The 57,209-nt window shown below is 43.4% G+C and overlaps 1 protein-coding gene and 1 long non-coding RNA gene across 2 annotated transcripts; both read right to left on the bottom strand.

Annotated features, from left to right (window-relative positions):
• Positions 1-1,812: 1,812 nt before the first annotated feature.
• Positions 1,813-50,228, bottom strand: LOC124017546 (integrin alpha-2-like). Its single transcript, XM_046332762.1, has 29 exons — positions 50,026-50,228; positions 40,319-40,442; positions 26,262-26,371; positions 25,819-25,910; positions 24,150-24,264; positions 23,869-23,996; positions 23,283-23,431; positions 22,737-22,887; positions 22,352-22,517; positions 22,065-22,138; positions 21,819-21,957; positions 21,409-21,554; positions 20,739-20,882; positions 18,146-18,349; positions 17,887-18,017; positions 17,167-17,330; positions 16,792-16,940; positions 14,573-14,683; positions 12,345-12,430; positions 10,075-10,216; positions 9,880-9,972; positions 9,692-9,768; positions 9,393-9,579; positions 9,178-9,288; positions 8,901-9,011; positions 4,700-4,813; positions 4,492-4,581; positions 4,172-4,288; positions 1,813-3,334 (listed from the first exon to the last, which is right to left on the bottom strand). The coding sequence occupies exons 1-29, from the start codon at positions 50,072-50,074 to the stop codon at positions 3,239-3,241; spliced, it is 3,570 nt and encodes a 1,189-aa protein (XP_046188718.1). The 5' UTR covers positions 50,075-50,228; the 3' UTR covers positions 1,813-3,238.
• A 5,104-nt stretch (positions 50,229-55,332) lies between these two features.
• LOC124017545 lies at positions 55,333-57,203 on the bottom strand. Its single transcript, XR_006835505.1, has 2 exons — positions 56,779-57,203; positions 55,333-56,668 (listed from the first exon to the last, which is right to left on the bottom strand). It is a non-coding gene; the product is annotated as an uncharacterized LOC124017545 (long non-coding RNA).
• Between the last annotated feature and the right edge of the window lie 6 nt (positions 57,204-57,209).

Genomic DNA, 57,209 nt, shown 5'->3' with positions numbered 1-57,209 from the left:
ACAAGCACCATGATCTACCAATTGAGTTACAAACACCATGATCTACCAACTGAGTTACAAACACCATGATCTACCAACTGAGTTACAAACACCATGATCTACCAACTGAGTTACAAACACCACGATCTACCAACTGAGTTACAAACACCACAATCTACCAACTGAGTTACAAACACCATGATCTACCAACTGAGTTACAAACACCATGATCTACCAACTGAGTTACAAACACCATGCTCTACCAACTGAGTTACAAACACCATGATCTACCAACTGAGTTACAAACACCACAATCTACCAACTGAGTTACAAACACCATGATCTACCAATTGAGTTACAAGCACCATGATCTACCAACTGAGTTACAAGCACCATGATCTACCAACTGAGTTACAAACACCATGCTCTACCAACTGAGTTACAAACACCATGCTCTACCAACTGAGTTACAAACACCATAATCTACCAACTGAGTTACAGATTACCAGTTAGTGTCATCACGGAAATGCTATATGTGTCACGCCTTGGTCATTGTATTTTGTGTTTTCTTTAATTATTTGTTCAGGCCAGGGTGTGACATGGGGTTATTGTATTTTCATATTGGGGTTTGTAGTATTTGGGATCGCGGCTGAGTAGGGGTGTTGTATAGGCTTGGCTGCCTGAGGCGGTTCTCAATCAGAGTCAGGTGATTCTCGTTGTCTCTGATTGGGAACCGTATTTAGGTAGCCGGGGTTTCACTGTGTATTTCGTGGGTGATTGTTCCTGTCTCTGTGTAGTGTTCACCAGATAGGCTGTAATAGGTTTCACGTTCCGTTTGTTGTTTTTGTATTTGTATAAGTTATGTTCATGTATCGCGATCCTTCATTAAAGATCATGAGTAACAACCGCGCTGCATTTCGGTCCGACTCTCTTTCGACAAACGAAGAACGCCGTTACAATATGTGTTAATACAATGTTGTTACAGTACTATAGTAATAATGACATTTTTACTACACAGGTATAATAGCAACTAAATGTAAAGTGTTTACAAAATGTATGTATGGTGTACTTTGCACAATGCTCTGCATAATGATCACAAGGCATAGGGTACCTATTAAGTAAGCGTTGCGTGAAACTAATCATTGTCAAGTGATAGTCACACGGCTCCAGAGCCTGTCTGAAGCCTATCTGACACAGTTTGAATTGGTGCATTATGCTGAATTCATATCCAAGTAAGAAGGTGGTATTTACCACATTGGACTTGGAATAATCTAATTGGTAATTACTAGTGGGTAACTTCTATCATCCTGATCACAGACTTCTCCTACATGCTGACCTCTGACAGGACCTACTAAAGAAATTACCTCTATAACATAATTTTTGGCAGTTTAATGTAACAACAAAACATTCAGTCATAAAAAGCTATCTATTAATATGTTTTTTAAAACATTATAATTTGTTTAATATAATGATAGCTGTATTTTAAGGTTGATGCAGCTTGTTGGCCATTAGCCAATGTGTTCAATGCACATGAATGCATTTTACGGCTATTTACGAATTCTCAACTGGTAATTACCACCTTCCACTTGGTTATGAACGCAGCATTAGTTCCACGGGAAGCTAATACTGGAGGATTTTTTTCTGTCTTTGGTAGAAGGTGTATGAAGCTGACGAGTCCTGTTGGAAAGAGAACAATGAGTGCCAGTGGACAGGACAGAGTTGAACTCTGAGCTCATCTAGGAGCTTTTCTATGGCAAATATTAGATCACACACAGTACCCGTGAATCTAAAGCTGTCCCCAACAATATATAAATGAAGTCATTCACACCTTTATGTACGTAAAGTTTTAATGAAATAAGATTCCCCATCAGCATATTTACAACACAAAATCAAAAGTTTCAATGAACACAATAATGTTGAAAATGAATGCTCGAAAATCGTAATGAAGGAAGTGGTATGTACCCTTTGAAAATACACCTGGAAAAATATCAGTGCAAAAATATATCCCATAAACATTATCTCAGAGAGTTTAGTCTCTGCTACTGTCTGTATCCTACAATTAATTAGATGCTGTTGTTTCTCTCAGTCATGATACAATGACTGTACGAAATAAACGGATTAACCGGGAAGTGCTTCTAATGCATTTTCACCATAGCTATGTAGGGAATAAGTTAAACACTTGTTTAAGTGTTATGTTTTATCTATTGATAATAAAGAATTTGAATGATACATATTTAATATAGAAAACACACAATAAATATACTTATTTTCTACACATTCAATACCTCTGCTTTGATTAATATCACTACATTTTTACAAACAGTACAATGAATCAAATGTTACATTAATCTGATCTGAATACAGTGTACATTCTAAAGACAGCGTCTTCACAGTGTCTCCCAAGGCAGTTGTATGGCTGGGGTAATTATACAGCGTTGTCTCTGTAAAACAGTGACTGAGATACTCAAAGCCAGGAAGTACCTTAGAGAAAGTAGAAGAGATGGGTTGTTGATGTTCTGTTATTATTTTGATATTCAAGTAAATGTCTCTTTCACAAATAAGGATGCCTCGGCATCAACATAATGCCAAACCCCTCCCACTGCAATGTAAAGCACCGAGAACGCCATATGCTAGCTATGCTATGATATGATAGCGTCCATAAGCTCTCATGTGTAAACTATTGTCTATATCCATTTGAAAGGCTGTTTACAGTATACTACTGTGCTTTTCAACAATTGATATCAATAATATCAATTGATATGACAAATTACTATACACAAGCTTCTTACTCAACAACAGGCCTCAACAATTCCGTGAACATATATAAAAAGGAAAACCAGTACTGAAGAATGAATTCGGCCAGAAAAAAATGCACTGTAGATAAATAACGTCCCTATGGAGGATCCAAGATGGCCGACATAACGGGGTCTTCGCTTGGAAGTGTTTGGTGGTGAGAGAATCATGTTACCTCCACTAATAAAATCTGTTGTCTCTTTGGTCCCAATCAAAACACACTCTCTAATACGCTCAAACAATGTGTTTCTGTTCACTCCAAGCAATCGTTCACTCCACAACCAAAACCATGTTAAAGCCACCACCCAAACAGCCCCTTCCACTAACAAGCCATTTGCTCAATATGTAAGTACAAATCATGTTTGTTCAGTTTGTGTGTGGTTGTGGTTGTGGTCTTTGGTCATTGTGTTCTCAGTCCGTTGGCACATTGTGGTTTCTAAGATGGGTTCTTTCCTGCGCCTGGTTCTCACGCTGCTGCGTTCTCCTGCAGGCCCTCGGTCTCCGCCTGGTCTTCATCAGTGTTTTTCATCAGCTGCTGGTACTTTCTCCTGAAGAAACCAAACTGGAAGGAGAGACAGATAGAGACAGAGCGAGAGTGAGACAGAGGGAGAGAAAGGTACACAAACAGAAGACGTGAAGGAAGAATAAGAGATGACGTAGGAGTATTTCATGTTTCACGTTTTTAATGACACATGCACAAGTGCCGTGAAATGCCTTTCCTGCAAGCTTCAAACCCAACAATGCTGTAATCAATATCAATGTAATACTAAAAATAACAAGGTAGAACACAAACACACGCTAAGCAATAAGAACACTACACAGTAAGAAGCTACGGTGCCCTCCATAATAATTGACAGTGAAGCATTTTTTTAAAAACATTTTGGCTCTATACTCCAAAAGTTTGGATTTGAAATCAAACAATGACCATGAGGTTAAAGTGCAGACAAATCCAAACCTTTGGTCAAAATGTTTAAAAATGCTTCACTGTCCCAATAATTACGGAGAGCGCTGTATATCAATCACCACCTTCCGGAGACACCTGAAACCCCACCTCTTTAAGGAATACCTAGGATAGGATAAAGTAATCCTTCTACCCCCCCCCCCTTAAAAGATTTAGATGCACTATTGTAAAGTGGCTGTTCCACTGGATGTCATAAGGTGAACGCACCAATTTGTAAGTCGCTCTGGATAAGAGCGTCTGCTAAATGACTTAAATGTAAATGTAATGTAAATGTATATACAGGGTCAGTTCTAATACCATATTTACAATGTGGAGGGATACTGGCGTGATAGAGGTAAGGATAGCTGGTCTAGTTAGGATAGCTCAGAGCTTCTGTATTTTTCAGTAGTTCAGTATAAGAGAGTTTTACATCATAAAGTGCAAAAGACTGGCACATACCTTCCACAGCAGGCCAATGACGAGAGCCAATAGAAGCAGGCCTCCAATCACACTTCCCACAATAACGCCTACAGGGATCTCCCCTTTCATCCCTGGTTTACTGATGGTGACGCCAACCTGAAGACAGGTCAGGAGACAGATGACAGTGTTCAGGAGAAGACGGGATGTTTCAAACCAGCAGTCAGGCAATACAACGAGTGTAGCTGTTAATATGCTGGTCATCTAAACACATTGAACTTGTACAAATGAACAAACTCTGCCTGGACATCAGAGATACAACATTAGTGTATTGAGAAGTATTTTATGTATTAGTCCAGTACCGTCAGGTGCTTGTGAGAGATGACCAGCAATTCAGGTTGGGAAGTCTCTATCTCTGTGCTCACAGTCAGCACAGTGGACTGGAATGAGGACTGCTCAAAGACAACACAAGAGGAGGACTAATGAGGTGATGTCTGGACACCATTAAATAGGAGGAGAAGCAAGCACGTAAACAATGTGGAACAGACAAATTTGTCTGTCTATACTTACAGCAGCAAAGGTGCCGTTCCATATCCGCGTGGTCACGTTCACAAATAAATCACTCATCATCCCCATGTCTTTCAGGACACATTTCATAGGCTGGCACTTGGCTGTCTTACAGTTCTGGAAGAATCCGAAAACAATAGATGGGTCATTCCTACCATGCGGTGCCTTTTCTGTCCCGAGGAAATACCACTTCTTATTTAGTGTAAAATGTGGAGTACAAAAGGCTTTAAATATAAGGTCAGGTGTCCTTTACCTTAAAAGAACAACAAAAATATGGATCTTGAAAGGGAATTTTCTGCATTTTGAATGTAGGATGTAGGTGTTTTTGCCATGTTATTCATCAACTTCCACAAGAAACATAAGCCTTAAAGTAATAGCATAATTAAAATCTTTCTTAAGTATTTTATAGCCCTATTTAAATTCTCTCTCATCAATGCTTTTTCCCCTCATGGTTATTGTATTTATTATTATTTTATTTAAGATTTTCTGAGTGTCCCTGATATCACTTTCCACCCTGTTAGCTTGTTTTAATTCTCCATCTAAGAAAACAACCCCTTCCTACAATGACACCACATTCAGGAAGTGTCATCATTTCTTTGGAGGGAAAACAAGAGTGCAAAGCTAAATAAATGTAAACATTCAGCTATATCTATTCTTCCAAGTTTCATGTTGTTAGTCTGTATGTCCCACTCATACATTTCCACCCTGCTAGGCTTAATTATGGAGAAAAATCAACAAAATTTCAAAATGTTAAAATATGTTTGATAGAGAAGTTAAAATCCTGTTCAAGTGTTCAACATTATGCTAGCTGGAACTTGCTTGCTCACAGAGCTATGGCTAAGTTGAACTAAGATGGCATTGACAGACATGACAGCACTGCTTCTAGCTCCTAAGCAACTTTGCAGTATTTGTTTTTTTGTGTGTCATTTCTTGGCCATCACTAGCTGGCTACCACCTGGTAACTCAACCCTGCACCTTAGAGGCTGCTGCCTTATGTACAGTGGGGAGAACAAGTATTTGAAACACTGCCCGATTTTGCAGGTTTTACTACTTACAAAGCATGTAGAGGTCTGTAATTTTTATCATAGGTACACTTCAACTGTGAGAGACGGAATCTAAAACAAAAATCCAGAAAATCACATTGTATGATTTTTAAGTAATTAATTTACATTTTATTGCATGACATAAGTACTTGATCACCTACCAACCAGTAAGAATTCCGGCTCTCACAGACCTATTAGTTTTTCTTTAAGAAGTCCTCCAGTTCTCCACTCATTACCTGTATTAACTGCCCCTGTTTGAACTCGTTACCTGTATAAAAGACACCTGTCCACACACTCAATCAAACAGACTCTAACCTCTCCACAATGGCCAAGACCAGGGAGCTGTGTAAGGACATCAGGTATAAAATTGTAGACCTGCACAAGGCTGGGATGGGCTACAAGACAAAAGGCAAGCAGCTTGGTGAGAAGGCAACAACTGTTGGCGCAATTATTAGAAAATGGAAAAAGTTCAAGATGACAGTCAATCACACTCGGTCTGGGGCTCCATGCAAGATCTCACCTAGTTGGGCATCAATGATCATGAGGAAGGTGAGGGATCAGTCCAGAACTACACGGCAGGACTTGGTCAATGACCTGAAGAGAGCAGGGACCACAGTCTCAAAGAAAACCATTAGTAACACACTACGCCATCATGGATTAAAATCCTGCAGCGCACGCAAGGTCCCCCTGCTCAAGCCAGCGCAAGTCCAGGCCCGTCTGAAGTTTGCAAATGACCATCTGGATGATCCAGAGGAGGAATGGGAGAAGGTCATGTGGTCTGACGTCACCCCGCTCCTCCGCTCTCTCCACTGGCTTCCAGTTGAAGCTCGCATCCGCTACAAGACCATGGTGCTTGCCTACGGAGCTGTGAGGGGAACGGCACCTCAGTACCTCCAGGCTCTGATCAGGCCCTACACCCAAATAAGGGCACTGCGTTCATCCACCTCTGGCCTGCTCGTCTCCCTACCACTGAGGAAGTACAGTTCCCGCTCAGCCCAGTCAAAACTGTTCGCTGCTCTGGCTCCCCAATGGTGGAACAAACTCCCTCACGACGCCAGGACAGCGGAGTCAATCACCACCTTCCGGAGACACCTGAAACCCCACCTCTTTAAGGAATACTTAGGATAGGATAAAGTAATCCTTCTCACCCCCCCCCCCTTAAAATATTTAGATGCACTATTGTAAAGTGGCTGTTCCACTGGATGTCATAAGGTGAATGCACCGCACCAATTTGTAAGTCGCTCTGGATAAGAGCGTCTGCTAAATGACTTAAATGTAAATGTAAATGTCTGATGAGACAAAAATTGAGCTTTTTGGTCTAAACTCCACTTGCCGTGTTTGGAGGAAGAAGAAGGATGAGTACAACCCCAAGAACACCATCCCAACCGTGAAGCATGGAGGTGGAAACATCATTCTTTGGGGATGCTTTTCTGCAAAGAGGACAGGACGACTGCACCGTATTGAGGGGAGGATGAATGGGGCCATGTATCGTGAGATCTTGGCCAACAACCTCCTTCCCTCAGTAAGAGCATTGAAGATGGGTCGTGGCTGGCTCTTCCAGCATGACAACGACCTGAAACACACAGCCAGGGCAACTAAGGAGTGGCTCCGTAAGAAGCATCTCAGGGTCCTGGAGTGGCCTAGCCAGTCTCCAGACCTGAACCCAATAGAACATCTTTGGAGGGAGCTGAAAGTCTGTATTGCCCAGTGACAGCCCCAAAACCTGAAGGATCTGGAGAAGGTCTGTATGGAGGAGTGGGCCAAAATCCCTGCTGCAGTGTGTGCAAACCTGGTCAAGAACTACAGGAAATGTATGATCTCTGTATTTCCAAACAAAGGTTTCTGTACCAAATATTAGGTTCTGCTTTTGATGTATCAAATACTTATGTCATGCAATAACATGCGAATTAATTACTTAAAAGTCATACAATGTGATTTCTGGATTTTTCTTTTAGATTCCGTCTCTCACAGTTGAAGTGTACCTATGATTTTAAAAATTACAGACCTCTACATGCTTTGTAAGTAGGAAAACCTGCAAAATCAGGCAGTGTAGCCTAGTGGTTAGAGCGTTGGACTAATAACCGGAAGGTTGCAAGTTCAAACCCCCGAGCTGACAAGGTACTAATCTGTCGTTCTGCCCCTGAACAGGCAGTTAACCCACTGTTCCTAGGCCGTCATTGAAAATAAGAATTTGTTCTTATCTGACTTGCCTGGTTAAATAAAGGTAAAAAAAAAAAATACTTGTTCTCCCCACTGTACATGGAATCACTGGTCACTTTAATAATGGAACACTAGTCACTGTAATAATGTTATATACTGCTTTACTCATCTCGTTTCAGTATTCTACTGTATTTTAGTCAATGCCACTGACATTGCTCGTCCTAAAATGTATATATTTCTTAATTCCATTCTATTACTTTTAGATATGTTGATATTGTTGTGAATTTGTAGATATTACTGCAATGTTGGAGCTAGGAACACAAGCATTTCGCTACACCCAAAATAACATCTGCTAAATGTGTTCTATGTGACCAATGACATTTGATTTTGATTTGATTTGAATTTGGGCTCCAAATGTCCACCCTGTTAGGATTATTCACATGAAAGGTTATAAAAAGAACCTGAAACAAACAAAGTGCCTGAGCTTGACCAATATGTTTTTAATATGTCCTTTTCTCTGATTAGAATGCTCTTTTTCTTTTAAATATATATCATTTTTTCCTCAAAAGTTATGAGTTCCAAAAGGCACCGTAGGAATGACCCAGGTATGCATTCAGAGATCATTAGATGTAAAACTGTGAACCATTGTAGGAATGACCCAGGTATGCATTCAGAGGAGATCATTAGATGTAAAACTGTGAACCATCGTAGGAATGACCCAGGTATGCATTCAGAGGAGATCATTAGATGTAAAACTGTGAACCATCGTAGGAATGACCCAGGTATGCATTCAGAGGAGATCATTAGATGTAAAACTGTGAACCATCGTAGGAATGACCCAGGTATGCATTCAGAGGAGATCATTAGATGTAAAACTGTGAACCATCGTAGGAATGACCCAGGTATGCATTCAGAGGAGATCATTAGATGTAAAACTTTGAACCTATCTTTGTCTCTCTCTGTCACAAACAATACACACAGGAATGCATACACAAACGCACCAGCTCCTCTGTGCTCATGAGGTTCTCCTTGGAGAAGGATGGTGTGTAAGGCTTCTCACTGATCTTCAGAGGATTGACGAGGCTGGCTACTTCACAGCTAACATCTCCAGCCTGCAGAACAACAAGAGGGCAACAGTCAATCTCTTTAAAATATAACTAAGTCCATCAGAAAGGTAATTCTTGCCAGATTCTCCCCCGTCAAACCTGGGATTTGAACCAGCAACTCTGGGCCATGCCTAGTTATTTAGAAACAGGTTGACTGGTTATTTTTACTCACAGGTGCAGTGTTGACTCCTGTCACATACAGTAATGGGTTGCCTCCTGCTGTATCGCTGGGCAGTGAGACTGTGAGGTAGGCAATATTCACTGGGAAATTCCCTGTCGAAACCTGAACAGAAGAGAAAACACCTGTCTTACCATTTCTACCACAAGGGGAAGTATTTTACCACAGACTGACTGACACATAATGATTGTTTGTGCATTATTTCTCACCTTCAGAGAGAATTTTAACTCAGGACCGATGTCATTGAAAGTATTCACTGTGGTCTTCACCTCATTGTCCATGTCAACCACGTAGAAATTGAGATTTGCTTCCCTGGAGAGAGCGATCTCTGAATCATAGTGGACAGGGATGGAGATAGAGGCGTGGTTGTCTGAGGGGTTCACCTCTGTGCTGTCACTGTAATAAGCACATGTAATCAATCAATCAATCAGTCATGTAACAGAAGATCCATAGGACTAAGAGAGATTACTATGTGATCAACAAACAAGCAAGTTCTGTGTACTCCTACCTTAGAGCTTCAAAACTCACATCGGCTTCGGTCTGCAGTTGATTCAGATTGAAGTCAAAGTTGATTACGAATGTCACCTGCAGGGAACAGATGTGTATTGTTTAGGAAACGACAACCCTGGCTGACAAGGAAAGAGAGAGAGACCTACACACACACCCATAGTATTTTGTTTTGTCGTCAGGTCTTACCTCCTGGGTCTTCCTTAAAGCTGGGTATCCCACCTGGCACGAGAGGCTACGAGTCTCTCGGGTGGAGCTACACTTCACCTCTGTTTCATCACTCTGAAATGAATCCCACAATTTTAGGGAATGTTTACTGATAAATATGCAAATAGTCATCCTATAGTGGGTGTCATGCTAAACATCAAAGAGGCTGATCCATACTGGAGGACTGATGGAGGCGTAGAAGAGGTTTTTGGAGTATGTGGCCATGACTCGGGTGTTGTACGCATTCTCCTTCTTGTTGGTCACAGACACAGTGAAGGACAGCCTCTTGTTCTTAAAGCTGACCAACATCTTAGATGAGCTGCAAAACACAACACTCATTTTACTCAAAACAATACAGAGGGGATAAGAATGAATGTTAAAATATACCTGCAGTATGTGAGTGAGATTGTTTCAGTGCTTTGTAATGAAGACACTATATTATGATGGGGTGAGACTGTTTCAGTGCTTTGTAATGAAGACACTATATTATGATGGGGTGGGATTGTTTCAGTGCTTTGTAATGAAGACACTATATTATGATGGGGTGAGACTGTTTCAGTGCTTTGTAATGAAGACACTATATTATGATGGGGTGGGATTGTTTCAGTGCTTTGTAATGAAGACACTATATTATGATGGGGTGAGACTGTTTCAGTGCTTTGTAATGAAGACACTATATTATGATGGGGTGGGATTGTTTCAGTGCTTTGTAATGAAGACACTATATTATGATGGGGTGGGATTGTTTCAGTGCTTTGTAATGAAGACACTATATTATGATGGGGTGAGACTGTTTCAGTGCTTTGTAATGAAGACACTATATTATGATGGGGTGGGACTGTTTCAGTGTTTTGTAATTAAGACACTATATTATGATGGGGAATCTTTTAACAGTGTCACCATTAACTGGAGCAGTGAAAATAAAATATATCATGCTACCCCTCTGACTGGCCGAGGTGCTGTCTGTCTGTCGGTCTGGTCTGGTCTGGTCTGGTCTGGTCTGGTCTGGTCTGGTCTGGTCTGTCTGTCTGTCTGTCTGTCTGTCTGTCTGTCTGTCTGTCTGTCTGTCTGTCTGTCTGTCTGTCTGTCTGTCTGTCTGTCTGTCTGTCTGTCTGTCTGTCTGTCTGTCTGTCTGTCTGTCTGTAATGTCTGTCATGTCTGGTCTGTAATGTCTGTCTGGTCTGTAATGTTTGTCTGTCTGTCTGGCCTGTAATGTCTGTCTGTCTGGTCTGTAATGCCTGTCAGTCTGTAATGTCTGTCTGGTCTGTAATGTATGTCTGTAATGTCTGTGCTGTCTGTATGTCTGGTCTGTAATGTCCGTCTGGTCTGTAATGTCTGTCTGTCTGTAATGTCTGTCTGTAATGTATATCTGTCTGGTCTGTAATGTCTGTCTGTCTGGTCTGTAATGTCTGTCTGGTCTGTAATGTTTGTCTGTCTGTCTGGCCTGTAATGTCTGTCTGTCTGGTCTGTAATGCCTGTCAGTCTGTAATGTCTGTCTGGTCTGTAATGTATGTCTGTAATGTCTGTGCTGTCTGTATGTCTGGTCTGTAATGTCCGTCTGGTCTGTAATGTCTGTCTGTCTGTAATGTCTGTCTGTAATGTATATCTGTCTGGTCTGTAATGTCTGTCTGTCTGGTCTGTAATGTCTGTCTGTATGTCTGTAATGTCTGTCTGTCTGTCTGTCTGTCTGTCTGTCTGTCTGTCTGTCTGTCTGTCTGTCTGTCTGTCTGTCTGTCTGTCTGTCTGTCTGTCTGTCTGTCTGTCTGTCTGTCTGTCTGTCTGTCTGTCTGTCTGTCTGTCTGTCTGTCTGTCTGTCTGTCCTGTGTGTCTGTACTGTGTGTCTGTACTGTGTGTCTGTACTGTGTCTGTACTGTGTGTCTGTACTGTTTGTCTGTACTGTGTGTCTGTTAATGATTCGCTTGGATTCAAACAAATCGCACTGCACTTAACTGTTAAAGGTAATTATGTTAGAGCCGACATCCATAGTGTTTACTGTCAATGCTATCATGTCAGGGAAATTGATTTTAAAAGTCAAGTTCAGTGCAATGTTGCTACATTGTGGTGTGTTTGAATCATGGCCTCTGTCTTTCAACTTATGAAACTATCTGAATTCATTTTCTTTAACCAGCAAGGCTTGATAGAGGAAGTTTATTCTCACTAAAGCAGAACAGCAGAACAGAAAATGAATTATTTGTCCGGTCCCACAGAAAAACATTTTGGAATACTGTGTTTGCTATTCATGAGATCTTATAGGTTAAAGGGAGTGTTCATTTCTGATTGTTGATTTCACTTTTGTTTGTTGTGTTTCACATGCTTTGGCAATGTAAACATATGTTTCCGCCAATAAAGGCCATTTGAATTGAATTGATTTAGGTTTAAGGTAGCCTGCACCACTGACGCCGTGTTCAGTATGGATTTACTATGCTGGATTGAGTGTCAGATCTCACCTGGGAATCATTTCTCCTTTCTTGACGTTCAAGAGCAGGTCACTCTCACACAGATCATCAGAGCCACAGTCTTTGGAGAATGGGATCTGTGTTAAGAGTGTTAAGAGAGACATGACACTCTGTTTAAGGGTTGAATTGGGAATTCAGATGTGGAGGTGCCCTATCCCAGTTCTACATCCCAGTTCAACCCTAACCCTAGCCCTAATCATAGCCCTAGCCTCAACCTCAACCCCAACTCTAAACCCAGCCTCAACCATAGCCCTAATCCTAGCCCTAACCCTAGCCCTAGCCTCAACCTCAACCCCAACCCTAACCTCAACCACAAACCTAGCCCTAAACCTAGCCTCAACCACAACTACAACCCTAACCCTAGCCTCAACCACAACCCTAGCCCTAACCATAGCCTCAACCACAACCCTAGCCCTAGCCCTAACCCTATCCTTAACCACAACCCTAACCCTAGCCTCAACCACAACCCTAGCCCTAACCATAGCCTCAACCACAACCCTAGCCCTAGCCCTAACCCTATCCTTAACCACAACCCTAACCCTAGCCTCAACCACAACCCTATCCCTAACCATAGCCTCAACCACAACCCTAGCCCTAACCATAGCCTCAACCACAACCCTAGCCCTAACCATAGCCTCAACCACAACTACAACCCTAACCCTAGCCTCAACCACAACCCTAGCCCTAACCATAGCCTCAACCACAACCCTAGCCCTAACCACAGCCTCAACCACAACCCTAGCCCTAACCATAGCCTCAACCACAACCCTAGCCCTAACCATAGCCTCAACCACAACCCTAGCCCTAACCATAGCCTCAACCACAACTACAACCCTAACCCTAGCCTCAACCACAACCCTAGCCCTAACCATAGCCTCAACCACAACCCTATCCCTAACCATAGCCTCAACCACAACCCTAGCCCTAACCATAGCCTCAACCACAACCCTAGCCCTAACCATAGCCTCAACCACAACTACAACCCTAACCCTAGCCTCAACCACAACCCTAGCCCTAACCATAGCCTCAACCACAACCCTAGCCCTAGCCCTAACCCTATCCTTAACCACAACCCTAACCCTAGCCTCAACCACAACCCTAGCCCTAAACCTAGCCTCAACCACAACCCTAGCCCTAACCCTAGCACTAGCCTCAACCCCAACCCTAACCCCAGCCTCAACCACAACCCTAACCCTAGCCTCAACTACAACCCTAGCCCTAAACCTAGTCTCAACCACAACCACAACCCTAACCCTAGCTTCAACCACAACCCTAGCCCTAACCCTAGCCCAACCACAAACCTAACCCTAGCCTCAACCACAACCCTAGCCCTGAACCTGGCCTCAACCACAACCCTGGACTCAACCACGACCCTAGCCCTAACCCTAGACTCAACCAAAATCACAACCCTAACCCTAGCCTTAACCACAACCCTAACCCTCAACCACAACCCTAACCCTAACACTATCACTAGCCCTAACTCTAGCCCTAACGCTAACCCTAACCCTGGCCCCAACCCTAGCCCTAACCCTAACCCTAACCCTAACGCTAACCCTAGCCCTAACCCTAGACTCAACCACGACCCTAGCCCTAAACCTAGCCTCAACCAAAATCACAACCCTAACCCTAGCCTTAACCACAACCCTAACCCTCAACCACAACCCTAACCCTAACACTATCACTAGCCCTAACTCTAGCCCTAGCCCTAACGCTAACCCTAACCCTGGCCCCAACCCTAGCCCTAACCCTAACCCTAACCCTAACGCTAACCCTAGCCCTAACCCTAGACTCAACCACGACCCTAGCCCTAAACCTAGCCTCAACCAAAATCACAACCCTAACCCTAGCCTTAACCACAACCCTAACCCTCAACCACAACCCTAACCCTAACACTATCACTAGCCCTAACTCTAGCCCTAGCCCTAACGCTAACCCTAACCCTGGCCCCAACCCTAGCCCTAACCCTAGCCCTAACCCTAGCCCTGCACTAACACATAAAGCACAGATACTACCATCAATAGACATTTAAAAAAAACTTCAAGCAACTGCCAATAGCATGCAAAGCTGTCATCAAGGCACAGGGTGGCTACTTTGAAGAATCTCAAATATAAAATGTTTTGATTTGTTTAACACTTTTTTGTTTACTACATTATTCCATATGTGTTATTTCTTCACTATTATTCTACAACATATTATTGAAACATATTATTGAAACTCACAAAGAACTCCCATGAAGTAGGACGGAGGACATCTAGAACAGGACTGGAGTCTGGGTCATGCAGAGCGATGTCCACACGCAGACCGATTGAGCTCACAAAGTCAGGGGCCTCCTGGCAGACAATAAGACAGAATTGATTTGATTTGTTTCATTCATTTGACTGGGAACATGTGCAACACAACAAACATTGTACAACATTTTAGCTACATACTGGACATTGCTAATTCTCTACAGGATCAGAACTTAGTAACATCTTTGGAATTGTATAAGGAAAACCACATGAGAATACAGCAATGTAGTGTACTTTATATCCTTTTTAATGTTTATACATACATGTAAATATTAGTATTGGCAATTTTTCTCAAATAATAATATATTTATTTTTAAAGAGATTGATATATTAATGACATGTACCAATTGATTATTGAAGAATATAACTTATAAATTCCTCATGAGCTTAGTTCAACTGTCGTACCCCATCAGTACCTTAACTTCTTGGTGATTGGGGGGCAGTATTGAGTAGCTTGGATGAATAAGGTGCCCAGAGTAAACTGTCTGCAACTCAGCCATAAAAGCTAGAATATGCATATAATTAGTATATTTGGATAGAAAACACTCTGAAGTTTCTAAAACTGTTTGAATGATGTCTGTGAGTATAATGAGTAGAATAGAACTAGTCAGGCGAAAACCTGTGAAAAATATTGTCGTTTTTCAACTAATTCCCTATTGAAGATACAGTGGGATATTGGTCATGTTGCACTTCCTAAGGCTTCCACTAGATGTCAACAGTCTTTAGAACCTTGCTTGATGCTTCCACTGTGAAGTAGGGCCGAATGAGAGGGGAGGTCTGGCAGAGAGCCACGAGCTCGTGACGCGCGGTCATGTGAGAGTTACCTCACGTTCCATTGCTTTTCTATAGACAAAGGAATTCTCCGGTTGGAACATTATTGGAACATTATTGAAGATTTATGTTAAAAACATCCTAAAGATTGATACTATACTTAGTTTGACATGTTTCTACGACCTGTAATATAACTTTTTGGACTTTTCGTTCGACCTTTCGGCTGGACATGCACGCGCGTTTGGATTTGTTTACCAAACACACTAACAAATGAAGGTATTTGGACATAAATGATGAACTTTATCGAACAAATCAAACATTTATTGTGGAATTGGGATTCCTGGGAGTGCATTCTGATGAAGATCATCAAAGGTAAGTGAATATTTATAATGCTATTTCTGACTAATGTTGACTACACAACATAACGGATATCTCTTTGGCTGTTTTGGTCTCTGAGCGCCGTACTCAGATTATTGCATGGTGTGCTTTTTCCGTAAATTCTTTTTGAAATCTGACACAGCGGTTACATTAAGGAGAAGTTTATCAAAAGTTCCATATATAATAGTTGTATCTTTTATCAATGTTTATTATGAGTATTTCTGTGAATTGATGTGGCTCTCTGCAAAATCATTGCATGTTTTGGAACTACTGAACATAACACGCCAATGTAAAATTAGATTTTTGGATATAAATATGCACTTTATCGAACAAAACATACATGTATTGTGTAACAAGTCATCTGATGAAGATCATCAAAGGTTAGTGATTCATTTTATCTATATTTCTGCTTTTTGTGACTCCTCTCTTTGGTTGGAAAAATGGCTGTGTTTTTCTGTGACTTGGTGGTGACCTAACATAATCGTTTGTGGTGCTTTTGCTGTAAAGCCTTTTTGAAATCAGACACTGTGGCTGGATTAACGAGAATGTTATCTTTAAAATTGTATAAAATACTTGTATGCTTGAGGAATTTTAATTATGAGATTTTTGTTGTTTTGAATTTGGCGCCCTGCACTTTCACTGGCTGTAGGCGGGGTGGGACGCTACCATCCCAAATATCCCAGAGAGGTTAAACATAAGCTTGTTTTACTCCAATGTTTGTAAACAATGTAAATGCGAACAACAACTGTATAGCCTCAAACCATGGTTAAAACTATATTTTTTATATCATGGATTGGTCAGTCCTTGCATCCATAGCTCTGTCTATGAATTTGAGAGTGGTTATGCTTTGTTATTGTTTCAACTGCAGATTGCCCCTTTAAGTGTTGAAAGGATGCTTCCTCCATTCAAAATTAACACAGTCATTCAATAAGACCTGATGAAGGAGGAAAACCAGACACACTTCATTCAGCAAACCATCATTTCATATTATCTATCTTTACCTGAACAAAAACCTCATAGGTGTCACAGAGCTCCCTGGTGGAAACCCGGATATCTTTCTGCAGGACTCTCTCCGAGTTACTGAACTGACCTCTGGAGGTGACACGAGATGACTGGAGATCAGCATCCAGGGTCAGGTTGTACCTGAGAGCTGAGGTGAGACGTAACAGAGGCAACAAGACACAATTAGAGGGCGCTAAGACCATTGCTATAATACTGAACGTGGCCACTGATATGACAGTGACTGTGGAGAGGGGAAGGGAGAGGGAGAGGGCAAGAGAAGGAGAGAGCAAGAGAGAGAGAGAGGGGGAGAGAGAGGAAGTAGAAGAGAAGGAGAATGAGAGAGAGATAGATTGACACAGGAAAGCAGGGCTTACCCACAGGTCCTACAGGTATCTTGGGCCTGAAGGTTGCACTGAAACAGACAGTGGTATTGAAGCAGGACACCAGCCTCCCACTGACCCTGCACGTCTTACTCAGGATGTTGACCTTGTCAGGGTTAAAGGTCGCCCTCGCTGTCACCACAGCCAGACCTCGAGACCTGGGAGAGGAACAGTCTACTGAGATTTCTTGTCTAAATTCTAATCATTAAGTCACAATGTAGGAGTCAACTTTAGATTGGTTGATTGATTCATTCCTTTATTGGTTAATTAATTGGTTAATTGGTTGACTGACTGGTTGATTCATTCTTTAAATAATGATATAATGGACATCAGCAGCTATGTATAAGTGGTTAGCAGCAGTGTCAGACCCAGTGGGGAATGGACATTATTGTATTTCAGCTAGCTGTTCTGCTCTTCATATGAAGTGGGATGAGATAACAACACTCAATTAGTTTACACAGTTAATAGCAAGCTGTCCATCTCCCTCAGTCAACTAAAACTTGAGGAGACAAGTATTGGATGTTTCTCTCACAAACTACTGTAATTCCATTGGTTTGGTTTAGAGTTACTTTCACCCAAAATAAGTTGGCCAGCTGCTAAGAACAGCTGGCAACTTGAGTGGGACGTGTTGGAATTGTGGGAAACAAAATGATATAGTTGGGGGGGTGGAACAGGGTTAATACAAAGAAAAGAGAAGAAACTAGCAAATCTCACCAGAGCTGGACCACCTTCCCATAAGCCCCCACTGATACATCTGGGATGGTGTCATCGTTTAGGTCAGAGTTGGTGTCTAGGGACCGTCCAAAATACTTCAATGCAGGGTCCAGCTTGGAGCCCAGGATTCTCTGAAATGAACAGGATAAAAGATGATCTCACATCCAATGCTCACGTTGACTGATTTCTAACAGCCTGAGCACCATCTGCATCATCAGCAGGTCTGTATTCAGAGGACAGTGTTGAGTCCTGTCGCTACCTGAGAACACTGTGTCCTCAGTTTCTTCTTGTCCCCGTTGAAGACATAAATGACACCCCTGTTGTTGTCTTCCAGCGGGGCTCCCACCACTACATCACTGTAACCATCCATGTTGAGGTCAGGCACCGCTGAGATGGACATCCCAAAACGAGCGTTGTCCGCCGGGGACGGACCCCTCAGGATCCCCTGGTCACTTAGGATGCCCTAGAAACACCAATGCAAAATAATTAATATTGAATATATTGTAAGTGTGCTTAGGATGATCTCTTTCAGAATGTCCTGAACCACTGTGCTCAGAAGTTGTGGTGTGGAGACCAAACTGAAAGCATTAGATGAAATATACAGCATTGGGTCTGCCCTCAGAAAAGAGATGAAACGCTTTAGGAAGATGTGCTGGGCATTGTCATGAGAAAGCTTTGGGAGTAGGTTACAGTACCGTAGAGTAGAGTACAGTACATATAGTAGACTGTAGTAGGTTACAGCACCGTAGAGTAGAGTACAGTACATATAGTAGACTGTAGTAGGTTACGGTATAGTAGAGTACAGTACAGTACATATAGTAGACTGTAGTAGGTTACGGTATAGTAGAGTAGAGTACAGTACATATAGTAGACTGCAGTAGGTTACAGTACCGTAGAGTAGAGTACAGTACATATAGTAGACTGCAGTAGGTTACAGTACCGTAGAGTAGAGTACAGTACCGTAGAGTAGAGTACAGTACATATAGTAGACTGCAGTAGGTTACAGTACCGTAGAGTAGAGTACAGTACATATAGTAGACTGCAGTAGGTTACAGTACCGTAGAGTAGAGTACAGTACATATAGTAGACTGCAGTAGGTTACAGTACCGTAGAGTAGAGTACAGTACCGTAGAGTAGAGTACAGTACCGTAGAGTAGAGTACAGTACATATAGTAGACTGCAGTAGGTTACAGTACCACAGAGTAGAGTACAGTACCGTAGAGTAGAGTACATATAGTAGACTGCAGTAGGTTACAGTACCACAGAGTAGAGTACAGTACCATAGAGTAGAGTACAGTACCGTAGAGTAGAGTAGAGTGCCGTAGAGTAGAGTACAGTACCGTAGAGTAGAGTACAGTACCGTAGAGTAGAGTACAGTATAGTAGAGTAGAGTACAGTACCGTAGAGTAGAGTACAGTACTGTAGAGTAGAGTACAGTACATATAGTAGACTGCAGTAGGTTACAGTACCGTAGAGTAGAGTACAGTACCGTAGAGTAGAGTACAGTACATATAGTAGACTGCAGTAGGTTACAGTACCGTAGAGTAGAGTGCAGTATAGTAGAGTACAGTACAGTACATATAGTAGACTGTAGTATGTTACGGTATAGTAGAGTACAGTATAGTACAGTACAGTACATATAGTAGACTGCAGTAGATTACAGTACCGTAGAGTAGAGTACAGTAGAGTACATATAGTAGACTGTAGTAGATTACAGTACCGTAGAGTAAAGTACAGTAGAGTATATATAGTAGACTGTAGTAGGTTACGGTATAGTAGAGTACAGTATAGTACAGTACAGTACATATAGTAGACTGCAGTAGATTACAGTACCGTAGAGTAGAGTACAGTAGAGTACATATAGTAGACTGTAGTAGATTACAGTACCGTAGAGTAGAGTACAGTAGAGTACATATAGTAGACTGTAGTAGGTTACGGTATAGTAGAGTACAGTAGAGTACATATAGTAGACTGTAGTAGGTTACGGTATAGTAGAGTACCGTACAGTACATATAGTAGACTGTAGTAGGTTACGGTATAGTAGAGTACAGTACAGTACATATAGTAGACTGTAGTAGGTTACGGTATAGTAGAGTACAGTACAGTACATATAGTAGACTGTAGTAGGTTACGGTATAGTAGAGTACAGTACAGTACTTCCTACTTCCTTCTCACCCCCCCCCCCCCTTTAAGATTTAGATGCACTATTGTAAAGTGACTGTTCCACTGGATGTCATAAGGTGAATGCACCAATTTATAAGTCGCTCTGGATAAGAGCGTCTGCTAAATGACTTAAATGTAAATGTAATGTAATGCAGTACAGTACAGTAGGTAACAGTACAGTAGACTACAGTAGGTTACAGTACAGTAGAGTACAGTACAATACTGCACAGTAGAGTACAGCACAGTAGAGTACAGCACAGTAGAGTACAGTACAGTAGAATACCGCACAGTGCAGTAGAGTGCAGTACAGTAGAGTACAGTGCAGTACAGTATAATACAGCACAGTACAGTAGAGTACAGTACAGTAGAGTACAGTACAGTAGAATACAGCACAGTACAGTAGAGTACAGTACAGTAGACTACAGCACAGTAGAGTACAGTACAGTAGAGTACAGCACAGTGCAGTAGAGTGCAGTACAGTAGAGTACAGTACAGTACAGTAGAATACAGCACAGTACAGTAGAGTACAGTGCAGTACAGTACAGTAGAATACAGCACAATACAGTAGACTACAGTAGGTTACAGTACAGTACAATACTGCACAGTAAAGTACAGTACAGTAGAATACAGCACTATGCAGTACAGTAGAATACAGCACAGTGCAGTAGAGTGCAGTATGTGTGGCTTACCTTGGTGAAAGAGAGGAGATAGACCTTCCCAGTCTCCTTCTTCTGTTCATTCATGAACATGGGAGCGCCAACCAGCAGTATATCAGACACACCATCTTTATCCACATCCAGAGGACAGAGTACACTGCCATAGTAGGAGCCTATCTACAGAATAGAAAGCACATGGAGCACACAGTATCTTTAGAGCCTATCTACAGAATAGAAAGCACATGGAACACACAGTATCTTTAGAGCCTATCTACAGAATAGAAAGCACATGGAACACACAGTATCTTTAGAGCCTATCTACAGAATAGAAAGCACATGGAACACACAGTATCTTTAGAGCCTATCTACAGAATAGAAAGCACATGGAACACACAGTATCTTTAGAGCCTATCTACAGAATAGAAAGCACATGGAACACACAGTATCTTTAGAGCCTATCTACAGAATAGAAAGCACATGGAACACACAGTATCTTTAGAGCCTATCTACAGAATAGAAAGCACATGGAACACACAGTATCTTTAGAGCCAGTGAGCAGAAACAAAGGATAATAACATTAACAAGTCAGATATGATAGATCACACATAGATAATAGAGAGAACAGAGATAATAGAAAGCTTTGACATCTACCACCAGAAAAAAGGTACATGCTCTTCTCTGTCAGCCAGTCCCATCCTCGTACCTGATCTCCTCTCTGGGAGTCTATGACGGTGGGTTGTCCTTTGTTGTTGATGATGTACACTATGACCTGTCCAGTGTGGTTGGACCGAGGAGCGCCAGCCACGTAGTACTCCGTGCTGCCATCATTCAGCGTTGTCACAGAGTAGCCTGAACCGAACAGCCAAACAGAACATTATGGACTGATCTGTAACAATATCCAGTGCTAGAGGTTTTACTGCCAGTCACACTGTAAATCGAGATATATTTAGTTTGAACTCCAATAAACATTCAAATTGGCTTAGAAATTGTTGGAAAATCAAGAGGCGTAAGAATGGCTTGGTGCTGTATGATAAACCAACAATAAAATAGCACTGCTTAAAATGAAGATAAAGGAGCAAATATTGACTTGTAAAACATATCAAACTCACATACCTAATAGTGAACTGTGGTTTCTGTCCTCTAGAATGTTCTCGAAGGCCGTCTTGGGGAAGATGTCTGATTTCTGAGGAGTGTAGTGAACCACAGTACCACTCCAGCCATAGGCCCCCACTGCACCCAGCATCATCATATTCTAGAACAAGTGGGAGAGAATGGCCTGTTTAAACATGCTGAATAGAGGTTTACAGGTTGGAAATACATGTGGAGGTTTGTGTGATAGTATCCATAGCCCATACATACCTGCTTCTTGGTTTGGTGGGCACTGAAGCCCACTTGGGACATCTCCATCTGAAAATCACCCCCTTTCCCAGTACCTGTCTCTCGAGACAACACACAATGAAAAGATTAGTGGCTTTGTTTAGTGTCCTGTACAGAGTAAGACTGCTACCTTCTTAAAAAGGTAACATGTCTTCAAGGTCCATTCATATTGCTGGAATGTATATAGGTCGATATTTTTTCATTATGGATACAAATTTGACCTCTATAAAAAAAATCTGAATAAATGACTTTAGAAAACGGTAGTGTACCCTCTATATTGAAGATTCTGTCTCCCAGAGTTCCAGCGATCTCAAGCAGAGCTTCCTCAGCTGACACATTAAAGAAGTACCTGTCTGTCGGGGTACTGGCGATGGACTTGATCTCAGCAATCAGGTTTTTAGTGTCGATGTCATTCCTTATGTAATACCCGAGGACCTAGAAACATAATAAATAATACATCTTAAAGCGATTTATATTAGAATGAAAGGGACGATTAATCAAACATAAAAATGTCATGTTAAAAATGGGATCAAACAGTAAATGTTAACACCTCACACTTAACACTGTATATAAGTATGTATACCTATGTGCCTTTTGCTAAAGAGAAACAAACCTAGATATATATACGTCAAGCTAAATGTGATATTAACTTACAGCAATACCAAACCGGGTGATCTTGTCCTGCTCACACTTCCCGATGACGTCGTCTTTGAGGCCCTTGTCGTGAGACTCTCCATCCGTCACCACCACCATCACCTTGCTGGCTCCAGGTCGGGCACCGTTCGTAGGCAGGAACGCCTGCCGTCTGAGATACACACTCAATAGGTGTCAAACAGCAACATCCATCTCAAACCCAAGTCAATAGCAAAAAGCATAGCTTCTAACACGCTTGTTCTGACACATTTTATTGTGTTGGATTCCATTGAATTCCATTCTTCCAAGTGTTGTATTCCTTTCCATTCTATTCAAGTGTTCCATTCTAACCCCCTCTTTGGGGGGTTTTCAGTTTGCAAATAGAGGTTCTAATCCTTTTGTTCAAGTCTTTTTATAAATATGTTGAGTCAACAGAGGCAGGATATGTTTATTTAGAATACACGAGGTCACGGTCACTTAAGGACCCATTGACTACCAGAAAACAAGAGGAAATTACTGAAAATGTTGGCATTGCAGGCAGGGAAAGTGTTGCTCACTGAGACGCACCTGGCAAATTCAATGGCCCGGAAGGTGTTCGTCTCCAGGCCTGACTTCTGGGGTATGTTCGCTGCGGCCGCAATGATTGAGTCTTTGGTTTTGTAGGATTTCAGATAGAATTCAAAATACGGATCAACCGCGTACTGTATAATACTTACCTGAAAGCAAAAACATAAAGTCAGCAAACAAACTGATAGGGACAAATGCATGTCATTTACTTGGGCCAGGATTCAATCCGACAGTGGGTTGTCGGCAATGCGGCTTTTAAAGGCAATTTCAAAATGAGACGAAATATGCATGGTTTATCTTGAATGAGATCTAGAACGCAGGAACATTGCCTTTAAAAGCTGCATTGTCGATTGCATCCGGCTTTTGACAATTCCTATAAATAAATGTCAGTCGTGGCATTTCATTCTACCTGAGCCCAGGTAGAAATGATGTACAGAAATTATGTTGTACAGAAATGATGTACAGTACACTGACAACTGTGATCCCATTTACATTTACATTTAAGTCATTTAGCAGACGCTCTTATCCAGAGCGACTTACAAATTGGTGCATTCACCTTATGACATCCAGTGGGACAGTCACTTACCTGAGTATTGTCAGGTCCAATATCCAAGTTCTCCAACAGTTTCTTGAGGAAAGCCACAACTGGTGGCCAGGGATATATACTGTTAGAGCCATCCAAGACAATAGCAATATCCATGGGACCCCCACAAGCTGGAAAGACAGTAGCCATGTATAACTCCAATTACAAAGGGATGTTAAATATGATATACAGTAGGACTTCATTTATACTTTTAATCAAAGGTGAAAACAATACAGAATTCTTATTCTAAGGATACACATGTAAAAATGATTGTGGACTCTTACTCTGAAGGGCAGGTGAGAATGAAGACAGGGGGTTGAAGAGAGGGCTGACTTCTGCACAGATCCCTGGGTAGTAATATTGACTGCCACATTTCTGAGCCCACAGAGGTCCACATGTCTACCAGGAAATGAAGACGCATGAGACAGACGGTAAAACATCCAAAACAACCTTTAGGCTATCAGCCAATCCCAAACTGATCTTCTAGGAGTTTTCCAACTGTACAATCAGATATAGGTTAAATCTGCTTACCATGAATACATTTTTCCCTTGTGACCGTGCGGGCTAGGGTATCTCAGTTTAGGGTAGCTAGGCGTAGGATATCTAGGGTTAGGTTAGCTAGGCGTAGGATATCTAGGGTTAGGTTAGCTAGGCTTAGGATATCTAGGGTTAGGTTAGCTAGGCGTAGGATATCTAGGGTTAGGTTAGCTAGGCTTAGGATATCTAGGGTTAGGTTAGCTAGGCGTAGGATATCTAGGGTTAGGTTAGCTAGGCGTAGGATATCTAGGGTTAGGTTAGCTAGGCGTAGGATATCTAGGGTTAGGTTAGCTAGGCGTAGGATATCTAGGGTTAGGTTAGCTAGGCTTAGGATATCTAGGGTTAGGTTAGCTAGGCGTAGGATATCTAGGGTTAGGTTAGCTAGGCGTAGGATATCTAGGGTTAGGTTAGCTAGGCTTAGGATATCTAGGGTTAGGTTAGCTAGGCTTAGGATATTTAGGGTTAGGTTAGCTAGGCTTAGGATATCTAGGGTTAGGTTAGCTAGGCGTAGGATATCTAGGGTTAGGTTAGCTAGGCTTAGGATATCTAGGGTTAGGTTAGCTAGGCTTAGGATATTTAGGGTTAGGTTAGCTAGGCTTAGGATATCTAGGGTAGCTAGGATATCTCAGTTTAGGCTAGCTAAGATTAGGGTAGCTAGGATTAAGGTATCTAGGGGTATGGTAGCTAGGGTTAGGTTAGCTAGGCTTAGGATATCTAGGGTATCCAGGGTTAGGGTAGATAGGGTTAGGGTAGCTAGGCTTAGGGTATCTAGGGTATCTAGTGTAGCTAGGGTTATGGTAGCTAGGGTTAGGATATCTAGGGTTATGGTATCTAGGGTTAGGGTATCTAGGGTTAGGGTAGCTAGGGTTAGGGTAAGGGTAGCTAGGGTATCTAGGGTTAGAGTATCTATGGTTAGGGTATCTAGGGGTAGGGTAGCTAGGATTAGGGTAGCTAGGATTATGGTTAGGGTATCTAGGGTTATGGTAGCTATGGGTTATGGTAGCTATGGTTAGGGTTAGGGTATCTAGGGTTAGGGTAGCTAGGATATCTAGGGTTAGGGTAGCTAGGGTATCTAGGGAATCTAGGGTTAGGGTAGCTAGGGTATCTAGGGTTAGGGTAGCTCGGGTTAGGGTATCTAGGGTTAGGGTAGCTCGGGTTAGGGTAGCTCAGGTTAGGGTAGCTAGGGTTAGGGTAGCTCGGGTTAGGGTATCCCGGGTTAGGGTAGCTCGGGTTAGGGTATCTAGGGTTAGGGTAACTCGGGTTAGGGTAGCTCGGGTTAGGGTAGCTCAGTTTAGGGTAGCTTGGGTTAGGGTAGCTAGGGTTAGGGTAGCAAGGGTTAGGGTAGCTAGGCTTAGGGTAGCTAGGGTTAGGGTAGTTCTACAGCTGTACAGAAGTAGTGATGTAAAATCAAATTACCATAAATGTATCTTCTGTAGCTGTACGGGTTAGGGTCAGCCCCAGGCTCATGTTGACATTGACATTACTCACTGTTGATATGCTGACTGAGTCTAACAGGAGAGGACGAACAGTTAGTACACTGTACTTACAGGAATAATTATGCTGCAATAAGAAAAACACTTTAAAGTGTTATTGAATACATTCTCATGGTGTAATTACAGAGGTTTACTAACATTCATTAAAACCCAAAATGAGCACAGAGTTCAATGAGAACTCTCAACTCTGAACAAAATCCCATCCTAACTTCTGTGGCCATAATTCTGACTGACAGACAGATTTGACAGGATTCAAAGAGATTTAAAGGAATGCTATGGTAAAACACAAGATAACACTACACAAGTCACACAAGGATTGCTAAATGAATAAGAGTTGGTTATAGAAAATAGCTGGAGCTGTCTTACTTTGCAGGTTGAGTCTCTGACATCCTGAACTGGCCCCTCTGATCTCACACTTGTAGACGTCCCCTTTCCTGTCCTGGTTGTATCCACTCCAGGGAGAACCAACCAGCAACCTGAGGGGAAACACACACACACACACACACACACACACACACACACACACACACACACACACACACACACACACACACACACACACACACACACACACACACACACACACACACACACACACACACACACACACACACACACACACACACACACACACACACACACACACACACACACACACACACACACACACACACACACACACACACACACACACACATCACATCACATCACATCACAAATATTTACTTACAATGGTGTGAAGATCTAAATTACTTCATTAATGGCAACTACTGTAATGCCATTGTCAGGAAATAGTTGGATACAGTACCATACATTCACAACAAGACAATTAGAGTAACATGATCTGTAAGCAGAGTTTGTTCTTTTCTACAGGTGTGGAAGGTAAACACATACTCTACCAACATCATCACAGTTCATCTTAGGGTGGAAGGTATAATAAGCACCTTAACCCTGAGGGGCAAAGTGCAGATACTTTGATTTGATCAAATCAAATGTATTTATATAGCCCTTCGTACATCAGCTGATATCTCAAAGTGCTGATCACTCTTTTGTTGCAGAGAATTTTCCTGCAAAGCAGGAAATACAAACTTGTAGTGTGTTCGAGGTTTAAAAAGGCTTCTAAAAACTGTAATTTTGACTTTAGAATGTTAGACTTGATTTCCCCCTACGAAAAATTTATCAATCCCTATCAAATAAATGTCCATTATATAAATCCACATAATAAATCACATTTCCTCTTGCTGCAGGATTATTCTCCTGCTGTAACAAACTGGCTCAAATTAAGATCCTACATCTGTAAGGGGATGTTTTCAGTCTCCTTCTGTTGCATGAGAAGGAGAAAGACATAATCAGTGGCAGTCCCGTTGTCTGCTGCTGGTGGATCAGGAGCTGGGTAACCATGGTGATTACACAACATTACCACCATGTGAGTCAGCCAGTCAGGACACACATGCCCACTACATTACACAATGTGATGTCAAACATCCTCCCACAAAAACCAGCCACACATATTACCCTTTCTTGATTAGCTTATACACACACACACACACACACACACACACACACACACACACACACACACACACACACACACACACACACACACACACACACACACACACACACACACACACACACACACACACACACACACACACACACACACACACACACACACACACACACCATGGGGGAAAGCCCCACCTTGCTAGACTACACAGTGTGGACAGACAGACCACCTAGCGTTTTTAAACTGTTGACACACAGATGGACTCACTACAACATCCTGTGAGGTACAGTATAACAACACAACAGCACCACTCAGACTGAGAAAGAGTGGGCACAGACATACTGAAAGTATGGCCATTGGGGTGTGTCAGTGAAGTCTTGCTGTGTTTTGATTGGCCATTCATGAGGGTACATCTGGAGTTCTGGGAATACCTGTATGATGTTCTATTGCAAACAAATATATATTTTGGTGTGATATTAAACCTAGTAAAGACTGAATGAAAGCCCATAGCATCAGCTGGATGCAGGACTTGATGGACGGTGGGCAAAGTTCTTCACAAGCCTGGTGTCACAAAGAAGAGAAACATGCCTTCCACTGGCTACAGAATACACACTATTGTGTTGTGCTTCTCATTGCTGGTGTTAGATGAACTGCTACCATTAAGTATACAATTCTTGGTCTTGTGTTCAATGTTGTTTCCTGGAATATTCCAAAACTCCCCTTATTTAATTGTGCTTCATAGGAATAGTGATTCAGCAAGTAGTGTGATTCAGAGGGTGATAAACGTCCCCTGACTTTGTGTTAGAGCCAAAACCTACACTCTGAGACAGGAAGCCGCCAATTAGACAAAGGGAGTGTACTTTGACCCCGGATTTCTCTGTGATGTCATACATTCAGCCTTTCAATACAACAAGGCACCTCTATTATTTGGGGTTCACAGGGACTCTGGGTTTTCCCTATATTGACTCACTGTTTTTATCCTTTACCCTCCTCGTTTCAAGTGGGGTATTTGTCAAGATTACAAATGACCAAACAATACATCTCTACTAGTTTGAGAATCAGTCTCTGCTACCCAGGCTAAATCTCTACTGTTATTTTGTAATAAACCCAGTGTCATCCACCAGCTGACTCTCTATCTGTTGAATTAGTCCTGGGACGAGGTTAGTCAAAACCTGGTCAATTAGTCCTGGGACGAGGTTAGTCAAAACCTGGTCAATTAGTCCTGGGACGAGGTTAGTCAAAACCTGCTGAATTAGTCCTGGGACGAGGTTAGTCAAAACCTGTTGAATTAGTCCTGGGACGAGGTTAGTCAAAACCTGTTGAATTAGTCCTGGGACGAGGTTAGTCAAAACCTGCTGAATTAGTCCTGGGACGAGGTTAGTCAAAACCTGCTGAATTAGTCCTGGGACGAGGTTAGTCAAAACCTGGTCAATTAGTCCTGGGACGAGGTTAGTCAAAACCTGCTGAATTAGTCCTGGGACGAGGTTAGTCAAAACCTGTTGAATTAGTCCTGGGACGAGGTTAGTCAAAACCTGGTCAATTAGCCCTGGGACGTTGTTAGTCAAAACCTGGTCAATTAGCATTGGGACGTTGTTAGTCAAAACCTGGTCAATTAGTCCTGGGACGAGGTTAGTCAAAACCTGGTCAATTAGCCCTGGGACGTTGTTAGTCAAAACCTGTTGAATTAGCCCTGGGACGTTGTTAGTCAAAACCTGGTCAATTAGCCCTGGGACGTTGTTAGTCAAAACCTGTTGAATTAGCCCTGGGACATTGTTCGTCAAAACCTGATGAATTTTTTAATTTTTTTTAACCTTTATTTAACTAGGCAAGTCAGTTAAGAACAATTTCTTATTTTCAATGACGGCCTAGGAACAGTGGGTTAACTGCCTGATCAGGATCAGAAGGACAGATTGGGGCGGCAGCGTAACCTAGTGGTTAGAGCATTGGACTAGTAACCGGAAGGTTGTGAGTTCAAACCCCCGAGCTGACAAGGTACAAATCTGTCGTTCTGCCCCTGAACAGGCAGTTAACCCACTGTTCCCAGGCCGTCATTGAAAATAAGAATGTGTTCTTAACTGACTTGCCTGGTTAAATAAAGGTAAAAAAAAAAAAAATGTGTACCTTGTCGGCTCGGGGATTTGGACTAGTAACCGGAAGGTTGCAACCACTAGGCTACGCTGCCGCCCCACGGGGACGAGGTTAGTCATAACGTGTTGAATTAGTCCTGGGACGAGGTTAGTCAAAACCAGTTGAATTAGTCCTGGGATTTTGTTAGTCAATATCTGTTGAATTAGCCCGGGGACATTATTAATCAAAACCTGTTGAATTAGCCTTGGGACGTGGTTAATCAAAACCTGTTGAATTAGCCCGGGGGGTGAGGTTAGTCAAAACCTGATGAATTAGCACACGGGGACGAGGTTAGTCAAAAATGGATGAATTAGTCCGGGGAAGTTGTTAGTCAAAAATGTATGAATTATTCCTGGGACGTTGTTAGTCAAAACCTGTTGAATTAGCTCGAGGATGAGGTTAGTCAAAAACCTGCTGAATTGGCCTTGGGACGTTATTAGTCAAAAGCTGTTGAATTAGCCCTGGGAAGAGGTTAGTCAAAACCTGTTGAATTAGCCCGGGGGGACGAGGTTAGTCAAAACCTGTTGAATTAGCCCAGGGAGAAGGTTAGTCAAAATCTGTTGAATTAGCCCAGGAAGGAGGTTAGTCAAAACATGTTGCATTATCCTGGGGAAGAGGTTAGTCAAAACCTGTTGAATTAGCCGGAAGACGAGGTTTGTTAAAACCTGTTGAATTAGCCCACAGGTAAGAGGTTAGTCAAAACCTGTTGAATTAGCCCGTGGACGAGGTTAGTTAAAACCTGTTGAATTAGCCAGAGGACGAGGTTAGTTAAAACCTGTTGAATTAGCCCGGGGAGGAGGTTAGTCAAAACCTGTTGAATTAGCCCGGGGAAGAAGTTAGTTAAAAACTGTTGAATTAGCCCGGGGAAGAGGTTAGTCAAAACCTGTTGAATTAGCCCGGGGAGGAGGTTAGTCAAAACCTGTTGAATTAGCCCACAGGGACGAGGTTAGTCAAAACCTGTTGAATTAGCCCAGGGAGGAGAAGAGTTAAAACCTGTTGCATTATCCTGGGGAAGAGGTTAGTCAAAACCTGTTGAATTAGCCCTGGGAGGTTGTTAGTCAAAACCTGTTGAATTAGCCCTGGGACGTTGTTAGTCAAAACCTGGTCAATCAGCCCTGGGACGTTGTTAGTCAAAACCTGTTGAATTAGCCCTGGGACATTGTTCGTCAAAACCTGATGATTTTTTTTTTTACCTTTATTTAACTAGGCAAGTCAGTTAAGAACAAATTCTTATTTTCAATGACGGCCTAGGAACAGTGGGTTAACTGCCTGATCAGGATCAGAACGACAGATTTTGTACCTTGTCGGCTCGGGGATTTGGACTAGTAACCGGAAGGTTGCAACCACTAGGCTACGCTGCCACCCCACGGGGACGAGGTTAGTCATAACCTGTTGAATTAGTCCTGGGACGAGGTTAGTCAAAACCAGTTGAATTAGTCCTAGGATTTTGTTAGTCAAAATCTGTTGAATTAGCCCGGGGACATTATTAGTCAAAACCTGTTGAATTAGCCTTGGGACGTGGTTAATCAAAACCTGTTGAATTAGCCCGGGGAAGGGGGGGTGAGGTTAGTCAAAACCTGTTGAATTAGCCCTGGGAAGAGGTTAGTCAAAACCTGTTGAATTAGCCCGGGGGGACGAGGTTAGTCAAAACCTGTTGAATTAGCCCAGGGAGAAGGTTAGTCAAAACCTGTTGAATTAGCCCAGGGAGGAGGTTAGTCAAAACATGTTGCATTATCCTGGGGAAGAGGTTAGTCAAAACCTGTTGAATTAGCCGGAAGATGAGGTTTGTTAAAACCTGTTGAATTAGCCCACAGGGAAGAGGTTAGTCAAAACCTGTTGAATTAGCCCAGGGAGGAGGTTAGTTAAAACCTGTTGCATTATCCTGGGGAAGAGGTTAGTTAAAACCTGTTGAATTAGCCCGGGGAAGAGGTTAGTTAAAACCTGTTGAATTAGCCCGAGGATGAGGTTAGTTAAAACCTGTTGAATTAGCCCGGGGAGGAGGTTCGTCAAAACCTGTTGAATTAGCCCACAGGGACGAGGTTAGTTAAAACCTGTTGAATTAGCCCGGGGAGGAGGTTAGTCAAAACCTGTTGCATTATCCTGGGGAAGAGGTTAGTCAAAACCTGTTGAATTAGCCCGGGGAAGAGGTTAGTCAAAACCTGTTGAATTAGCCCGGGGAAGAGGTTAGTCAAAACCTGTTGAATTAGCCCAGGGAGGAGGTTAGTTAAAACCTGTTGCATTATCCCGGGGAAGAGGTTAGTTAAAACCTGTTGAATTAGCCCGGGGAAGAGGTTAGTTAAAACCTGTTGAATTAGCCCGGGGAAGAGGTTAGTTAAAACCTGTTGAATTAGCCCGAGGACGAGGTTAGTTAAAACCTGTTGAATTAGCCCGGGGAAGAGGTTAGTTAAAACCTGTTGAATTAGCCCGGGGAATAGGTTAGTCAAAACCTGTTGAATTAGCCCGGGGAAGAGGTTAGTCAAAACCTGTTGAATTAGCCCGGGGAGGAGGTTAGTCAAAACCTGTTGAATTAGCCCGGGGAAGAGGTTAGTCAAAACCTGTTGAATTAGCCCGGGGAAGAGGTTAGTCAAAACCTGTTGAATTAGCCCGGGGAGGAGGTTAGTCAAAACCTGTTGAATTAGCCCTGGGACGTTGTTAGTCAAAACCTGTTGAATTAGCCCTGGGACGTTGTTAGTCAAAACCTGTTGAATTAGCCCTGGGACGTTGTTACTTAAAACCTATTGAATTAGCCCTGAGACGTTGTTAGTCAAAACCTGATGAATTAGCCCTGGGACGTTGTTAGTTAAAACCTATTGAATTAGCCCTGAGACGTTGTTAGTCAAAACCTGTTGAATTAGCCCTGGGATATTGTTAGTTAAAACCTGTTGAATTAGCCCTGGGACGTTGTTAGTCAAAACCTATTGAATTAGCCCTGGGACGTTGTTAGTCAAAACCTATTGAATTAGCCCTGAGACGTTGTTAGTCAAAACCTATTGAATTAGCCCTGGGACATTGTTAGTTAAAACCTGTTGAATTAGCCCTGGGACGTTGTTAGTCAAAACCTATTGAATTAGCCCTGGGACGTTGTTAGTCAAAACCTATTGAATTAGCCCTGAGACGTTGTTAGTCAAAACCTATTGAATTAGCCCTGAGACGTTGTTAGTCAAAACCTATTGAATTAGCCCTGGGACCTTGTTAGTCAAAACCTATTGAATTAGCCCTGGGGGACGAGGTTAGTTAAATTTCTTCATATTTGATTGTGTTACAAAGAGGGATTAAAATTGATTGAATTATCTTTTGTGTCAACAATCTACTAAAAATACTGTAATGTCAAAGTGGAAGAAAAATCTGGACCACATTGACTCCCACAGTTTTGTTTTGTATAATCAGTGTACTGTTGTTATAAAAAGTATTCATCATCTTTGTTTAGGCAAGCCTAAATTAGTTGGATTAACAAATCACATAATAAGTTACATGGACTCAGTCTGTGTGAAATAATAGGGGTTTATATGATTTTCTTATGACCACCCCTTCCTCTGTCCACCATACATACAACATCTGTAAGGTCACTTAGTCAAGTAGTGAATTTCAAGCACAGATTCAACTACAAATACCAGGGAGATTTTCGAAAGCCTCATAAAGAAGGAGGGACAGTGATTGGTAGATGGGTAACAATAACAAATCAGACATTGAATATCTCTTTAAGCACATGGTCAAGTTAATAATGATGCTGTGGATTGTGTATTAAACCACCCAGACAGATCAAAGATACAGTTGTCCTTCTGAACTGAAAGGAAACTGCTCGGTGATGTTACCATGAGGTCATTGGTCATTTTAAAAGAGCTACAGAGTTCACTGTCTGTGACAGGAGAAAACTGAGGATGGATCAACAACATTGTAGTGACTCCATGATAAAGACCTAAATGACAGATCGAAAAGAATACAAATATACTGAATAAAAATTCTCCAAAATATGCATCTTGTATGCAACTAAAGTACTACTGGGAAACAAAACACAGCAAAGGAATACACTTTTTGGCCTAAATACAAAGCCGTATGTTCGGGGTAAATCCAACACAACACTGAGTAACTGATTCTCTTCATTTTCAAGCATGGTGTTGGCAGCATCATGGTGTGGGTATGCTTGACATCGAAAAGACTTAAATCTGCTTGATAATTGCTGGCTAGCCATGATCCCCAACATCTTGACAGAGCCTGAAGAATTTTGAAAAGAATAACGTGCAAATATTGCACAATCCAGGTGTGTAAAGCTCTTAGAGATTTACCCAGAATTGTCATGCAGGTGAAAGAGGACCCAAAAGCGACTTAACAGAAACAGAGTTTATTTAAATCCAAACAGGGAATAACAAAAATCCTCTAGTCTGTAGAGGGGAATAACTAGAGAAGCGGCCACAGACTGCAGGTCGCTTCGGGTAGGCGCAGGCCGTAGTTGATAGAGCCACCTGCTCACACGCAGCATCTGATGAAGGCAAAAAACACGACAGGACAGGGCGAAACACAATCACAGCATGGTGAATACAAAACAAGGAACCGACGGGACAGGAACGGATCACAAAGGAATAAATAGGGACTCTAATCAGGGGAAAGGATCGGGAACAGGTGTGGGAAGACTAAATGATGATTAGGGGAATAGGAACAGCTGGGAGCAGGAACGGAACGATAGAGAGAAGAGAGAGCGAGAGAGTGAGAGAGGGAGGGGGAGAGAGAGGGATAGAAGGAGGGAAAGAACCAAATAAGACCAGCAGAGGGAAACGAATAGCATGGGGAGCACAGGGACAAGACATGATAATAAATGACAAACATGACAGTACCCCCCACTCACCGAGCGCCTCCTGGCGCACTCGAGGAGGAATCCTGGCGGCAACGGAGGAAATCATCGATGAGTGAACGGTCCAGCACGTCCCGAGACGGAACCCAACTCCTCTCCTCAGGACCGTAACCCTCCCAATCCACTAGGTATTGGTGACCCCGTCCCCGAGAACGCATGTCCATGATCTTATGTACCTTGTAAATAGGTGCGCTCTCGACAAGGACGGGAGGGGGGAGGGAAGACGAACGGGGTGCGAAGAAAGGGCTTAACACAGGAGACATGGAAGACAGGATGGACGCGACGAAGATGTCGCGGAAGAAGCAGTCGCACAGCGACAGGATTGACGACCTGGGAGACACGGAACGGACCAATGAACCGCGGAGTCAACTTACGAGAAGCTGTCGTAAGAGGAAGGTTGCGAGTGGAAAGCCACACTCTCTGGCCGCAACAATACCTTGGACTCTTAATCCTGCGTTTATTGGCGGCTCTCACAGTCTTCCCCGCAGACAAAGGCAGACCGGTAATGAAGTCTAAGGCGATGTGAGACCATGGTCGAGAAGGAATGGGGAGCGGTCTGAGACGACCGGCAGGAGGAGAGTTACCCGACTTAGTCTGCGCGCAGTCCGAACAAGCAGCCACGAAACGGCGCGTGTCACGCTCCTGAGTCGGCCACCAAAAGCGCTGGCGAATAGACGCAAGAGTGCCTCGAACACCGGGATGACCAGCTAACTTGGCAGAGTGAGCCCACTGAAGAACAGCCAGACGAGTGGAAACAGGAACGAAAAGGAGGTTACTAGGACAAGCGCGCGGCGACGCAGTGTGCGTGAGTGCTTGCTTAACCTGTCTTTCAATTCCCCAGACTGTTAACCCGACAACACGCCCATAAGGAAGAATCCCCTCGGGATCAGTAGAAGCCACAGAAGAACTAAACAGACGGGATAAGGCATCAGGCTTGGTGTTCTTGCTACCCGGACGGTAAGAAATCACAAACTCGAAACGAGCGAAAAACAACGCCCAACGAGCTTGACGGGCATTAAGTCGTTTGGCAGAACGGATGTACTCAAGGTTCTTATGGTCTGTCCAAACGACAAAAGGAACGGTCGCCCCTCCAACCACTGTCGCCATTCGCCTAGGGCTAAGCGGATGGCGAGCAGTTCACGGTTACCCACATCATAGTTGCGCTCAGATGGCGACAGGCGATGAGAAAAATAAGCGCAAGGATGAACCTTATCGTCAGACTGGAAGCGCTGGGATAGAATGGCTCCCACGCCTACCTCTGAAGCGTCAACCTCGACAATGAATTGTCTAGTGACGTCAGGAGTAACGAGGATAGGAGCGGACGTAAAACGTTCTTTTAGAAGATCAAAAGCTCCCTGGGCGGAACCGGACCACTTAAAACACGTCTTGACAGAAGTAAGAGCTGTGAGAGGGGCAGCAACTTGACCGAAATTACGAATGAAACGCCGATAGAAATTAGCGAAACCTAAAAAGCGCTGCAACTCGACACGTGACCTTGGAACGGGCCAATCACTGACAGCTTGGACCTTAGCGGAATCCATCTGAATGCCTTCAGCGGAAATAACGGAACCGAGAAAAGTAACGGAGGAGACATGAAAGAGCACTTCTCAGCCTTTACGTAGAGACAATTCTCTAAAAGGCGCTGTAGAACACGTCGAACGTGCTGAACATGAATCTCGAGTGACGGAGAAAAAATCAGGATATCGTCAAGATAGACAAAAACAAAAATGTTCAGCATGTCTCTCAGAACATCATTAACTAATGCCTGAAAAACAGCTGGCGCATTGGCGAGACCGAACGGCAGAACCCGGTACTCAAAATGCCCTAACGGAGTGTTAAACGCCGTTTTCCACTCGTCCCCCTCTCTGATGCGCACGAGATGGTAAGCGTTACGAAGGTCCAACTTAGTAAAGCACCTGGCTCCCTGCAGAATCTCGAAGGCTGATGACATAAGGGGAAGCGGATAACGATTCTTAACCGTTATGTCATTCAGCCCTCGATAATCCACGCAGGGGCGCAGAGTACCGTCCTTCTTCTTAACAAAAAAGAACCCCGCCCCGGCCGGAGAAGAAGAAGGCACTATGGTACCGGCGTCAAGAGACACAGACAAATAATCCTCGAGAGCCTTACGTTCGGGAGCCGACAGAGAGTATAGTCTACCTCGAGGAGGAGTGGTCCCCGGAAGGAGATCAATACTACAATCATACGACCGGTGAGGAGGAAGGGAGTTGGCTCGGGACCGACTGAAGACCGTGCGCAGATCATGATATTCCTCCGGCACTCCTGTCAAATCGCCAGGTTCCTCCTGAGAAGTAGGGACAGAAGAAACGGGAGGGATGGCAGACATTAAACACTTCACATGACAAGAAACGTTCCAGGATAGGATAGAATTACTAGACCAATTAATAGAAGGATTATGACATACTAGCCAGGGATGACCCAAAACAACAGGTGTAAACGGTGAACGGAAAATCAAAAAAGAAATAGTCTCACTGTGGTTACCAGATACTGTGAGGGTTAAAGGTAGTGTCTCAAATCTGATACTGGGAAGATGACTACCATCTAAGGCGAACATGGGCGTAGGCTTATCTAACTCTCTGAAAGGAATGTCATGTTTCCGAACCCATGCTTCGTCCATGAAACAACCCTCAGCCCCAGAGTCTATCAAGGCACTACATGTAGCACCCGAACCGGTCCAGCGTAGGTGGACCGACAAAGTAGTACAGGACCTTGATGGAGAGACTTGAGTAGTTGCGCTCACCTGTAGCCCTCCGCTTACAGATGAGCTCTGGCTTTTACTGGACATGAATTAACAAAATGTCCAGCAACTCCGCAATAGAGGCACAGGCGGTTGGTGATCCTCCGTTCCCTCTCCTTATTCGAGATGCGAATCCCTCCCAGCTGCATGGGCTCAGTCTCAAAGCCAGAGGAGGGAGATGGTTGCGATGCGGAGCAGGGAAACACCGTTGATGCGAGCTCTCTTCCACGAGCCCGGTGACGAAGATCTACCCGTCGTTCTATGCGGATGGCGAGAGCAATCAAAGAGTCCACATCTGAAGGAACCTCCCGGGAGAGAATCTCATCCTTAACCACTGCGTGGAGTCCCTCCAGAAAACGAGCGAGCAGCGCCGGCTCGTTCCACTCACTAGAGGCAGCAAGAGTGCGAAACTCAATGGAATAATCCGTTATGGACCGTTCACCTTGGCATAAGGAAGCCAGGGCCCTAGAAGCCTCCCCACCAAAAACTGAACGGTCAAAAACCCGAATCATCTCCTCTTTAAAGTTCTGGAATTTGTTAGAGCAATCAGCCCTTGCCTCCCAGATAGCTGTGCCCCATTCTCGAGCCCGGCCAGTAAGGAGTGAAATGACGTAAGCAACCCGAGCTCTCTCTCTAGAGTATGTGTTGGGTTGGAGAGAGAACACAATCTCACACTGCGTGAGAAAGGAGCGGCACTCAGTGGGCTGCCCGGAGTAGCAAGGTGGGTTATTAACCCTAGGTTCTGGAGGCTCGGCAGGCCAGGAAGTAACAGGTGGCACGAGACGTAGACTCTGGAACTGTCCAGAGAGGTCGGAAACCTGAGCGGCCAGGTTCTCCACGGCATGGCGAGCAGCAGACAATTCCTGCTCGTGTCTGCCGAGCATGGCTCCTTGGATCTCGACGGCAGTGTAACGAGCGTCTGAAGTCGCTGGGTCCATTCCTTGGTCGGTTCCTTCTGTCATGCAGGTGAAAGAGGACCCAAAAGCGACTTAACAGAAACAGAGTTTATTTAAATCCAAACAGGGAATAACAAAAATCCTCTAGTCTGTAGAGGGGAATAACTAGAGAAGCGGCCACAGACTGCAGGTCGCTTCGGGTAGGCGCAGGCCGTAGTTGATAGAGCCACCTGCTCACACGCAGCATCTGATGAAGGCAAAAAACACGACAGGACAGGGCGAAACACAATCACAGCATGGTGAATACAAAACAAGGAACCGACGGGACAGGAACGGATCACAAAGGAATAAATAGGGACTCTAATCAGGGGAAAGGATCGGGAACAGGTGTGGGAAGACTAAATGATGATTAGGGGAATAGGAACAGCTGGGAGCAGGAACGGAACGATAGAGAGAAGAGAGAGCGAGAGAGTGAGAGAGGGAGGGGGAGAGAGAGGGATAGAAGGAGGGAAAGAACCAAATAAGACCAGCAGAGGGAAACGAATAGCATGGGGAGCACAGGGACAAGACATGATAATAAATGACAAACATGACAAGAATGACTCACAGCTGTAATCAATGCAAAAGGTTTTTCTAGCGTATTGACTTAGGGAGCTGAACACTTAGGCAACGACTGTGTTTTAATTATTTAATTGACATATTTTATACATTTTTATTACACTTTGACATTACGGAGTATTTTGTGTAGATTGTAAAAATAAAAATAACGTTTAAAAATACGTTTTAATCCCACTTTGTATTACAATAAAATATGAAGAAATCCAACGGGTCTGAATGCTTAAGCCTTAGTTTCCTTGGTTACTGACGTTTCCATCCACACAGAAAGAGTTAATAGGTTAAGCCTTAGTTTCCTTGGTTACTGACGTTTCCATCCACACAGAGATAGTTAATATGACATAGGTTAAGCCTTAGTTTCCTTGGTTACTGACGTTTCCATCCACACAGAGAGAGTTAATAGGTTAAGCCTTAGTTTCCTTGGTTACTGACGTTTCCATCCACACAGAGATAGTTAATATGACATAGGTTAAGCCTTAGTTTCCTTGGTTACTGACGTTTCCATCCACACAGAAAGAGTTAATAGGTTAAGCCTTAGTTTCCTTGGTTACTGACGTTTCCATCCACACAGAGATAGTTAATATGACATAGGTTAAGCCTTAGTTTCCTTGGTTACTGACGTTTCCATCCACACAGAGAGAGTTAATAGGTTAAGCCTTAGTTTCCTTGGTTACTGACGTTTCCATCCACACAGAGATAGTTAATATGACATAGGTTAAGCCTTAGTTTCCTTGGTTACTGACGTTTCCATCCACACAGAAAGAGTTAATAGGTTAAGCCTTAGTTTCCTTGGTTACTGACGTTTCCATCCACACAGAGATAGTTAATATGACATAGGTTAAGCCTTAGTTTCCTTGGTTACTGACGTTTCCATCCACACAGAGAGAGTTAATAGGTTAAGCCTTAGTTTCCTTGGTTACTGACGTTTCCATCCACACAGAGATAGTTAATATGACATAGGTTAAGCCTTAGTTTCCTTGGTTACTGACGTTTCCATCCACACAGAGAGAGTTAATAGGTTAAGCCTCAGTCTCCATGTTTATTTATGACAGGTAGGAAAGGAAGCATAGACGTATCAAAAGGAAAATGTCTCCTCTGTAGTCTCCAGGATGCAGACAGACAGCATTACAGACCACAGGAAGTGTGTATGTGAGCAAAGATGTGAACCCAAGAGTCTAACTGTGATGTCTGCGCTGATCAGCAGACAACTGTATAATGTATGTGTGGTGGTTTGTCAAGGGTTTGTGTGTGTGTATATCTGTGTGTGTATCTGCATGTGTATCTGTGTGTGTGTGTGTGTCACTACTGTGTTTGAAGTGTCTGCATCCAGCCCCGTTGCCAACTTTGCTGAGGGTCATGTGACCTAGTGGTAAGAACGAGAACAACAGTGGCTTGAGAAAACGGATGTTCCCAGTAGTGGTTCCGACCCCAGATACAACAGTAGGGTTTAGGTCTGCTGCTCTGCTGGGGTGTGTTGTATTTCTGTGTGAGAGTGACTGGACAAAGCACAACATCAGCATAGTGTAGTACAGTGTACGATTATCATTATTCTATTCCTACCATGATTTAGCTACCTTTAAATTATGTCTGTGAAATAACAGAACCAAGTGCATTCTACCACACAATACTTCTGCATTGCGGCCTATGCAATGCATGACTCAGTAGCCTCACCATTTGCCCTGGTGATTCCTGAACTGTTGCACAGTGTATCCAAACTCCTCTACAGAAGGTTCAGAGAATACCTTGGCTCCAGCAGTTCCCACATTAAAGGATAAGGACCCAGGCATGTTCCAACCTGCAGAGAGAGAGAGAGAGAGAGAGAGAGAGAGAGAGAGGGAGACAGAGAGACAGAGAGACAGAGAGATCCCACCATCGTAAATAACAGACTCTCCTACACACTTTCATCACCTGTGATATGAGATACGAAATGCTCAGCTTTTATGTGTGTGTGTGTCCTGGTTCCAAGGGTCCTGCAGTAGTACACAAATAACAACAATGACAAAAACAACAACGCATACTGTATAGTCCTATGCAACGTCAGGTCTTATTACAGTAAGGTGTCAGAGTGATCGAATGGCAGACACATACAAACACTTCCATGAAGCATAACAGGTTTTACGCGTTCACAGTGAAACATGAAGAAAGTATTCTTCCACCCTGTTAACTTCAGGTCTGAATATAATGACAAAGATAATAATAATCAACTTCATGTTTGGACAACCTAGCTATTACAGATCACAACTCATACAGCAGCCTGAAGCTCAAATGTGATACTGCACATGTGCTAATTATCTTATTGTAAAGCTAAGTAAGGGGGAATCTGGCCATGGGTGACTGTGTCAGTGATCACCTATCTGGACAAGTGGCAGCTTGACAATGTGTACAGATTACTGGTCTGAGGAGCAGACATGTCGGCTGGTCATAAGGAAAACACAGTATTTACAGGGGCCTACTGAGATGAGTGTGAGTGTTTATCAAACCACTACTTAGGCCTCCGAAGACAACAAAACAACACTCATGTCACGACACCATCCATCACAATAACAGAAACAACACAGAGAGACACAGAGGAACGCTACAAACACTGGCAAAGTTCTTTTCTTTTCTTAATGTCACTGACTTCGCTGATAGCTTCTTTAATCAGGGAAATGTTTTACTTACTATGACTGTGATATGTGGTTGTCTTACCGAGCTACTTTAAGATTAAATAATTAACTGTAGGTCGCTTTGTGGTCTATCCTGGATAAATAAAAGGAATTACGATGAATGATGATGACAATACTCTGGGTAAGAACGTCTGCTAAATGACTAAAATGTCAAATGTAAAATCTTCAGAACTGAACCAGCACAGAAAGAATGAATGGGTTAGGATTTAGCCTTGCCCAATAAAGCATTTCTAAAAATCTACTCTTCACATATGCTGTGGGAGCCAATATAAATCGATTTAGTAGACATTGTTCCGAACAAGGTGTATGAGCATTTTATACTGCAGACCAACAAAGAGCATTTTGCTAAGTAGGGTGGTGACACCAGAATCAGGTTAAGTTCACATACCATAACAAGACCCAACCCAACACAGGCCAGGTGGACTTTACACTTCAAACAAATAGAGAAATGAGGCTCACACTTCCATAACTGTAGCATTCTGCTCCATACTACTACACGGCTCAGATATTATAGGGTTAGGGACACTATTATCAAGTTGTAATAACACTGTTAATAACTCCACACATATTATGAACACCTGCTCTTTGATTGACATAGACTGACCAGGTGAATCCAGGTGAAAGATATGTTCCCTTATCGACGTCACCTGTTAAATCCACCAATCAGTGTAGATGAAGGGGAGGAGACAGGTTATAGAAGGATTTCTAAGCCTTGAGACAACTGAGACATGGATTGTGTCTGTGTGCCATTCAGAGGGTGAATGGGCAAGACAAAAGATTGAAGTGCCTTTGAACGGGGTATGGTAGTAGGTGCCAGGCGCACCGGTTTGTGTCAAGAACTGGAAGGCTGCTGGGTTTTTCCACACTCAACAATTTCCTGTGTGATGGTCCACCACCCAAAGGACATTACAGCCAACTTGATAGAACTATGGGAAGCATTGGAGTCAAAGTGGCCCAGTATTCCTGTGGAACGCTTTCAACACCTTGTGGAGTCCACGCCCCGATGAGCTGAGGCTGTTCTGAGATGTTTATGTATGTTAACATTATGGAAACGGCATCATACACTATGACGATAGGATCAGATTCAAAAGTACAACTATTCCCTGGTGCTGTTTTGGAATTGCTAACAGAATGTAAATACACACATGCCCACTCAGCCCACAACCACGAATAAGTCATTCTGGTAAAGACTTTCACAACTTCCTGTTTCCTCATCGTCTCGTTGTCAGGTAACATCCTCTGTAGGCTCTAGCATGTTTACCATTGGTTGTCTTCTAACTAGTCAGTGAGTCACATCACAGACAAACACTAAAACAGGTCTGTAAGGGGGCCGACGTCTCCAAATGGCACTCAATTCCCTATATAGTGCACTACTTTTGACCAGGCTATTCCCTATATAGTGCACTACTTTTGACCAGGTTATTCCCTATATAGTGCACTACTTTTGACCAGGCTATTCCTGATATAGTGCACTACTTTTGACCAGAGCCCTATGGCCCCTAGAGTGCCATTTGGGATGCAGTCTTATCAACCTGTTAGAGAAGTGATAGGCAGATAACAGGATGTGAGGATGTGGTTGTCCTCCTATTTGTCACACCTATGAGTTGTGATCACACTGCTGGGTCTATAGCCATATTAACATATGATTTAAGCTAAGTAGCGCCTGCCTGAAGAGTCCCTGAGAGTGAGATAACGTACAGAATCAACACCAATGAATAGATCCTTAGACACTTCTCAAACACAGTGATATACATGGCCCTGACAGTTCAACTTGGGTGTCCATCTACTCCAACGAAAACTGTTTGAATCATGACAGTGGTTGTTACTGACACACTATGTGAGATATGAGTGAGAAATGTTTCGACTCTTGGCTAAAATCATCAACGACCACTCAGATGCCTTGTCAGTGTGTTCCCCAACTGTCACCGTGGAAACAGGGATTCCGGGACGGGCAGTGGCAGAGGCACAAAGAGGACCTTTTATTGAAGTGGACCGATACAGTGTGACAGAGAAGGAGAGAGGGAGGTATACAGTGTGTGAGAGAAGGAGAGAGTGAGGTATACAGTGTGCGAGAGAAGGAGAGAGTGAGGTATACAGTGTGCGAGAGAAGGAGAGAGTGAGGTATACAGTGTGAGAGAGAGGGAGAGAGTGAGGTATACAGTGTGTGAGAGAAGGAGAGAGTGAGGTATACAGTGTGACAGAGAAGGAGAGAGTGAGGTATACAGTGTGTGAGAGAAGGAGAGAGTGAGGTATACAGTGTGTGAGAGAAGGAGAGAGTGAGGTATACAGTGTGTGAGAGAAGGAGAGAGTGAGGTATACAGTGTGTGAGAGAAGGACAGAGTGAGGTATACAGTGTGACAGAGAAGGAGAGAGTGAGGTATACAGTGTGCGAGAGAAGGAGAGAGTGAGGCATACAGTGTGACAGAGAAGGAGAGAGTGAGGTATACAGTGTGAGAGAAAAGGAGAGAGTGAGGTATACAGTGTGTGAGAGAAGGGGAGAGTGAGGTATACAGTGTGCGAGAGAAGGAGAGAGTGAGGCATACAGAGGTAGAAGGAGAGAGTGAGGTATACAGTGTGAGAGAAAAGGAGAGAGTGAGGTATACAGTGTGTGAGAGAAGGAGAGAGTGAGGTGTACAGTGGAAGAAGGAGAGTGAGGTATACAGTGTGAGAGAGAGGGAGAGAGTGAGGTATACAGTGTGACAGAGAAGGAGAGAGTGAGGTGTACAGTGTGTGAGAGAAGGAGAGAGTGAGGTATACAGAGGTAGAAGGAGAGTGAGGTATACAGTGTGAGAGAGAGGGAGAGAGTGAGGTATACAGTGTGAGAGAGAGAGAGTGAGGTATACAGAGGTAGAAGGAGAGTGAGGTATACAGTGTGAGAGAGAGAGAGTGAGGTATACAGATGTAGAAGGAGAGTGAGGTATACCGTGTGAGAGAGAGGGAGAGAGTGAGGTATACAGTGTGTGTGAGAGAGAGTGAGGTATACAGAGGTAGAAGGAGAGTGAGGTATACAGTGTGAGAGAGAGGGAGAGAGTGAGGTATACAGCGTGAGAGAGAGAGAGAGAGAGTGAGGTATACAGTGTGAGCGAGAGGGAGAGAGTGAGGTATACAGCGTGAGAGAGAGAGGGAGAGAGTGAGGTATAGAGCGTGAGAGAGAGGGACAGAGTGAGGTATACAGTGTGAGAGAGAGGGAGAGAGTGAGGTATACAGTGTGTGAGAGAAGGAGAGAGTGATGTATACAGTGTGTGAGAGAAGGAGAGAGTGAGGTATACAGAGGTAGAAGGAGAGTGAGGTATACAGTGTGTGAGAGAAGGACAGAGTGAGGTATACAGTGTGACAGAGAAGGAGAGAGTGAGGTATACAGTGTGTGAGAGAAGGAGAGAGTGATGTATACAGTGTGTGAGAGAAGGAGAGAGTGAGGTATACAGTGTGTGAGAGAAGGAGAGAGTGAGGCATTCAGAGGTAGAAGGAGAGAGGGAGGTATACAGTGTGAGAGAAAAGGAGAGAGTGAGGTATACAGTGTGTGAGAGAAGGAGAGAGTGAGGTATACAGTGTGCGAGAGAAGGAGAGAGTGAGGCATACAGAGGTAGAAGGAGAGAGGGAGGTATACAGTGTGAGAGAAAAGGAGAGAGTGAGGTATACAGTGTGTGAGAGAAGGAGAGAGTGAGGTATACAGAGGTAGAAGGAGAGTGAGGTATACAGTGTGAGAGAGATGGAGAGAGTGAGGTATACAGAGGTAGAAGGAGAGAGGGAGGTATACAGTGTGAGAGAAAAGGAGAGAGTGAGGTATACAGTGTGTGAGAGAAGGAGAGAGTGAGGTATACAGAGGTAGAAGGAGAGTGAGGTATACAGTGTGAGAGAGATGGAGAGAGTGAGGCATACAGAGGTAGAAGGAGAGAGGGAGGTATACAGTGTGAGAGAAAAGGAGAGAGTGAGGTATACAGTGTGTGAGAGAAGGAGAGAGTGAGGTATACAGAGGTAGAAGGAGAGTGAGGTATACAGTGTGAGAGAGATGGAGAGAGTGAGGTATACAGTGTGAGAGAGAGAGTGAGGTATACAGAGGTAGAAGGAGAGTGAGGTATACAGTGTGAGAGAGAGGGAGAGAGTGAGGTATACAGAGTGAGAGAGAGAGAGAGTGAGGTATACAGCGTGAGAGAGAGGGAGAGAGTGAGGTATACAGCGTGAGAGAGAGGGAGAGAGTGAGGTATACAGTGTGAGAGAGAGGGAGAGAGTGAGGTATACAGAGGTAGAAGGAGAGTGAGGTATACAGTGTGAGAGAGAGGGAGAGAGTGAGGTATACAGTGTGAGAGAGTGAGAGTGAGATGTAGAGAAGTAGAAGGAGAGTGAGGTATACAGTGTGAGAGAGAAGGAGAGAGTGAGGTATAGAGTGTGAGAGAGGGGGAGAGAGTGAGGTATACAGAGGTAGGAGGAGAGAGGGAGATAGTGAGGTATACAGTGTGAGAGAGAGAGGTAGAAGCAGAGTGATGTGTACAGTGTGAGAGAGGGGGAGAGAGTGAGGTATACAGTGTGAGAGAGAGGGAGAGAGTGAGGTATACAGTGTGAGAGAGAGGGAGAGAGTGAGGTATACAGAGGTAGAAGGAGAGTGAGGTATAGCAGCGATAACAAAAATGAAAAAAGTCACAGAGAGACAGACAGAGAAAGAGAAGGAGAGATAGAGACAGACAGACCGACAGACAGACAGACAGACAGACGAGAGTAGTAGAGAGAGGGGGGGGGTGAAGAGAGGAGAGTAGTTGGAAAGAGAAACAAAATAGAGGAGTAGACAGAGAGAGAGAGAGAGAGAGAGAGAGAGAGAGAGAGAGAGAGAGAGAGAGAGAGAGAGAGAGAGAGAGAGAGAGAGAGAGAGAGAGAGAGAGAGAAAGAGAGACAGACAGACAGACAGACAGACAGACAGACAGACAGACAGACAGACAGACAGACAGACAGACAGACAGACAGACAGACAGACAGACAGACAGACAGACAGGGTGAAAGAGAAATACAAAAAGAGACTGTCCCCACTGGCCCTGTGTAAACCTCGCTGATTCTGTCCCAATGTGATTCCAGGCGGCTGGATGCTTTGTGTGCAGCAAGCTGGATAACCCACTGCTCTGTGACTGATTGACTGATTGACTGACTGATTGACTGACTGAGCACCTCATTGGGCAGCGGGGGCTCCGGTGAATCTATGTCTATTGGGAGTGGATTGATGGCAGCATTCGCGTGAAACTGAAAGCGAGAACCACTGCTTTTAATCAGGGCAAGGTGTCTGGTAACATGACCGAATACAAACAGTGCAGCTATTCCCTCCGCAAGGCTATCAAACAAGCTAAGCGTCAGTACAGAGACAAAGTAGAATCTCAATTCAACGGCTCAGACACAAGAGGCATGTGGCAAGGTCTACAGTCAATCACGGACTACAAGAAGAAATCCAGCCCAGTCACGGACCAGGATGTCTTGCTCCCAGGCAGACTAAATAACTTTTTTGCCCGCTTCGAGGACAATGACAATACAGTGCCACTGACACGGCCTGCAACGAAAACATTGACATTTAAACGTCTTAACCCTCGCAAGGCTGCAGGCCCAGACGGCATCCCCAGCCGCGCCCTCAGAGCATGCGCAGACCAGCTGGCCGGTGTGTTTACGGACATATTCAATCAATCCCTATACCAATCTGCTGTTCCCACATGCTTCAAGAGGGCCACCATTGTTCCTGTTCCCAAGAAAGCTAAGGTAACTGAGCTAAACAACTACCGCCCGTAGCACTCACTTCCGTCATCATGAAGTGCTTTGAGAGACTAGTCAAGGACCATATCACCTCCACCCTACCTGACACCCTAGACCCACTCCAATTTGCTTACTGCCCAAATAGGTCCACAGACGATGCAATCTCAACCACACTGCACACTGCCCTAACCCATCTGGACAAGAGGAATACCTATGTGAGAATGCTGTTCATCGACTACAGCTCGGCATTCAACACCATAGTACCTTCCAAGCTCGTCATGAAGCTCAAGACCCTGGGTCTCGACCCCGCCCTGTGCAACTGGGTACTGGACTTCCTGACGGGCCGCCCCCAGGTGGTGAGGGTAGGCAACAACATCTCCTCCCCGCTGATCCTCAACACTGGGGCCCCACAAGGGTGCGTTCTAAGCCCTCTCCTGTACTCCCTGTTCACCCACGACTGCGTGGCCACGCACGCCTCCAACTCAATCATCAAGTTCGCGAACGACACAACAGTGGTAGGCTTGATTACCAACAACGACAAGACGGCCTACAGGGAGGAGGTGAGGGCCCTCAGAGTGTGGTGTCAGGAAAATAACCTCACACTCAACGTCAACAAAACTAAGGAGATGATTGTGGACTTCAGGAAACAGCAGAGGGAACACCCCCCTATCCACATCGATGGAACAGTAGTGGAGAGGGTAGCAAGTTTTAAGTTCCTCGGCATACACATCACAGACAAACTGAATTGGTCCACTCACACAGACAGCATCGTGAAGAAGGCGCAGGAGGCTGAAGAAATTTGGCTTGTCACCAAAAGCACTCGCAAACTTCTACAGATGCACAATCGAGAGCATCCTGGCGGGCTGTATCACCGCCTGGTACGGCAACTGCTCCGCCCTCAACCGTAAGGCTCTCCAGAGGGTAGTGAGGTCTGCACAACGCATCACCGGGGGCAAACTACCTGCCCTCCAGGACACCTACACCACCCGATGTTACAGGAAGGCCATAAAGATCATCAAGGACAACAACCACCTGAGCCACTGCCTGTTCACCCCGCTATCATCCAGAAGGCCAGGTCAGTACAGGTGCATCAAAGCTGGGACCGAGAGACTGAAAAACAGCTTCTATCTCAAGGCCATCAGACTGTTAAACAGCCACCACTAACATTGAGTGGCTGCTGCCAACACACTGACACTGACTCAACTCCAGCCACTTTAATAATAGGAATTGATGGGAAATGATGTAAATATATCACTAGCCACTTTAAACAATGCTACCTTATATAATGTTACTTACCCTACATTATTCATCTCATATGCATACGTATATACTGTACTCTATATCATCGACTGCATCCTTATGTAATACATGTATCACTAGCCACTTTAACTATGCCACTTTGTTTACATACTCATCTCATATGTATATACTGTACTCGATACCATCTACTGTATCTTGCCTATTCTGCTCTGTACCATCACTCATTCATATATCCTTATGTACATATTCTTTATCCCCTTACACTGTGTATAAGACAGTAGTTTTAGAATTGTTAGTTAGATTACTTGTTGGTTATTACTGCATTGTCGGAACTAGAAGCACAAGCATTTCGCTACACTCGCATTAACATCTGCTAACCATGTGTATGTGACAAATAAAATTGGATTTGATTTGATTTAGTTCTTCCTGGTCAAGTCAGCTGGTCAGGACAAACTCTAGTCCCTGACCCAATTTATGTTGTCTTTTCACCTTCACTAACATCTCAAACAACAACCTATCATATGACATGATAGCAAACATAACTTGTTTTGACTGTGAGAACTGTAGACAGCTGCTCCCTGAGGGAACACTAAGAGGAGTCATGAAGCCATGTGTACCGTAAACTCACTTCACAGCTAGCTTGAAATGTCACTAATGGAGCTATCGAATGGAGCTATCGAATTCTATACCTCAACTGGTTTGTACGTTGTCAAGCGCGCGGTTACGTATGTTGGCGAGGTAGAGGAACCTGTTTCAAGTCAGAGGCAGGTTCAGGGAGGTAGCACTATAAGCTGAGCTAGCACATGGTTATAAATACATCAATAAATATTACATTCTTAGAAATAAGGGTCCCTTTTGTGTTCCAGGTAGAACCCTCTGTGGAACGGGTTCTACATGGAACCCAAAAGGGTTCTATCTGGAACCAAATGGGGTTCTTCAAAGGATTCTCCTATGGGGACAGCCGAATAACCCCTTTTGGTTGTAACTAGCACCTTTTTTTCAAAGAATGTTCTAGTAGCTATGGTTTAACAACTATACTTTGCATCTCTGCAGGCAAGAGTTTAATATACTGTGGGTGACTGCGGTGTTTAGACCATTGTTGCAGCATGTTCATCCACACCTCTACAAACCTCTGCCAGAGAATAAGGTGTATGTGCTCCCGCTTGGCACAGTCCATTGTGACCTCATCAATCAAGATGATATATGAGCCTGTCTGGCATGAATGATTTTCATTGCTTCAGCCAACTGTATATCACATGGGGGATGTAAACACAGCTCTGACCTGACAACACATACAAATATACCTAACCTGCTTTCCCAACACAGACTGTAGAAAACTTGCTCTTTCTAGCAGATAAATGGTCAGAAATAAAATAAATAAATATGCACTCCAAATACAGTATTTGATTGCTGATATCCATGATATTTAAAATATTTGAGTTCCCCTCCAGCTTCATCTATACTGGCATGATGTTTTCCAAGGCATGGAAGGCAGACATTCAAAATGTCACTGACAGATTGAAACAACATTGTCTTGTGGCTAGTTATCTCAGAGGAGCCATTCAACACTGTTATACTTTCCACACAGTTGCCTAATATGAAGTCAATGGCTCATAGTGTTGATTAGTAAGTAGATCACGCACTTGGGATATCTGTGGCACTTGACGCTCGCTCCATGCAAAATAACGTTTTATAATCTCATACGGAATGTGCAAAAAAAGTACTTACATTGGATGAAAATCAGCGTTAAAACAGTCCTCTTTGGATTAAACTCCATTGTTGCAAGAGTAAAAAGTAGGTGATGAAAGCGGGCGCCTCTTCGAGTCCCGGGTTTTAACTTCAGCGGACTTCTCACGGTTGGTAAAAATTCAGGTCCGGGCGCTCCGGACTGTAGATATTGAGTACAGATAGGGAGTGGGTGTACCTACGTCACAGCGCACTACCTGGCCCACAATTGCAGTGCTCTTTTTGAGGAGTGAAGGCTACAGCTCAATGATTGCGACATCTGGTTGGTTTTACCTTGCAAGGTAATATACTGTACTGTAGCGTTGTGTTATCTTCTCAAATATGTTCGTGCTGCGACAATTCAATTATTACACAACATTGACTGATTTGCAGGAGTTCTGTAATTAAAATATATATTGTTTGTGCATTGTAGTTACTTCCTTTTCAATGTATCTTCCCCATTGTTCATGTATACAATTGCAGGGCTAAAATATTTAACATGAGCTTTTATATGGAGAGAATGCCACCAACTTCACCAAGCCCATTTTAATATCCTTAATATTGACTTGTCTGAGTGAAAAGGCGCCTATGATGTAATTCACTTCAACCCAGTATAGCCTAAAGCAGGGAACATCAACAAGATTCAACCGCAGGCCGATTTTCTCTTGATCGGTCAGGAACAATTTGTAGATTGCAAATTGAACTCAAGATAAAAGACTGTAAAAACACCAGGAAATCAGTGATTTAATTTTATACAAACCATATACAAATGCAAGTAAGGCTTGAAATAAAAGGTAAACAAATATATTTTAAAAATTATATATATATATATATATATATATATATATATATATATATATATATATATATATATATATATAAAAAACAGTATGGCTACCACAGCATTTTGCAGCGATGCCCGGCCTAGAGTGTAATAGACTGTGGATACAATTGAGCAACAGATCTTCTTTCACAAAAAGTCCCTTCTCATGTTGTGGACTGTGGCTGATGATGACATCTCACATGATGACTGGATAACGCCACTGCACCTATACAGTCACACTAGGGGATGTGGGGAGGTATGAGTGGACAGCTATGTCTGGAACCATTTACTGTTATCTACACAGACAGGAAGTGGCACTTTATCTTCTTTATCCTCATCCATTCAAGATAACACAATTCTGTACACTCAACAATAAAGTGATAAACCAAATGGTATGAACGGTGTCCAATGACTCATTATGTTGTAGTATTTAGTATTGACATTAAGTCTGTGTCCATACAAATGTTCACTGTATATGCTTCCAGAGAATGATATACTGCATTTCAGTACAGCGGTCAGTACAGGTGCATCAAAGCCGGGACCGAGAGACTGAAAAATAGTTTCTATCTCAAGGCCATCAGACTGTTGAACAGCCATCACTAACACAGAGAGGCTACATACTTGAAATCATTGGCCACTTTAACAAATGGATCACTAGCCACTTTAATAATGATGTTTACATATCTTGCACTACTCATCCCAGATGTATATACTGTATTTTACACCATCTACTGCATCTCGTCTATGCCGGTCGGTCATGGCCCATCCATAAATGCATATGTACATATTCTTATTCCATCCCTTTACTTAGATGTATTAGGTAGTTGTGGTGGAATTGTTAGATTACTTGTTAGATATTTCTGCCCTGTCGGAATTAGAAGCACAAGCATTTTGCTGCACTCGCATTAACATCTGCTAACCATGTGTATGTGACCAATAACATTTTATTTGATATGATTTGACCTGAGTATCAGGGTGTGTCTGTTACAAATCCAAGACAACAGAACTCGGAGGGATTGGTTACCCAGCATCAGGCCGGTGTGGTTGAATAGGGGAGCAGAGAGCCATGCTGAAATCTAGATTCAACTTACATAGATCATCACAAGTGCCATAGACCGACTGAACCACACACAGTCTTATTGAATAGGTCTGTATCCCTACAGACAATCCCAGCTGCACTATAGTTACATTCTGACCTGTATGTTTGGTCTTAAGACACTGACTGATACTGTACCCCTGGAAGAACCTTCTGAGATAAACAGACAGGCAGACCAGTAGTCAGTAGTACTATGGAAGCCCTGAGGTAGAGCAGTAGTCAGTAGTACTATGGAAGCCCTGAGGTAGACCAGTAGTCAGTAGTAATATGGAAGCCCTGAGGTAGAGCAGTAGTCAGTAGTACTATGGAAGCCCTGAGGTAGAGCAGTAGTCAGTAGTACTATGGAAGCCCTGAGGTAGACCAGTAGTCAGTAGTAATATGGAAGCCCTGAGGTAGAGTAGTAGTCAGTAGTACTATGGAAGCCCTGAGGTAGAGCAGTAGTCAGTAGTACTATGGAAGCCCTGAGGCAGACCAGTAGTCAGTAGTACTATGGAAGCCCTGGGGTAGAGCAGTAGTCAGTAGTACTATGGAAGCCCTGAGGTAGAGCAGTAGTCAGTAGTACTATGGAAGCCCTGAGGTAGACCAGTAGTCAGTAGTAATATGGAAGCCCTGAGGTAGAGTAGTAGTCAGTAGTACTATGGAAGCCCTGAGGTAGAGCAGTAGTCAGTAGTACTATGGAAGCCCTGAGGCAGACCAGTAGTCAGTAGTACTATGGAAGCCCTGGGGTAGAGCAGTAATCAGTAGTACTATGGAAGCCCTGAGGTAGAGCAGTAGTCAGTAGTACTATGGAAGCCCTGAGGTAGACCAGTAGTCAGTAGTACTATGGAAGCCCTGAGGCAGAGCAGTAGTCAGTAGTACTATGGAAGCCCTGAGGCAGACCAGTAGTCAGTAGTACTATGGAAGCCCTGAGGTAGAGCAGTAGTCAGTAGTACTATGGAAGCCCTGGGGTAGAGCAGTAGTCAGTAGTACTATGGAAGCCCTGAGGTAGAGCAGTAGTCAGTAGTACTATGGAAGCCCTGAGGTAGAGCAGTAGTCAGTAGTACTATGGAAGCCCTGGGGTAGAGCAGTAGTCAGTAGTACTATGGAAGCCCTGAGGTAGAGCAGTAGTCAGTAGTACTATGGAAGCCCTGGGGTAGAGCAGTAGTCAGTAGTACTATGGAAGCCCTGGGGTAGAGCAGTAGTCAGTAGTACTATGGAAGCCCTGAGGTAGAGCAGTAGTCAGTAGTACTATGGAAGCCCTGGGGTAGAGCAGTAGTCAGTAGTACTATGGAAGCCCTGAGGTAGAGCAGTAGTCAGTAGTACTATGGAAGCCCTGAGGTAGACCAGTAGTCAGTAGTACTATGGAAGCCCTGAAGCAGACCAGTAGTCAGTAGTACTATGGAAGCCCTGAGGTAGAGCAGTAGTCAGTAGTACTATGGAAGCCCTGAGGCAGACCAGTAGTCAGTAGTACTATGGAAGCCCTGAGGTAGACCAGTAGTCAGTAGTACTATGGAAGACCTGAGGTAGACCAGTAGTCAGTAGTACTATGGAAGCCCTGAGGCAGAGCAGTAGTCAGTAGTACTATAGAAGCCCTGAGGTAGAGCAGTAGTCAGTAGTACTATGGAAGCCCTGAGGCAGAGCAGTAGTCAGTACTACTATGGAAGCCCTGAGGTAGAGCAGTAGTCAGTAGTACTATGGAAGCCCTGAGGCAGAGCAGTAGTCAGTAGTACTATGGAAGCCCTGAGGCAGACCAGTAGTCAGTAGTACTATGGAAGCCCTGAGGTAGAGCAGTAGTCAGTAGTACTATGGAAGCCCTGAGGCAGAGCAGTAGTCAGTAGTACTATGGAAGCCCTGAAGCAGACCAGTAGTCAGTAGTACTATGGAAGCCCTGAGGTAGAGCAGTAGTCAGTAGTACTATGGAAGCCCTGAGGCAGACCAGTAGTCAGTAGTACTATGGAAGACCTGAGGTAGACCAGTAGTCAGTAGTACTATGGAAGCCCTGAGGTAGACCAGTAGTCAGTAGTACTATGGAAGACCTGAGGTAGACCAGTAGTCAGTAGTACTATGGAAGCCCTGAGGCAGAGCAGTAGTCAGTAGTACTATAGAAGCCCTGAGGTAGAGCAGTAGTCAGTAGTACTATGGAAGCCCTGAGGCAGAGCACATATAGAAATGTCAAAACAATAAAGACATTACAAATGCCATATTATATATATATATATATATGCTATTTGCTCTTTGGTGTTCTACGTTGTACATGGAGGATATTTTTGCAGAATTCTGTATGCAGTCTCAATGTGGTGTTTGTCCCATTTTGTGAAGTCTTGGTTGGTGAGCGGACCCCAGACCTCACAACCGTAAAGGACAAGTGTCTCTCTCTCTCTCTCTCTCTGTCTCTCTGTCTCTCTGTCTCTCTGTCTCTCTCTCTCTCTCTCTCTCTCTCTCTCTCTCTCTCTCTCTCTGTGCCTCTGTCCCTCTCTTCTCTCTCTCTCTCTCTCTCTCTCTCTCTCTCTCTCTCTCTCTCTCTCTCTCTCTCTCTCTCTGTCCCTCTCTCTCTCTCTCCCTCTCTGTCTCTCTCTCTCTCTCTCTCTGCCTCTCTCCCTCTGATCTGTCTGTCTGTCTGTCTGTCTGTCTGTCTGTCTGTCTGTCTGTCTGTCTGTCTGTCTGTCTGTCTGTCTGTCTGTCTGTCTGTCTGTCTGTCTGTCTGTCTGTCTGTCTGTCTGTCTGTCTGTCTGTCACACACACACACCACAGATTCCTAATGATATCCGAAAGCAAATAAAATAGACAATACACAAAAGGGAAATAAAAAGAAAATCTCTTTCTCTCGCTCTCTGTGTATGTCTCTCTCTCTCTCTCTCTCTCTCTCTCTCTCTCTCTCTCTCTCTCTCTCTCTCTCTCTCTCTCTCTCACACCACAGATTCCCAATGATATCCATGGGTTGAACATTAGCGTTGTCATGAATCATTAACCCAAACTGTGGGTGTGTGTCTTTCTGCAAATCTTCCTGTCTATGTTCATGTTTTGAGTTATTGTTCTGTTGGCACAAACACCTGCAGATACCAGATGCAGAATCATACTGGACGCTGTCTTACCCCTTTTCTCTCAGCTCTCAGTCAGAAACAATGAACCCCGTCTGTGTAATGGGGTCAGTATGCCTGCAGGGCCCAGACTGCCCACTGACTGAACAGGATCCAGATGAAAGGATCAACTAGTGGGTACAGTAATCCCAAACGCATGAGCAACCTATCTGCAGAAAAATAGCTCACCTGCTGCCTGCCCTGCAGAGGGAAATAACTTAGGACTTCTTAGCATACAATGATCACACACACACACACACACGCACGCACACACGCGCACACCTGCTATACCACAATACTTATCCAGTGCTATGGCCATTGATGTCCAACATGTATTAATTTAAAACCATTTTTATTTATTTATTTTTTGGCATAAGATCCTTGACAGCTTGTGCAATGCTTTCAAATCTGTGCTGATCAGAGTACATACAGTATGACAAACCAGTGTATTAAACTAACAGTTCACAGCAGTGTGTATGACTGGAGTACATCAGTCTGAAGCTGTCCCTAACCCTCTCTCCAGTCACCCTCTCCGGTCTCTCGCTCTCTCTCATCCCCAAACCTGCTCCTAGAGAGTAAAAGTACAGTAGGTTTTTGTCCCACATGTGCCATCACACCTGATACAGCAAACAACATCCTGTGACAGACTTTTAACACATGAACATAAATTATAATACATGTCAAGTTGCGTAGCTGGTCAGCACACAAGATTTGGTTCTGGGTTCCAATTGAACTAATCAGTAATTAAATCTTCAAAGCCTTAATCAGCTGACTCTATCACTGCTGAGCTGTGACAAATAAGCTCTCCAGAAGGGGACAGTATGGAGGATCCCCGTGTTAAGGTTATCTTACACATTCTACAGATATTTATTCATTTATTACATGTGCTTTCAACAGTAATGGGTGAGCTGATGAGTGTCTCTTATATGCAATAAAAAGTCAGGGGTTACACCGGACTGCCTGGGCAAAATGTAGGCGGAGAGAAAGAGGAAACGATGCATGAATCAAACATTTCTACTCACAATCACGACAGTCGCTACCGCTTCGGCCATACCAGAGACTACAGGGCTTTAGGCATAACCTGGTGTTCATATGCATCAGACCAAATCACCCCCTGTGTGTAACGTTCAATGGCCTAGTTTCCAGAGTTTGACCTTCTCTGAGACAAACATCTCTTTGTTTTGTGGTACTGACAGGTTTGAACAACAGGAATCAAGTTACACTCCGCTGAGATCCTTTTTGGATTGCTCTATGTGACTGTAGGCTTCCTCAGAGAAATCATCAAAAAAAATAACATCTTAGCGAATGGATGCAAAATGCATCGAATTCCAATACACATTTATCAAACATTTACATTTTTACCAATATTTACATATTTTTAAAATAGTATTTTATTTAAAAATACTACAGTTGTTTGTTTTATCTAATTAATACTATCGCCAAACTATCATCATTCTATCATCAAATTATCCACATACTATCACCATACTATCACCATACTATCACCATACTATCACCATACTATCATCATTCTATCATCAAATTATCCACATACTATCACCATACTATCACCATACTATCATCATTCTATCATCAAATTATCCACATACTATCACCATACTATCGCCATACTATCACCATACTATCATCATTCTATCATCAAATTATCCACTTACTATCACCATACTATCACCATACTATCACCATACTATCACCATACTATCATCATTCTATCATCAAATTATCCACATACTATCACCATACTATCACCATACTATCACCATACTATCACCATACTATCCCCATACTATCATCATACTATCATCATTCTATCATCAAATTATCCACTTACTATCACCATACTATCACCATACTATCCCCATACTATCATCATACTATCATCATTCTATCATCAAATTATCCACATACTATCACCATACTATCGCCATACTATCACCATACTATCATCATTCTATCATCAAATTATCCACATACTATCACCATACTATCGCCATACTATCACCATACTATCATCATTCTATCATCAAATTATCCACTTACTATCACCATACTATCCCCATACTATCATCATTCTATCATCAAATTATCAAATCAAATCAAAATCAAATCAAATGTATTTATATAGCCCTTCGTACATCAGCTGATATCTCAAAGTGCTGTACAGAAACCCAGCCTATAACCCCAAATTATC

Source organism: Oncorhynchus gorbuscha, unplaced genomic scaffold (genome assembly GCF_021184085.1).
Source record: "Oncorhynchus gorbuscha isolate QuinsamMale2020 ecotype Even-year unplaced genomic scaffold, OgorEven_v1.0 Un_scaffold_27:::fragment_6:::debris, whole genome shotgun sequence".
NCBI lineage: Eukaryota > Metazoa > Chordata > Actinopteri > Salmoniformes > Salmonidae > Oncorhynchus > Oncorhynchus gorbuscha.
The sequence above is the reverse complement of the archived record's forward strand: the minus strand, read 5'-3'. Positions and strand labels throughout refer to the sequence as shown.

Bases quoted from the DNA above. Each gene is read 5' to 3' on its own strand.
- LOC124017546 (XM_046332762.1), bottom strand. From the start codon at position 50,074: ATGGAGTTTAATCCAAAGAGGACTGTTTTAACGCTGATTTTCATCCAA. The intron at 24,265-25,818 runs GTAATTTGATTT...ATTTCCTGGTAG, and splicing joins CTACAGAAGATACATTTATG to ACATGTGGACCTCTGTGGGC. The intron at 9,580-9,691 runs GTAGGAGTACAC...TGCTTATTACAG, and splicing joins GTGAGTTTTGAAGCTCTAAG to TGACAGCACAGAGGTGAACC.